The 56,804-nt window shown below is 46.3% G+C and overlaps 3 protein-coding genes across 4 annotated transcripts; 1 reads left to right on the top strand and 2 right to left on the bottom strand.

The window, feature by feature from the left end:
* The first annotated feature begins 3,986 nt into the window (after nucleotides 1–3,986).
* Nucleotides 3,987–23,887, top strand: Atg4a (Autophagy-related 4a). 2 transcript variants are annotated; one of them, XR_013322617.1, is made up of 13 exons: nucleotides 3,987–4,097; nucleotides 5,244–5,342; nucleotides 5,821–5,892; nucleotides 9,236–9,334; nucleotides 10,631–10,729; nucleotides 12,312–12,384; nucleotides 13,298–13,377; nucleotides 16,812–16,978; nucleotides 18,133–18,211; nucleotides 18,636–18,775; nucleotides 19,179–19,285; nucleotides 22,146–22,260; nucleotides 23,680–23,714. XR_013322617.1 is itself a non-coding variant. In XM_077700273.1 (13 exons), exons 1-13 carry the CDS (start codon nucleotides 3,989–3,991, stop codon nucleotides 23,742–23,744), a joined length of 1,254 nt encoding a protein of 417 aa, XP_077556399.1. In that variant the 5' UTR covers nucleotides 3,987–3,988; the 3' UTR covers nucleotides 23,745–23,887. The 2 variants fall into 2 exon arrangements, 1 of the variants encoding a protein (XP_077556399.1); XM_077700273.1 differs by having other exon boundaries at nucleotides 19,229–19,285; nucleotides 23,680–23,887.
* Nucleotides 23,888–27,757: 3,870 nt separating this feature from the next.
* LOC144167751 (acid-sensing ion channel 3-like) lies at nucleotides 27,758–36,575 on the bottom strand. The gene is made up of 6 exons (XM_077696935.1): nucleotides 36,474–36,575; nucleotides 31,660–31,738; nucleotides 31,089–31,140; nucleotides 29,115–29,158; nucleotides 28,833–28,905; nucleotides 27,758–28,181 (listed from the first exon to the last, which is right to left on the bottom strand). The coding sequence occupies exons 1-6, from the start codon at nucleotides 36,526–36,528 to the stop codon at nucleotides 27,867–27,869; spliced, it is 618 nt and encodes a 205-aa protein (XP_077553061.1). The 5' UTR covers nucleotides 36,529–36,575; the 3' UTR covers nucleotides 27,758–27,866.
* A 282-nt stretch (nucleotides 36,576–36,857) lies between these two features.
* LOC144168603 (acid-sensing ion channel 2-like) lies at nucleotides 36,858–49,865 on the bottom strand. Its single transcript, XM_077697552.1, has 6 exons — nucleotides 49,299–49,865; nucleotides 46,608–46,762; nucleotides 45,670–45,779; nucleotides 39,131–39,291; nucleotides 37,930–38,037; nucleotides 36,858–36,869 (listed from the first exon to the last, which is right to left on the bottom strand). Exons 1-6 carry the CDS (start codon nucleotides 49,863–49,865, stop codon nucleotides 36,858–36,860), a joined length of 1,113 nt encoding a protein of 370 aa, XP_077553678.1.
* Between the last annotated feature and the right edge of the window lie 6,939 nt (nucleotides 49,866–56,804).

Genomic DNA, 56,804 nt, shown 5'->3' with positions numbered 1-56,804 from the left:
GCGCTTTCCACCGTGCAACCCGCCGTCCTCGGACATACTGAGAATTCAGCCATTCACGACTTCGAGAAAGAGGGGCTGGGGCACTACTGCGACGAAGCGTGACGGCAAGAGTCGCTCAAAAGAAAAAAAGAAAACAGCGTGTCGAACACGTTCCGAGTAGTGTCTGAAATTAAACAAACTGAAGTTTTGGAGCCTCTGAGAAAATCGTAGCACATTTAATTTTCTTTTCCATGAAGTGCTGGAAAATTAGCAGAACTCGCCAGCCTCGTCTGTCCGCCGTGCGGTAGAGCTCTTCCCGCGCGTCGACAGGGATAAAAATCGGCAACAAAATCGGTTGGTTGGGAAGTTGATGTGGGCAACCACCCTTTGTGCGTTCTCGAAGTGGTCGCTGAAGGCATGCCTGCGGTGTTTATTTTTTGAGACCGCCCCCCCCCCCCCCCCACTCCTGAAATTCTTGTAAGTAGGAGAGGGGCCGATGGGCTGGAATCTTGTTGCTTGTGGCTCCCCTTCAAAACGAGCAAATCGTTTTTTTTTTTGTTCCTCTGCAGGGGAAGCACTTCGAGGCCAATAAATGTTCAAAAGCTGTGGGCGTATGGAAAAAAAAAAAAAAAAAAGAACTGAAAAAAGGATGAGCGGCGGGGTATGGCCACATCTTGATTTTTTCTGCTTGGTTAGTTCCTGCACCTGCCTTGGGGCGAATGCGGGGGTTAGCAGCTGCAGACACCTAAAGCCAAGCGAACTTTTCTTGCAGTCTCACTGCGCCACATCTGGGCGCGCACGGTCGTTAGCTAGCCGCGCACGTGGTGACAGTGACAGTTCCGGAAGAATTCCACTAGCTACTGCAAGCTTTACGTCGCAAGGGAAACAAAAGAAGAAGCAACGAATATCCGAGGTTTTAAGGGAGAACCAGATCTAGAATTGATGTCCTGCACGTGTGACGAATTGAAAAGTTAAGTTTTTGAACCGGACTTGTACTCCGAATCGGACAGAACGTACTGATTGTGATTCGATTAAGACGGCCGTATACTTGAACTGCTTCCAGGGTGGACGAACCAATTTTGACGTCGATTCCACTCTCAAAATCATCCCTCGAATGAGTCTCTTGGGTACAAACTTGGCACAGGATGTTTTAAAGCGAAGCTTTGATGTTCTCGCTGGTGGCGTCTGTAACTCGAAAACGGCGGGTGATGAAGTGAAAGAAAAAAAAACGCTTACCGTGGCCGGGTCCTTGGCGTTATTGCTCCATTTCGACGAAGTCGAAGAGGTTTGTAAAACTCGGACGACAAACAAACAATCCGTCTCGAGAAAGCTTCGCTTAACCATCGTCGTCGTTAGACTTAGGGGTGCATGACTTTTTCTGCGGGTTTCGGGACAAAAGGGATCTGAACTCACTTATTAGTGATTTGTTCTTTTATGTGGTTTTTCGGGTTAAGTTGATTGTGGGCATGCACAGATACGTAAGATTATCAGGTACATATAGGATTATCATTATTATTCGCCACGGAGATACACCGCTTGGGAAGAAGCTTGTATTTGCTCCTCCTGGTTGTCTTTGTTTCTTCGCGCTTCACCACACCATAAACCCTTACCAACTCACCCAGCTTCCTTTGTGGCCTAAAAAAAAGAAAATGTAGATCATCTTTCATCGTCCCTAGCTGCTCGTTACGAAATAAATTCATCCATCATTTTCAAATATTTCACCCATCTGGACAGTCCGTTCCAAACCACTCGGGACGACCAGGCAGCGCTCATAAATGTGCGCCCTGTTTTTCGAGTCAAAATAAGTGTACAATGAAGTTGTAAATTCGCGATCGTTTCGCACTTTCAATTGTGTACACGGGCGTCTACAACGAACATAGTTGACAGTGTCAGCTTTGTTATGCTTGCTTTGGCACTGCGTGCACACAAAAGGGAGGCCTGGTCGGGAATGTCGCGACTTCGCTCCCGGCAAGTTCCCCCCACCGTGGCGATGACCGGCGCCTAGTTTCCCTTTTGTCATAGTGCGGCGCCCACCCCGCACGCGCACTCGCGCCGGATAAGAGCGTACTCGGAATCGATCGCTTTGTGTGGTTACTTAGAATAAGAAAATGACCGAGGGGGCGATTTAGCTAGCCTCTGCTTCCCCTTGCGAGCTCTCCATACAGATCTCAACGGCTTCTTGACATTTTTCATTGCTATTTGCTTCGACTCTTAATCGCTGCGTCTTGTCCCCCGCTTTGAAACGAATGATTGGCTTGTTGCGCTCAAATATGACTCTTTCTTATTGGCTGAATCCCGTGGTTCTGGGGACGTGCTAAAGCCGTGTTCGGTGTCCGTGGCTGGCTGCTCTGCGCAGTGCGCACCATCCTGAGAGAGACCTCGTCGGCCGCTGAAGAGTTCGTCTAGGCAACGCCGATTGGTATGGGTCCCCAGCCTTTCTTGCAACCTTTATTGATGGCTCTCCAGGGTACAGTTTATTGTGCTAATAAACCCTCGTGCCTCGTTATTAATCTAGTTTTACTGTAATTCACGCGGAAATGTTGATACACGTAGGGGCGAGCTTACCGTGCGACGTGAGCATTTTACTCAAGAGTGGCTGCCAATTTGTGACAAAAGTATATCAGACCTAATTGATTATGCCGACAACGCTCAGAATGCGTTCATCAGGTACGTATTAGCACGGATCCGTATGCTCCGTCTGTTTCGTGGTTATGTTGACCGAGACCCGACTGCGCCGTCGTGTGCAGGCACGGCGAGGAGGGCGCTCCCCATCGTAACGAATGTGCGGGCATGGCGAGGGCCGGCCGCGGAACTAATCCCCCCACCCCTACCGAAACGAATGCACAAGCGCCCCTACGCGGGCCCCGTCAACATGGTAACTACGGTACAGACGGAGCAGCGAGAAGATGTGTCTTTACGTGCTCAGCCGATGTGGAGATCGAGGTGCTGTGCATTTCACCCTTTAGCTGTGAAGGCCCCCAACCCTTGTTAGCATGATCAAACTCGCTGAAGTTTTTATGTAAAAAAGAGAGTACATGCATAGAGAGAGTACTAACAAAAGACTAACATGCAAAAGAGAGTACTAACATACATGCATTTATTAGGAGGTTCCCAAACGTCGCAGTCCCACAAATTAATCATTGGAGCTGGGAGGGCTTTTATTTGATCAAGATGGATTTAGGTCAACTGCTTTTTTACTCAGCGCCCTTAAACAGGACTCTATTCATTTTTAATTTTTATTCTTTTTTTTCCTTATCTTTTGTCTCCTACTCTTCTTCTACCACCTTCTTCCTTTGTTTCCTTCTCCCCCCTTCCCCGCAGAGTAGCATGTCAGCGAATTCATGCTGGCAAACCTCTCTGCTTTCTCTGTAATAAAGGGTCTCTCTCTCTCTCTCTCTCGCAGGTACGCAACGGAAGTTTGCGGCGTGGGACATCTGGAAGGTCCATCGATGTTGTAGAAATATGAGACAACCGGCTTGCGCCGTGTGGGCTCGCTGAGCCTGCGTGCTACGCTGTCTTTTTTGTGTGTGTGTGTGCGTGCGTGCGTGCGTGCGTGCGTGTGTGTGTGTGTGTGTGTGTGTGTGTGTGTGTGTGTGTGTGTGTGTGTGTGTGTGTGAGTGAGTGAGTGAGTGAGTGAGTGAGTGAGTGAGTGAGTGAGTGAGTGAGTGAGTGAGTGTGTGTGCGCGTGTGTGCGTGTGCGTGCGTGCGTGCGTGCACAGATGGGCGAGAAGAGGGTAGCCCACCAGAAGAGCAAATGCTGCTCTACAAATATCGGGCATAGAAGTATTCTTTCTTCTGTGTTATAATAATTAATTATAATAGATTATCGGAGCATTATCTGCTCCGATATTGCTAGATTAGATTAGTCTGCTCCATTTGAAGCTTCCCGCCTTAAAACTTTTAATCAAAAATATTTTGAGAACGCAAAAATGTTTCGTATTGTTAAACATCTTAAAATAACGCTTTCACGTTGCATTAGCATCAAAAGATTTAAAATTTTCAACATATCATGTGTGTTTTCGGTTTCGGTTTCAGGCTCTCGCAATCTAGAGGAGTCGCATTGTCGCCAATGCAGTTCCTGCGCTACGGCCTTTCAAGAATGGCTGATGTTTTCAATGGTACGTCGCTTCATCTGGTCACGCAATTCTTATACTACCTTGTCATGTCTTTGACGCTTGTGCTGTTAAATAGTACTCATTTTACTTTAAGGTTATAACTTAAGATTCGCAGTGTTATCGATCGACTTTGGGTCGTCCGTAAGTGAGATTGAAACTGACTGCCTGGGGGGCACAGCCTTCCCCTGTCATCCAGGTTGTTTCTGACGAAAACACAGCTTGAGGTGTGCAAGGAGCGGCCACAGGCAGCATCATTTTTTCGCTTTCACTGGCAAACGAATTTTCGTTGCTTCAAATTCAGTCAATATTTAGTTCCCGAAATAGATTGCAGCCATTTCTAGTAAGTGACGTTTTTGTTTACATTCCTCTTCACGACAAGGTTTGACGGGTGTCATTGGTCCGCTGAACTGGCATGAAGTTACAACGAGTAATTTGCTCACCCAACGGCTGCGAGAGACGATGCTAGTACTTATTCATTTCTTTGCTGTCACATCGCGGTGTCTTTTTTTTTTTTCGCTGGTGTCATAGTTGCGTTGGAGTTTGGTAATGACCGCTTGTTAAATGCCGTGATAAAAGAAGGGATGACCAAGCGTTTAAACGTGTATGCGAACTGCATTAATTATTTCGCAGGAATGCCCCAGTAATGGGATCGTATTCTGCAGCTTACGGCCAAATCGCCAAGTTATTAATAACTTGACGATTCAACACAGATTACAATTGTAATATGTGTTGAATTTATTCACCTATCTTTAACGCTAGTAACTGTCGTTCTAGTTTAGAAATTCATCGCAATTGAGCCATCAGTGCGTGTTGCTCTAACGAATGTTTTTTTCCCTTAATTTCTTCAGAGTGCCCAGGAAAATAACCTGATTCGTAAGGCAATGCTCGTGTGCGGTTTCTTACCCGACTATTTGGGTGTCCGCACCGTCTGTGTTGTTCCGATATGTTTCGCCACCGTCTTGCGTGTTTTCGAGGCATGTTGGAGTCGTATTTGCGACGTGAGTTTCCACCAAGAAGAGCTAGCGTATGTTTACTGTCACCCTTCTTTTTTTTTTTTCGATGTGAAAAATGAGGTGTTTCTTCAAGGGCTTCCATTTGAAGCATGCTCTGAGCTTTGCACTATTTTATGCTCAATTTTTCACTTTCCAGCGTCTCTAACTTACGAAGTTGGAGCTCTAGAATACGACGACTTCAAGCCATCTGCAGAACCTGTCTATATATTGGGAACAAAGTACAGCACATTACATGGTTAGTGACTGCGGTAGCTAATTAATATCCTTATACATTCAGTGATAACCTTGGTATGCATGCATACGAGCATATCCGCAAAAGGTATAGAGTTGGCATTGGCTTTATACCAGCTGCTACTTCCAGGAACTGACAGCACAGCAAACGGTTGTATCTACTGCGCTATCTTATCTCGTGCCTATTGACTAAGCTTCTGGAAACGCAACAGGGCAGCATTGCTGATGATGTCACATAAAAGCTATGCATGTTGGATGGTTTTTGAAAAGAATTGGTTGAGACCTGAGGAACTAGCAATGTATTTGCCCACCTAAATTCTCTCAATTTGTTCACAATTAGTGTAAACCATTGCTCAAAGCTTAATATTTAATGTACTGTGTAACATGCTAGGCTGGGCATGTATTTATTTCCAACAAAGCTAGTGGCTCGTGTTCTGCACATAAGCTGAAGGAAGGAAATTTGACATTGTTAACTGTTTCAGAGCTCGATGACCTGAGGAGCGATGTGACGTCGAAGATCTGGTTGACATATCGCAGGAACTTCCCGGCAATCAGTGAGATACTTTACTTTGCTCTTGTCTGCTTGAATTTGTGTGCAATGTATATTTCCATTGCACGGTGGATTCCAAGTAGTTTGGAGTTGTTTAATTTGAGTCGTCTCATTATTTGAATGTCTGAGTTACGCCAAGGTCATGAACATTTATAATCACTCCCTCTAATTTAACCTCCACTTTGTTTGACTGCAATTTCGGCATCCGTCAAGTGTGATTTGACAAGATTGCATTGTGCTTCTTCTTATCATCTAGTGGTAAAAGCATTGAAAATGTTCCGAATCCTTGCATTTTTTTCGAAACTAGTTTTCCTGTTGCTTCAGCGTGATGCGGCCTAAGCAGCAAATGTTAGGAATAAATGCTGTGGTTTCACAGCATAACAAAACGTGCTTCTCATTTTTAATCTTGAATAAGTGCACGTGTATTTTCAGGGAGTACAGCTTACATTTTATGCATCATGTAATCATAGTAGTCGAGAAATAAACTGGGCTTAATAATCATGGTGTGTTCTTTAACAGCATGAATAAATGTGGTAATGTCTTGCAGAGAGACAACAAAAGTTGTGTTATTATTTGTGCACCGCAATTTATTTAGCCTAGGGTGCATATAGGTGTGTGACAACAGAATATGATAATTAAAAATCAATATGGTTCACTTCATGGAGACGCGGTGCTTTGCAGCAGTTATTGGCATAGTGTACAATAATTGTCTGCAGCTGATACATGTTCTAATAGTTGCGGACTGGACTGCAGAGTAGAGAAAGAAATAGCAATAATGCCGCAAAATGGCAATCAATATCCAGCTGTGTAGCATATTTTGCTTTTAAAAAACGTTCTCTTCAACAGCTTTATTTAGCTTCCACTTCCTGTGTTACAAACCTTGCTTGGATGTGTTTTGGGTAGCCAGCGCTCCACCTAAAGGCCAACTGTAATGAAAATTTACCTGCCCCAAATTGTTTCAACATGTGGTTTACACCAGTAAAGTCTTTTGTGACCTAGTTTTGAACTCCACACATGTACAGTATTTTATGAAAACCATTTGAAAACACGCTGCTCCAGCTGATGCAGCACCTAGCAGAGTTTCGCCACAAATGGTCGCCACTGCGGCGAACTTCCGGATGTGACATTACTGTCAGAGCTCCTGTTGCTCCTGTTGTCTCCCCTCAGTAGCCCTTTAATAAGTGCTTCCTTGTGTGAGTGAGCAGCGTAATTTATGCCTCACGCATGAATAAATGGTTTTCACGTGTTTCCGAAATGCGAGGAGCTGAAGAAGCTCTGCGTTGATGAGACAGGCAGAGCAAATGCCGGGGGAGCTGGGGCTGGTCGATGCGAGGCGATATGATGTTGATGAAACGGTTGAGATCGTGGTCACGACAGAGGCAGCAGGCGCTCCGTCGACTGTTCAAGTTCGCGGGACGCCAGTATGGCCGACGTGAGAGCCACCCTAGATACGCTGTTGGTGCAGCCAGGCGTTGCGTTGGTGCGCGAACGAGTACACATGGAGCGAATATGCGAGGACCAGTCGACGAATAGCAACCGGCGGCGCTCACCCGACGCGCAGCGGCAGAAAAAAATGGATTATAAATCGGAGATCATTTGAGGAAAATGAGGTTTCAACGAGTGAAGTCCACGCGATTCTGATAGCTCAATCCGAAAGCAAAACACAGTCCCGACCCAGCTGCCATGGCTTGTGTCACCGATAGCTTTTATTGGGTTAAATAAAACCGATCTGGCGGCATTACTTGTGTTAATAGCCGTATGAGACCAATCTGCAAGATCGGTGTGTGCGGAACAAGCGGTTTCACTGCGGGGGGCCTCTCAAATGCGATGAAAACTGGAAGACACTGTACCAGAAGCTGCAAGTCGTATGTATTGGTGGACTTGTTTGACATGCTGTATTTTGTAGGACGTCATCAGGTGACGTGCACGAAAGGTAAAATGCCGTGTTATGTTTTGGAGGTCACTAGTTCAGATCTTCCCGAGGTGTTCTTTTTTTGATGTTCAGCTATTATGTTAACTCTTTTCTTTTTCTACTGCCGTTGACGCTTTTGGAAACTGAAAACGGATATTTCAGCAGAAGAAACACCCCTGACTCACGCCACTGTTAATTCTGGTTGTGGAGGTTCAGTTATCCACACTGGCTCCTTGACTGAAAGCAACCCAGAGGCAACGTGGCAGCGGGCACCGTGTTTTTGCTCCATGTAGTTCAGCTCCACGAACATACGGCGTCCTGCCGTGGAAACTTTTCCACCGTGGGAGCTTTGTCATAGAAATTCACTTCACGCGGCCAACACGAGGCAACAAGCTGTTGTCGGGTCCTGTCAAGGCGTATGGTAGCTGAGCGGCACACTGCATGGAACTGGTTCAGTTCAAACCACTTCACCGGAGAAAAAAAAAAAAAAAAAAAGCGACTGTTGGCAACATTTCGCTCACAGGTAAGAAAAATGGGCTCCATTTGGAAATATAGGTAAAAACAAAGTTGGCATAATTGAGTCGCGGTTAGGGTGGCTATTTCATGGCACCAGCGAAGGCACTGCAGTGCTTTCATTGCTGCATGGCTTTTTATATAGGTGGGCATCATTATTTATCTAAATATTTGGCGTGGGCACCCTGTTAACAACAACAACAAAAAAACAAAGCATACTAAAATTCTGGATATGAACTTTGATAATATGCGCTGAAACTGAATTCGTACATGCTAGACAGCTTGTTTCGGCACTTTCCCTTATAGTAGCTTTTTTGTCTTGCTTTCTTCTCTCGCAAACGCAGTGTGGTTTGGTCAGCACGGCCAATATGCTCTGCGCAAGCGCTCATGTAGCGCTCAACACTGCTGTTGGTGCGCCTATTTCCTAGCTCTCAGCCACTCTCTTCTTCACCATGATGCCTCGCGATGCCCGTGTTTACCTTCTGGATGACTGTGGGTGCATCTCAGCTGCCCACACTAAAGTAGTAATGGTTGCACTGACTTCCTAGCACCTTTTAGTGCTTGTTTTGCATTTTCAAAGAAACGCACTAATTGAAGCACCTTGAATGCACGCTGTCTTATAGCAGGCAACCACGGGAGAATCTTCCGGACGTGCCCACTCAATTCCCGAGTCTAACGTCATTTCTGGCTAGCTGTAATGGCCGCCCCTTTCATCAGGTTTTGGTTTGGAAAAGAGCAGATTTTGATTTTCGTTTGCAATGCAGCAGCGTGTAATTGGGCCTCCAGATTCTTAAACTAGTACTTCCTGAAAACAGTGCATTTAAGAGTGACCGAAAATTTCGTTGCAGTTGGCCTTCAGTTCACAACGCACATCGACACTTGCCTCGCTGTGTATATGCGTAACGCCTTGGCCCAATTGCAGGCGGCACTGACTACACCTCAGACACCGGCTGGGGATGCATGCTGCGGTGCGGACAGATGGCCGTGGCCGAAGCCCTCATGCGACGGCACCTCAGGAGAGGTATCGGATGGGCCACCGTTTCCTTCTTGGCACTGTCACGACATTTGTACGAAGTCGTACCATTGTGTGCATGAATGTGTACCATTGCACTTATTGCATGAATAAGTACCATTGCAGTGTGCAATGAGTATATAAGTAGCATTGCATGAATAAGTACCATCGTACCATTTTGTGCATGAAGTTGTACCATTGTGTGCATGAATCATGCCGTTGAAGGAGCTTCTCAGTACAAAATTGGTGTGCATACGTTAGTGGGAATAGATGGCCACAGTGCTATGAAAAACATCCGTTGTGTCGGGAATGTGTTGCTTCTGCATTGAGCAGGAGTTGTAGGTTTGATCTCGGGCCATGGTTTTGATCTTGATTGTGGGGTTTAACGCGCCGACGCAACGCAGGCAATGAGGCGCGCCGTAGTGGAGGGCTCCGGATTAATTTTGACCACCTGGGGATCTTTATCGTGCGCCGAAATCTCGTACACACGGGCGTTTTTGCTTTTCGCCTCCATCAGAAAAGCGGCCGCCGCGGCCGGGAATCGAACCCGCGACCTCGGGCCATGGTTTTCCTAGTGGATGTGAATAACGAGAAATTTCTTGTGTGTGCAAGATTCTTGCTGGATGTTGACCATCTCCAGCTGGTGGAAATTAATCCTTGGCCTTCTACTGGTCGTCATCTAGTCCAGATGCGGACCTGGCACTTAAAACCCCCAGTTTGAACCTTGTATCGAAAACGACCAGAACAGTTCTGAAACGGTCGACTGAAAGCTCCGTCACGGGGTATTTTTCATAATTCGCCGGGCTTCTTTATCAGTCAGGAAAAAGGAGTACACAATTAGTACATCTCTAAAAATCCACAGTTTGATGTCCCTCAAGGCTACCTACAAGTGCTTCATTGACACTTTAATGATTGGGACAGTACTCCTTGAGTTGGATAATTAATTACAATTACCTAACTATTATTTCATTAATGAAAAAATTACTGGCCACTACTCCACTGTACTGCAAACATTATGCACTAGTTTTTCTTCAAATGACGCCATTGCTCTTTTTAAAAATCTTGGTGCATGATAGTTGGGACACCCTGTGAATGTGGGTCTACTGTACTGAGTGTGAGCTTGTATAGATCACGCATGTTAAAAAATAGGGAGGGACAAGTGAATTGTTTTTCATCATGATGTGCATCAGATATTTGTTTGCCAGTGTTCAGAATGTTCCCTTACAGAGTTGCGGTGTTGAAGTTATGTTGTCCTTGTGTCCTTGTCTGTACGCATCAGTGCTTGTGGCTGTCTCCTTTGTGCAGGCTGGCAGTGGACACCGGGAATCCGAGATGAGAGCTACCTGCGTGTCCTGCGCATGTTTCAGGACAAAAAGAACTGCACGTTCTCCATACACCAGATCGGTGAGTGCTCTGCGTACGTGCACTTGTGGGCAATGGTGGTTTCTTAAAATTTGCTTTGCTAGCGTTCTTTCTGTCCATCTCCCCCTTATTTTTTTCTTCTGGTGTTTCAGTTAGTCTTTTAGCTGATCTTTTATTACTACTTTTTAAATATTTTGGCTATAGGTGGTATTCATTGAAAAGTTTAGCTTTCAATTTCTTCGCTTGGCGATACTAGAAATGGCCACAAACATGGCTGCTGCGCCATGGATATGGCGCAGCTTGTGCCACTGCGCCCGCACGCCGAAGAAAAAAAAACAACACCGGAGGCGACAACAAAGTTTCCACTGGTGATTTTCAAGTGTATTTTTTTTTCTGTGTAGACGAAGCGTTAATAATAAACACAACATTGCGGAACGTGGTTTGGCTGCAAAAACAGCGCAGACAAGTGACAAACAAAAGCGCCTAGCTTGTCACTCTGTACGTATTCATCTCTGCGCTGCTCTTTAAGTATTTAGATTGTATACCCAACTAGCCCAAAGTTACGCTTTAGTATGTTATCATGGAATACGCTTGGTCATTAGAGAGCAGTCTAAGGCGACGAAAGGGTTGGATGCCTTTAATTTCCTGACATGTACGGGTGTCGACCTCGAAACACTCACCAGGTTGAAGCTGGGCACCCAGTCTGGTTTGTCTCATCCATAAGAATGCTCGCTGGCTTAATTAGTGAACATTTCAAGCAGTACGCAATGTTTCAAGCATGTCACGTGATGTGAAGTGAAAGCTTCGACGCCATATCACCCCCACCGGAAATGAAACGGGCGCAACAGATTCGGTACTGGTTAGCCCCATTGTTGATAACTTCTATGCGAATTCGTTGCATGGAGCAAGGCCGTCTTCAAGCTCTGCCCTAGCCAGCACTTTGAAACAGGAGAAAAAGGGAAAAAAAACAATGACGTGCTTGCTTTAATTGTGTGGCCTGTTTCGGGTCTGCGGTTGTAGGAAGCGTGAACAGCGCAGTCACGAATTTCGAAGCAAAAACAATGCTGGCTACTCCTTACTATAAGGCAGTCGCAAACCCACGAGTCACGCAGAAAAAGCACCACTCCACCACGAACGTTCTTGCCAACACCACACCGCAACTACGTTTCGCGTCGGGAAATGTACTCTCCGTGCGGCAGCGTGGGACCATACAAATGGCATCAGTGCCAACGCGCAAGTGGCGCAAGGTCGAGTGCCCAGTGCATACTTCCTATTGCAATCAAAATTGGCAGACATACGTATTGTAGCATGATTACAAATTTGCAATAAAATCTTACACAGAATGAATGTTTGGAAATAAATGTCAATTCATCGGGGAAACTTTTGTCAAGTTTTTAGAAAAAGCAGCTGAATGGATGCTAATTATTTTAAAGGAACCTAGAAGTACAATAATGGTTGTTTCACATTTCTGGCTCTGTTTCACTAGTTATGCAAGCCCAAAGTTCATTGCTGAGAAACAAATTCAAATTTATGCCTTTTTCTTCAATACCAAACATCTTTCACACCTAAAAAGGAAAGTGATTTGCCCCTTTTTATTTATTTATTTTTTTTACACGTACTCCAGCACAGATGGGTGTGTCCGAGGGCAAGGCTGTGGGACAGTGGTTTGGCCCCAACACTGTTGCTCACGTCCTCAGGTAAGCATTTCATGTGGCCGTCAACCACTAGTATAAGTGGGTTTCCTTTAAAAACCAAGGTATAAAAACTTGCCAAAGACACTCCAAGTGCCTGAAATTCTGAACTGTTACTGTGTATTGGAGAATGAAAGGTTGTAGGCTCAAAAGAAAAGGGGTGTGTGTGTATATGTAACTATAAATGCACAACATATTAAGTTACATGCACACCAGAGTTGTGGGTCTGCTTTGCCTCCTAATAGGAGGCCATGAAATGATGCTGGCACACTGCACAAAACTGAGGCCTGTAGCCGTACGCCGAGTTTCACTGGTACAGCTAGCAGCTGGCACTAGCCATTTGCCTCATTCTCCTCTTCCATCTTAGTGCATAGTCCTCTTTTCCACCTGCATCCAGTAATGGCACATGGTGCAGGATGGCACCATGCGTCACTGCTATTTTTGCCATTCCTGTCCCCTAACTCTAGATGCGTGCTGAGAACTCCTTTAACTGTGGAAGAGTGATTTGGGCTGATGCCGAAGGTATGTGTCAGGCATGATAATAATGAAATTCCTGTAATGTAAGGCCCAATCAGCAGCGTAGGTACATATGTACATTGTCGAACCTGGATGCTTCAAAATTGCTAGGAATTGAAGATTAGATTTAGAGTAAATAATTGTTTAATGAACTGCTCAAAACAAGGGAAAAAAATTCCAATGAGATCATTAAGCTGTTCAATACAGGCAGTAATTCAAAATGTCGGTGTTTGATGTACCTGGATTCAGCTGCATGAAATTGCCCGCCCTTCTTCCATTTTCTTCCATTTTACTCTTTTGCCACAAGCGCTTACATTTCAGTCACTAATGACACAAAAGTTTAAAGGCTGGCTTTTCTGGCAGTGTTGACCGTGTACTGTGTTTTTGTTTGTTTGCTTTGTAGGAAGCTGGCTGCCTTTGACAAGTGGAGCTCCCTTGCCATACATGTTGCCATGGACAACGTTGTCATTATGGATGACATAAGTGAGCAATTTCTCGCTTCTGTCCTTTTATTTTCACCCTGTGTGCACTAAGTTCCCTCACGCTCTCGTCTCGGTGAGGATGCTGCTCATATGTCCAATCTCTACATCACACCTTCCTTTTTACAGTGCCTGGGTGTTTGTCTAGACAGAGTGAGGCAATGCATGCACCCTGGGGTACCTCCAGGTGGTTTGAGCCGTACCCATCTTGGTTATAGGGGGATGCTGCTCTTAACACAATTTCTTTTGATTTTCAAGTAAACTTTGTGAGTCTTGCTGCTTTTTTCCCACTGATTTCAAATATGCCATTATTTTTCGAGTCGGTCATTCAGTTCCCAAGATAATTAAAGATAATTAGTCATTTTTAGAGGAACGGTAGACAAAACAGTGTTGGTCATAAAACTAATCTCGATATGTTCCAATACTATGAACCCTGGGGAATTCAATAATAGAAGCGTTTTTTTTATGCATCACTTGGAACTAATTTTACAGCTCATTAAACTTTTGTGTTTGAAATGGGCACTCAAGATGGTTCCTTGCCACTGGTGCCACCAAAGTTTAATGAGCTCTAAAATATATCTGTAATTATATCTAATTACCTTGGGAACTAGTTGATCAACTAAAAAAATAGTGGCCTATTTGAAATTAGTTGGAAAAAAGCTGCAAGAATGACAAGTTTCACAGAGTTTACGTGCAAATTAAAATAAGTTGTTTTAAGACCAGTGTCCCCCCTTAAATGTTCTCTCTTTTAACCCTTTGCGGTCCGTTGTCGCATGGGTGTTCCAGGTTAAATTTCGCGGTTTTTCTCACTGCGATGCGCCCACATTCTTTGTATGCATGATGCGTCATCTCTTGAGAAATAAGTGAACTTTGTTGAAATTTCTTCTTTTTTTCATTAGGGTGCAGCACAATGTTCAGCACAGGCTTTATGGATTCCAGAGCATTTTTATGTGCGTGCTGTTCGCTAAAAAGCATGGCCGCTTTCTTATTGCATGCGTTCTATGGTGGTGCACTTAACAAAAGCGTTGATGACTTCAGTGAGAAAGGGAACTCTGGGCCTCCATCAGCTAGTGATGATAGTGATTCGACAGAAGCGAGTGACGAAGACCATGACGGTGGTGGAGACAGCACCGTGCGGACCATTACCCTGTGATCTACGCATTTTGCTGTAATACAATGGAATGGTGGTGAAAGCTTTCTTTCTGGCAGCTAGAGGTTTCTATTGTCAACAGTTTTAGTTAGAGGCACACACAGCTGCAGATTCAGGGCGACAAAGAGCAGGAAACCTTCAGCAGGAACCCCAACCTCTTTCAACAGCTGGTGGGCGAGCTGAGGGCTCGAGCCAAAAAGCGGGGACCGTCTGCACGTATGGAGTGCGAGTAAAGGGTGGATGGGACAAGTCATTTCCCCTACAAGCTCCCAGGCTGAAGCAACAAGGACTGTGATGTTTGTAGCAATAAAAACAAAAACAAAATGAGGCTAGAGGGAAACTAAGTTTCTGTGTGAAACCTGCAGTAAAAACACTGGCCTGCACCCAGGAGATTGCTTCAAGCGGTTTCGCACGCTGCTGAAATATTTGTAAAATAGTTGCGAGCATAATGCTAAAAAAAATTTAAAAAAATATCCTGTGAGTTTTTTTTGGGCAGTTTGTGTCTTTATTTGCAGCACCAGAAACGGACATAATTGTTGCGGACCGAAATGGCCGGAAATTGGGTAAAAGGTCCAAACTGCAAGGGGGTAAAGGAGCCTGCCACAAGCAGAGTCTTGTTTCTCCAATGCCACCATGCGCCGTTATATGTGTTCACAATAGCTGTACGATAGGTAATCTAACAGGTGCGGTATGCAAGGTGTTTGACAAGCTTTCTGTAGTGTTGGTACTTTTTTTTAACCTGTGACCAGCAATGCAGAGCACTAGCCGTCAATGTTGGTATAGTGGATTTGGCCATGCCAACTGTGTGGGCTGGGATTGCTGCACTATTGGTGCGTGGCATCCATGAAAGTAAATGCATTACCAACAATTTTTGCCTTTTTAATCAATCAATTTTTATAAAATTATATTTGAAATCGGCAATGGCTTCAAATAACGCTACAGTCCGCAGCGCACTTCTGCAGTTGTCCCCAGATTTTTCCCCTGCTCCAGAACTTGCTCAAAAGTGTGTAAATGTAGCTCCCGGAAACCACTGGAAATCCTTTGACTAATGCGAGAGCATATGTATGATTTTTACTTATTTATTTTTATACCCTTAGGACAAAGCAGTGGAAGCGTTTCAGGGCAGGAAACAATAAACTGAGCATACGTGCAAAAAGTGCTTTCTAAGCATAAAATGTTACCCAGGGTGGAAACACTCACATGCTTGGCAGTATAGCAGTACAGCAGTACAGTAACGGAATAATGGATACGAGTAAATTGTAATTCCCCTTGATAGTCCCCATAGAAACTAATGTATTTAAAACCTTGTTTCAACAAGGTAAAATTTGCCTGTTACGGGATATGACTAACAGAATTCGTGAAGGAATAAAATTTTGAGCCAGTTTTACACCAGTGTGCAATGCGACAACTGTATTTAGCAGTTCAAAACTCCCACCATGCATCCTCCAGCAACATGCGCAAAGCTGGACGGCACGCCTTGTGTCCGCTGCGCCAGCGAAGCCAATCCAACCATCCTTTAATTGCACACGGCATGCAGGTAATGCATGAGGAACGCACGGCCGCGACACGCTCACCTGTGACTGTTGGCACTTGCTGGCGTACCCCGCGGGAGCCGCGTTGCTAAAGTTATGTGCACGTTTTCTTTTTTGTTTTTTTGTTTTTTACTGCTTCAGCCGTATATTTTATCGGGCTGCGCGTGATTTGAGCAGCATGAATGCGCCAGGCGGGAAGTGAAAACGAAAGACTAACGCTAGACCAGAAGGTGGCTACGATAAAAGCTGTCACATGGGGCACAAAGCTGGGCAAGCCACTGTTCACATCATAATCAATGGCCAATTGCAGACATCTTTGCAGCAAAGTCCGTTTGAAATAACGAGTTGCGTATTTTGAACTGCAATAGAGTACATGCGTGACTTCTTATTTTTATATCCGCGGATTGCAGTTATTTCATTGCGTGCCGCCAGGCGGCAAGATCCAATTTCACCCTCTATTTGTTTTGGGTAAGTACAATGCACAATATTTGCAGTAAATGCCCGCTATGGCTATAATGATATATTGGTTATAACGGGTGAATCCCGGCACTCCTTTGATTTCGTTATAATGAGGTTTAACTGTACATTATGCAAATGGTCTGCGACAATAGTTAAGGCTCATTGGAACTGTAGGTGGCCTTTGATTGTTGCACTTTGTTGTGTGGTCAACTTCAGCCTTTCGTATTCGTATTTAGTGGTAAGGAGTGCGGTAGTGCGATGGTCTTGTGGCAGCTCTGGTCTTGTTGCCTTTTCCAGGGAAGGTGTGCAGACTTGAAGCAACTGCCGAGAGCGGGGTTCGGAACAGGGCTGAGCCAGCGGGATTGGCAGCAGCGGCTGCCGAGTCGTGGAAGCCCCTCCTCCTCTTCATTCCTCTGAGGCTCGGTTTGAGCGAGATCAACCCCATCTACTACTGCGGCCTCAAGGTGAGAAGAACAGGCTGCCAGGCTTAGCTTCTGCACACGCAGGGGCGTATCCAAAAAATGGCTTCAGTGAACCCTAGGGTGCTTGCAAAATGTTGTCACATTGGAGCTGTGTGGGCTAATATGAGAAGCGATTATCACAACTGCAATCTACAGCTGCAATTTTCGCCTGTGCAAGCTTTGAAAGCGACGGTAGTGGCTGTATTCTGTTAAAAAGTAGTAGCATGTGCTTTATTCACTTAAAATATTTCTCCGCACATGCTGTTTTTGCATGATGTTTAAAAGATTTGATACTGATTTGCAACAGTAGTGCCATTTGTCATGGTTCTGTTACTTTGGCATGGTGTTTTTTCTTGGGTGTAGAATTTATTATTGCTACTATGTATGTGTAGACCTTTTAGTGATTGGGGCTGAAATAGAAAAAGAAATGATTAAGTATAGACGCATCATTTGCAACTTATACCCCTGTCACACGGGCACTTTCAGTTGCGATTGAAGCGAATCACGATCGAGTTTTCGAGCGCGCTCGACGCACTGGCGCTGCTACACGGCCCGTTTCAATCTCGATCGAGAAGTTGCATCGGTTGCGCTCATGTACACCAGATGGCGTTAACAATGTACTTGCGGCCGGCGTCTGGTAACTTCCCGCGGTCGTAGGTATACGTAACTATGTAAATGTTACCGAACGCTTATTTCGGTCAAGTTATTTAACACAATTTGCAGCGTTAGTTGAAGTTGTCGCCTTCTGTGCCATTGCTGAGCGGGGACGAGAGTATCGCCGCTTTCGTTCGATCGCGCTTGAGAAACCAGGATTGAGTTTGAGCGGGATCAAGCTCGATCGCGATTAAAACTGCCTTGTAGCAGCGGCCCGATCCGGATCGACTCAATCGCGATTGAAAGTGCCCGTGTGACAGGGGTATTACTTCAGTGTGAGTGTATGCGAAGTAACGGTGCAGAGTAAATGCAAAGTATTTGATAGTCTGCACTGGTGCCCCAGTGGGCAGCGCAAAAGAAGTTTATTTGGCATACATTTGTGAGAAGCTTTAAGTTGTCTGAAGTGCTTCTATGAAGTTATCTCTTGCATTTATATCCGGATAACCTACGCATGGCAAAGTTGGAACTGACTGTTCTTCCTACTTCTTGCTTATTCCTTGCAGAGGACATTTGCCCTGAAGCAATCCCTTGGCATCATTGGGGGGAAGCCAAACCATGCGCTGTACATAATAGGTGTTGTAGGTGAGTGGGCTACTATTCACAACACCTAGAGAAGCATATCCATCGCGAGTGGAGTCCGCCTTTTTACAGCATTGAGCCTAAGCGTAATATTATCACACTCTAAGCTGCTGTATTAGCCTGGGATGTTGGATTGACACTATTTCATTATGGGACAATAACTTGGCAGTTTCAGGAAAACAGGCACAGCTCAAGGCAGTGCAGAAGGCTGAACGGAGCACATGCTGTCTAGTGCTCATTGTGAGGTGTGCACCGTTCACTTGATACATAAGCAAAAGCACTTAGCCATCATAGTTGCCCTTCTACACTGCAATACGAGAGCTTTGGTAAGTGCAAAATAACCCTACCTGATGATGATGCCTTTGAAGCGAACCTACAGTGGTCTTGCCACTTGGAAACAAGGCATCATCGCTTTTTCTCAATTTAGGAGATGACCTGGTTTTCCTGGACCCACACACAACACAGCTGGCGGTCGACTTAGACACAGAGTTCCCGGACGACGAGAGCTACCACTGCGCCCACGCCAGCAGGATGGACATCGGACAGTTGGACCCTTCCATCGCCCTGGTAAGAGCCTGCCAGTCAACTTTTCAATTACTATTGTCGCATTCCTGGGTTATCCTGTTTTGTGCAGGGGTGGATTTTCTGGTATCAAAGGGGGAGTGAAATGCTATCGTACAAAATTGCATTAAAGGTTGACTCCTTTAAACTTGTGCTAGCCGATTGTAAACGTCAGGTTGAAATTTGATGGGTGAGATGACAAATACTTTTAATAGGTGAAACTGGTCCTAGGTTCTTACCTAGGTCCTAGGTTCTGACAAACTGGTTCTGTAACTCTGGTCCTAGGTCGTGCTTTCGGTTTGGGGCGTACAATTCCAGGCCACGACTTCATTCCTGTTTACCCCCATGCTTGTGAAGGTTTTGATGAGCAAGCAAGAATTCGTGGGATCTCGTGACTGTGTTTAAACAGAGTTCTTGGTTTCGTGCCACACCCTCATTGTGCTCCTGCCTGCCTACCAGTGTTTCTACCTGCCAACGGAGGCCGAGTTTGACAGCTGGTGCAACTTGGCACATAAGGTGAGCTGTCTTCTTTTCTTTTAGTGCGTGGCACTTAAGCGTTCACTGCTGTGGTTTGACAGCGTCATAACCAAGGGAACAAAGGGGAAACTAGTAGAGGAGGAATGTGTAGCGAAAGTGGGGGGAAGGGTGGTATGCCGAGGTGGAATGAGACGCTCCCCGGCAGTGATGCGCGCTATGAGATAACCGAGACAATGAAGGCTTCTGCAGGAAACTGGGGGATTAAATTATGGTGAAAGTGTGACGGGGAGGGCAGTAGCCGAAGCACAAAAGTCCAGCACGCGCTGCGTGCTGCACGTTCACCGGTTCGTCGGCATCCTCCTCATTGCGTGGATGATCATCCGAACCATGTGACATTTGCGTGGGAGGTTCAAACACTATTTACAACATGCTTGAGGGCGGCGACACGCCTCACGATAACGGCAGAGTAGCGCACGCCATTGCGCGTTCACTGATCACACGATCACTTCCTGAGACACAGCAGCTATGCGCTGTGACCGAGAAGACTGCAGCTCGTGTTGCGCACAAATTTCGCATTAGGGAGCATAGTAATTGTCAACCATTTTTTTTTTCCCCATTTTGCTCATACACAGCTTTGGTAAGATGCAACAACAAAAGCCCCTGCATGCAGTACTGCAATATTAGTGTGCAGCAGCTCCACACTCACCCCCGTTCCCCCAAGGCTGTGATTTTTTTTTTTTCTAACATTTCCTTCACTTGCTCGAATCGTGTATTTTCCCCTCCCCCAGGCTGTGAAAATGTTCTTGTTTTTCTAACATTTTCCTAACTTGTTAGAATGATTAGGAAATTATAAAAATTGCTATTTCATGTCATTATATCTTACCAAATGATGGGACAGGGTTCACTAGACCACGGCCACTCTTCCGAAGGCAATTACGGGCTGCAGCGAAGTACGCACGAAATTTTTTCCTTCTGCAGGGACCAGAATATAGGAATGCATAGTGTTTATTTATTTTCTCCACGCACACACAATTTACATTCATATCTAAATCCTTCTAGTCAAGTCACTACCGTATAATTCCGAGCAAGCACCCCCCTGTAGGCATGTTGATATCACCGGCAAAGTGAGGAGGGGGCGCTATCCCGGAACGGCAGCAAAATTTAAGATGGTTGCGACAAAGATCCTCTGCTACGAAAGAAACGGATTGCTCATGGACCTAACATTTTGCCAAAGGATGTTAGTCAACACTCTCAAAACACCTCATCTGAGTCACTCCCAAAAAAAGTTGTATAGGAATGCATGTGTTCCTAGGAATGCACGGTAGACTGACACAGCCAACACAAGAAATGGTGCGCAAACGTCAGGCTATCAGGCTGCTAACCAGGATTGGCTTGGACTGGATTGTAGCCTGGCCGTGGCACACCAGTGTTGCCTGGGTGTAGTGGATGTCAGGGTGTGGAACGAAGGAGGGGGGCGCTTTGCCGGAACGGTGCGGAAATTCGAAATTAGCCGTATATTTAGGGGGGCCCTAGCACGGGTAGTCTGCACTGTGTCTACCTACCTTCCTTTGTGGCTTTCATTTGTGCTGTTTCTGTCTTTTTTAATAAATTGTGATGTCTTTGCGGCACAAAATTTGCAACCATACACGTGAGCTCCATGGCTTGGCAACATGGTGTGGGCCTTCTATTTGCACCAAATTAAACTTGTAGCCAGGGCAATTCGTCGTGCTTCCAAAAAGTGCAAGAAAATGTTGTGTAATCAGGTTTGTTTGGCTACCCATTCTGCCAAATTGTAGTTTACACATGTAATCAGTTGACACAGTGCCTCCTCCCCGCTAGTTTCCGAGCCAGCTTTCGTATCATTGCAGATGTTTCTGCCATGTGGCATGCCAACACCCCTAAAGATGAAAGCCAAAGGTGCATGCGATACCATGCACAGAGTTGTTGCTGCCAAGGGCTGATACCACTACAAATAGTAGTTCTCTTGTGAGAATTTACATTATTTCAATTGTTATGTATGGTAAAAAGGCCCGAGTAAACAATGTTACTAATGGGCTTTAACTAAACAGGCAAATTTGAGGAAAGGTTCTGGGAACAGGACTTGTTTTAACAGAGTACCGTACTTACCCGATACTAACGCGCACTTTTTTTCTGGAAAAACAGGCCGAAAAATCGCATGCGCGTTAGAATCGGATACGAAACCGAAACTGCAGAAACAGCAGAAATTTCGTCCCACCCATCACCATCGCCATCTTAAGATGGTGCCAAAGCTCTTAGCAACGATTTTTCGGACGGAGGAAGCCTAGACTCCTAGGCTTTTCTATCGGCGTTCGCACAAATCGTCAAATCGTTCCACTTGTGCGCTTGATAACAGCAATGGCAGCAGCGGCAATGACGGTGTGCCGCTTCCACGAGTGGCTTATGAGCGGCACTCACGCGTTCAAAACGAGTGGTCGCCTCTGGAGAAGCTCGCGGGATGGGCGTGCTAGGCATGAGCCACGATCCCATCGACCATGGTTGAATGTTCGTTCAGAAGTGTGGCATCACGAACGCACTTGGCAGCACCGAGGACAGGATGTTGTGGTCAGCGGAAAGCGACAAGGAGCTCTTGGAGAGCGAGGAGCAGTAAGATGAGTGAGATTTACTTCAGGAAATAAATCGGCCGTTTCTCTCGCATTCGTTTTTCTGGATAACAAAGTTCCGTGCGCGCTACAATCGGAGGTGTACGTTTTTTCGTTTTTTTTTGCCAGGAAAATCAGGTGCGCATTAGAGTCGGGTAAGTACAGTAAAAGGGTGCAAATAAAGATGACAAGTACAAGAAGGAGTGCCGACAGGCCCAACAATGTGTACCTAGAGAGGGTGTACTGTGCGCAGTTAAGTAATGACTTTTTTTTTTCAGCACCTGATCAGCGAGATGAGCCAGCCTCTGTTTGAGATTACGGAGCACCGACCACTGGGATGGCCAGACTTTGTGGATGAAGAGCAGCGACTGGATCAGGAGCCGCAGACCGCAGGTCAGTAGCGGCTTCTTCGATTCGCGATTGATATGACTTTGTGCCACCTAAAAAGCAAACTGTGGCGTGTTTTACAGACCAGGGGATAGCTACTTTCTTGCTTACCTAGCACACGGGTGCCATATTGCATATCTTTGTAAAGGCTGCTTTGATTTGAAAAGCGTTCACCTTGATCCACATCCTGTGGTATAGTTCTGTCATGGCCTCAGCAGCAGCCTGTTCAAGTAGCAGTAAAAATCGGCTGAATAGCCTTACACAATTTGAAGTGCTTAGAACATTTATGAGCATTGATGATGCCTAGGTGCTTTGCGTCCTGTTTTGTTAAGAACTTCCCTGTTGAAAAGGGCCTGCATTTTGAGTCATAAGTGCAGTTCGGCATTATTATTATGAGCTTGAAAGGGGAGCAGGAAATATGTTGTTGGGATGAGCATTACCTTGTTACAGTACAACCTGATTAATTCAAGCTGCAAACAACTCATAATTTTGTTTGAATTAAATTTAGTTCAAATCACCCAGTGGATAATTAAAGTAAAAAGTTTGCGGGGGCTGTGTGCAAACTTGGGAACCACGTGGGTAGAATAAACCAAAAGTTCAAGTTAAAGCAAGTACAGATTATCTAGGTTGACTCGTCTTAGATGTCCATTACTATACTCGGGAACAAGTTAAGAACGGCAATAGCTCATATATATTATCACTCCGCCTAAGCGACGGACCCGGATGTCAACGGGCACGCGCGTTTTGAACGGAGATGCTATGAATGCATGATTTTGTCTGCCGTCGCTGCAGTATTTTATAAGCATATTAAGTACAGAAAATTACGGAAACGGCTCGTTCCTTGTTCAAATTATTCCCAGTAGCGCACTACTTGCGGCACGCGGAGTAACATCCGGCTATGGTCACGAGGCGCAGCGGCAACTTCCGGTGCCGTTCTTAAGTTGTAACCGAGTATACATGATGGCCCCTTTTCTTGTAGCTATGTCTAACTGCCTGTGCGCAGAGCAGTGCAGGATCATATGATTGATTGATTGATTGTAGGGTTTAACGCGCCGACGCAACGCAGGCGATGAGGCGCGCCGTAGTGGAAGGCTCCGGATTAATTTTGACCACCTGGGGATCTTTAACGTGCGCCGAAATCTCGTACACACGGGCGTTTTTGCTTTTCGCCTCCATCAGAAAAGCGGCCGCCGCGGCCGGGAATCGAACCCGCGACCTCGTGCTCAGCAGCGCAACGCCTTAGCCACTTGCAGGATCATATGGCAGCATGCATTGTAGAGTTTGTTTGCATTTTAAGACACAGCGAATTTGTTTTGGTTAAGTGCATGCATGCTTGCATGCACTTTCTAGGTGAGTTGCTTGCGCGTCGAAGCTTACTCCAGGGCTCCTTATTCTCGCTTCATGCTTTATTCCTTTTCCCCCCAGACTTTACCGTCTTGGAACAAGAGCGCAAGTACGACACTTCGGACGATGAGTTTGAAATCATCTGAGCTGCATGTAGCAAGGGAAGAAGTCTGCAGGTGCTGACTCTTCATTGGCTGCTAGCCTTTCTGTGCCGAGATGCAACAAGCTCCGCAACTGTATTTTTTTTATACATACGAGAGTGGTTTTTAATAAATTTATATCGCCAACACTTCCCCTCACTTGCATGACACTCTAGGCTGCTAGCATGATACCTAGAGAGAAAATAAAATTAAAGTAGGCTTGGTGAATGGTAAGTTTCCATGTTCGAGTTTGTGATATTCGAATGTGCTACCACGTTTTTACACTGGTGTTTCTTTTAATGTCCAAATGTAGGAAGCTACAGGCCTTTGTGATATATTTGAATGTGCCACCATGCTAAAAACACTGGTGTTTCCTTAAATGTGTTAAGCTACAGGCCTGCGAGCTCCATTTGCTACATCCAAGTCGAACTGACTTGCACCAACCACCCTTTTATAAATGGTCATGTCTGCGCCACTCTTTTCATTCTGGCAGGCGCATGCAACACTTGACCAAATTCCTGGTATGTTGGCTAATGTGCCCCCCTTGTGGGATTTAAATACATAAGCAAAGGCACTGGCCTTCTTAGTATAGAGGGAAGGGGGATTGTGGAAGCATTAGCTGACTTGACAGGTCAAAATTCTGGCATCCTGCATAAGCAAGAAGTGGTGCCCAAAATAGCTGATGGTGCAAAGAGGATAACAGTAAATTGAGCTCAACAAAGTTGGGTCAATTTGTGTCCAAACGAGAGTCCTACCCAGGTCCTCCGAAACGTATTATGAGCACACGTTTCCAAAACCACCTAAACTTGATGAATCTAGCTGACTGGAAGAGGCGGATCCAGGGAATGTGTTGCAGCCTTTGTCTTGGAAATGTGTGTTTGGAACTCTTGCTAAGGCCTAAAGGAATAATTTGAGCATCCCAATGACAGATGTAGCTATCAGGGGAGTACCAAAGCTGAACGTCCTCTTTGCTTTGTGAAGAAAATGAAGGTAGGTGCTTGTTTGATATTTGGCGTAACGTTTTCTATATGTATGACCGCAGCTTGATGTACGCATAGTTGGACGTTGCTTGGCATGTTGTAAGGCTCAGCATTGTGGCTATGTAACATTAGACCTGGATATAGGCGTACCAAGGCAGCAAAGAAGAAAATACATGGAGGAAAAAATGATGATGATAGTGAGAGGCCACATTTGTCAAATGGACACTAATGCTTTCACGTTTATTACATCATAAGGAGTGCTTAGGTGTCCTTGTAATATTTCCTACTTTACACTAGCATTTCTGATGGCATTTTATGGCCAGTTATCACAAACATTGCACGCATTGAACAGATGATTGCTCATGCAAAAAGAAGTCGGAAAGAGCTCTCGCAGATAGCAAGCAAGCTTTAAAGCGACCAAGAAGACAACAAAAACTAAAGGTTGCCATGCACAGATATCCAACACTGGAATGCAGACTGCATTTATAATTGTGCATGCAGACTCCTGCCTAATTATATCACCGATGGGTTCTGTAAGATTTGGATGATGGCGTTAAAAACTACCACAAATTAACTGTTAAGCGACTGCCCCTATTTATATTAATAAATTTAACCAATATTTTTTCATCCGTTCTGTTCTGTACACTGGGCAGATAGTTCAGCAATTGACCTTTCAGAAACAGTTTCGGTTTTGTTACAGCGAGACAAAAACAATGATTGTTACGAACCTCAGCAGTTGCCAGCAGTGGCGCAATTGTAAAGGCCGTCGCTTGGTGCTGCCTCCGAAAACGAAACCTGCTGCTCTCTAACAATGATAAGGATGCATTATCTGGAAATGCAGTAGAAAATGACATTCCCCAGTCAAAAAGCTGAAATACTAAATTATTGGCCTCGGCACACTACGATGAGCAAATCTGTTACGGTGGCGCTGGTTCAGATCCGAATTAACAAGATTGACATCATCGCTCGGGTGCGCCTGCCAAGCTCATCAGTAGAGAGTTTTAACATAGCGGCTAGCAGAGGTTCACGCTACGGCGGCGGGTTAGCGGAGCCCGACTGCGCAGGCGCGCGTGGGGAGGGCGAGGACGTTTCCCCTCAGCGGAGCGACCGCGCGGGCACGGAGAAGGCCGGCCCGCGGAACTAATCCACCCTCCCGGAACGAATATGCACCTGCCCAGTCGGGCACCGCTACCCGCCACCGTAGCGTTGGTGGATGGTACTCGCTATGCTAAAACTCTTCACCATTGTGTGAGCAGTAACATGTATCTTGCAACCAACCAGAGAACCAGCCTCCGTTGCGTGCTGTGAAGGGCAGGGCACAAAAATGACTTGTTTTTTAAAAGCTGAAAAAAAAAAAAAAAAGGAGGCATGCTAATGGGTGGTGACGAATTTGTAGCGACAAGCAGCTGTTAATGAGCAGCCGCTATGCTGAAACTCTCTAAGTCCGCTCTTAGTCATCCACGCCTTGGGACAGCCTTGATCGAGGGCCTCGAAAAACGGGAATTTTGTTCGACTTAGGCTGAGGTGCAATTGACGATTTCTCAAGGAGGACACCTGTAGGTCCGCTTTTGTTTTGCGATTTACTGTCGCTGGAGATTGCACCCGGCAATTGTGAGCAAACACCTTTTAGAGAAATCGCTCGTTATTGAACGCAATCATAGAACCGTGAACTTCTTGGTTTACAAAACATTCAGCTGCATGGCAGATCTGCTTGGATGGTATGGGCCATATAAGTGTTTTGTTTGCAAACAATGGCATCCACAAGTTTTTGTCGTAGAACGGTCTCTTTCTTTCCATTTAAAATTCAGTCGCCACTACAAATCTTCATAACGTTAGCTTTTCCGCAGTATGTGTATAGTTGCAGTGAAGTATCCTTTACAGGCTTTCAAACGCGGAAGTTTGGGTCTGTTCAATACTTGCGTGCATCTCGGCGGAGTGGGCTTTGTACGTGGCACAAACTCGAGCTTTCGGCGTTTAAAAGTATCGTATAGCTTTTTCATATCATTGTACAGCACCTAATTCTGGTTACCCAATAGCCCGATTCATTCAATTTCTTTTCTATTCGCCCCCTGTAAAACCCTGGAACTCCCTCGAACGAGGCGGCGGTAACTCCGCCCACTCGCCGGCTCGCCAGCAAGAAAATAACAAAAATAAAACCTCCGCCGCTCAGCTTTCGCCGAAGTTTAGAGCGCTTACGAGGGGGCGAGCGTAGCTTTGCCAGTGCCAAGGCGCGCCGATGATTCCAGAAGGGAGAAAGAGGGAAGTTGTGCGCTCGATGGCGGCGGATGCGTTGTGTGCTGTGCCCTTTCTCCGCGCCGGTGCAGTTATCAGAGAATACGCGCCGAAGCAAATTAGTTACGTTTGGACGTCGTACGGCTTCTGCCCGTGTGTGCACCACCATCTTCGACCTGCGCCCTGGAGGACTCAAACGTACTCCCGGGCCTCGAATCACCCCGATCGTCTCGGACGGTCTGGCCTACGACGAAGCCACGCTTCACAGGTAGCCGAATCGCCTCCGACAGCGGTGCATCGTCCTGCCCGGTCAGTGAATATTGTGGGACTCTGTCTCTCGTATGCATCGAACTGTCTTTCTTTTAGTTAACTTTTCTGCCTCGTAATATTCATTGTTAAAGCTCCTTGTTGTACATTTTGTATTTGAACTGTTTTCCGCATTTGTATTCATTCTAAGTTACCTCTCGCTAACGTCACATGTCCTCGTGCTTGTACAGTGTTTTGCCTGTTCAAATATAAGTCCTCCTGTTGTTGATTCGTTCAAGGCTCTGACTCATCCTTACCGCTCTGGTCGGCGAAAGCCGCACATCAGACGGCCACCCCCTTCGTCACCTGTGCCCTGTAGATTCGGTGGGGGTGTTTGCTCGCTTGAGACGTCGACTCCCCATATCTTTTAACAGCGCACCCAATTAAGGAAACGGTGACAGTACGGCATCTGCTGTTTGGGTTTCTTGCCGAACCAAAAGAGCATCACACGAAGCCTAAAAGTCATGCCGTTTCTAATGCGCCAAAGGCACACCCCCTTAAACAACTTTATTGTGATTGGAGCCGCACAAGGCACGAAGGTCGTGTCGTCGTTCTTCGGGCACAAGTTAACCCGCGTGCTCGCGACGAAAGAAGTAGCCCGTCGTCTCCATCACCGATTGACGCTTCCCCGGTAGAGAGAGAGCGAAGCCCTCTGAAACAGTGGCGGAGTCCCCCTTCTAGAAGAGTAGAGCGTCCCTTGAGGCGCCACAGTGGCGGCGGCGGGCCTCTCGGCCTTCCACCAGGCACCACCGGGACCGTACTGCTGCTGCTGCTGCTGCTGCCGGTTCCGGTAGCGCGAGCGCCAACCTTTCACCGCCGAGAGCAGCGAGCGGGCGATCACTTCGAAGATCTCGAAGATGACCAGGAACGAGAAGCTGACGTACATTCCCAGGATGCCACCCATGTTGCTCACCAGGTTCGAAGGCTGCGTGGCCACAGATGGCCGCCGAGGGCGTTTGGTATAGGTACCAGAGATAAAAAAAAACATTTCATCATCTGTTCTTTTTTCCTTTTGAAGCAATTAACTATTACCACTATCAAGTAATGGAGGAGACGATGCCGAAAGGCGGGCCTGTGTCGTGCTGAGTATGGCCACGAGCTTAACAGATAATCTAATCTAGAACATTCGAGGTAATGCGGCCATTTGAGCTGCCGAAGAATATTTTTTTTTCTTTCTCCACTTGAAATTGGGGAGTGGGGAGGTTTATCGTCGACACGGATGATGGACATGAAAGACCCTGTCTGAGGTACAGCTATCACCGTCATTGTGGAAACTTACTACATATGTATGTTTTCGTTCTGAATAGATTACAAACAAAACTGAATAGAGAATCTGAAAAAAAAAAAAAAAAAACAGATCGGAACTGGTTATGATCCGAGTCCCAAATTAAACATGCACGAGTGCTTACACGCGCTTGTCTTTCCCACACTTAAATTACGGTTTCATCGCTTTAAAGCCTTAAAACTTCTTGAACAAACAAACGATTCTCTGGTGCGATGCCGTGAGGGCTTTATTTTCGAATAACAGCGGTAACGGATAGCTTTCGTAGACTGTGTGCTGAAATGGCATACTTACACTGTACTGGGCCACCTGACGAATGTTCTGTGCAGTGAGACTTTGGAAGTAGATAACCACCTTGGCATAAACACTGTTCCAGAGGGGGAAAAAAGGTTCGTTGAGTTTCAAAATGAAGATCCCGGCACGCGCTAAGCATCCAAATTGTTCAACATTTTCTCGTAATTACGACAAAAAATCATACCGACTATTATTTTGAGTCTCTTAAACCTTCAACTGTTGCCGTATGCACCGTCAAAGGTTTACCCTAACAAAATGTGGTTTATTGTTGGCTGTACTTACGAAGTTCTTGTCCTTGAGCGCTGCCGGCTGCCGCTTGACCCTCCCTGGAAAGATAATGCGTGTTAAGTGTGCGTACCGTATAGACGACATACCACATCGACTGTAAACGTTTACAAATTGAGCTAGGACGCCAAATATAAACCGCTTCCTCGTCTGACGACCTGTGTGGCGGCGATCGCGACAAGCCCATCTGAAAACTGAATGTTTATCTTCAATAGAATCAAAGCACGCGCATAACTATCCATGTTATCTTTCAATTAATGCGTCCTTTTTTTTTTTGCTCCAGCGGAGTGTAGTATGGGACTAAACCCTCATGAAAATGGACGTTGAGTTTTAATAGACCCCCTATTGTGTTTCTACAGAGTCAATAAAAAGTCAATTGAAACTCATCGTTTATAGACTGTGCTCGTTAAAATGTCAACAAACTTTGTATTGCAAAACCTCAACCAACATTTTATTGCCTTCAAGACATTGAGTTTTAATACACTTCATATTGCGTTTTTATAGAGTGAACAAAATCTCCCATCTTAAAAACTGCGGCCAATATAAAATAAATCAACTTTTTATTGCAAAAATGCAACAGGAATTTTATTGCTTTCACTATATTGAGTTTTAACAAAGTTTGTATTACCTTTCTATAAAGTCGTTTGAACTGCGAATCTGCGGACTGTGGCCATTAGACAGGCAATAAACTTTTTATAACGAACACGCAACAAGAATCTTATTACCTTCATTATGTTGAGTTTCAATAGACTCTGTATTGCGTTTCTATAGCCCACCCACGGAGGTCTGGTAGCTTATCGGTGCATATATGTGGGGTGCTATAGCGCCGCCTGCCCCACCTCATCAACCGAGATCGCGCGATGGACGTCCCATCACTTCGTCTAGGGAGCACTTGGGAGTGGTGGCGCCTGGGATGGCGTACATCACCGCCAGAGTTCAAGCCCCCGCAAAGCTCCTCTATTAAAACTTGTCAGAAAACCTGACTCACAGGCAACAGGATATTACGACTATACTCAATAAGAATTTTATAGAAAGGTAATAGAGATAACTTTAATTAAAACTCATCAGACATTCTGTTCAGACCTAGCTCATATGCAACAGGTTGTGATGACTGGGCACAATAAGAATTTTGTAGAAATCTAACTGAGATAAATTTAATAAAAACCCGTCAGAAACTGTATTCAAAGTTGACTCAAACGCAACAGGTTGAACGACCATACTCAGTAATAATTTTAAGAAAGCTAATCCAGGCAAATTTAATAAAAACTCATCAAACATCCCATTCAAACTTTATTTACAAACAACACGATGTTACGGCTATACTCAATAGGAATTTTATAAAAAATTAATTGCCATAAGTTTAATAAAAATCCGTCAGAAACTGTATTCAAACCTGATTTCCACGCAACAGGCTGTTGCGACTGTACTCAGTAAGAATTGCATAGAAAACCTGTTGAATATATTTTATAAAAATCCCATAAGAAACTCATAAGAAACTACATTCAGAACCGATAAGGCCTACTGACTTGGCTCTATAGACTTTTAATTGAAACGCGGTGGCCAATTTGTAAATGGAAACTCAATAGAAATATTCTATAGAATGTTGACAAAATGTTTATACTAGGATTCTTTTGAGCAATATCTATAACAAGTTTATTAAATCCAACCCCTTCGAAGGAAAATCCCCCATAATTCAAAACCTGCTGTGTTTAAAGTTGAAGTCACGAGCACGAGGTCGCGGGTTCGATTCCCGGCCGCGGCGGCCGCTTTTCTGATGGAGGCGAAAAGCAAAAACGCCCGTGTGTACGAGATTTCGGCGCACGTTAAAGATCCCCAGGTGGTCAAAATTAATCCGGAGCCCTCCACTACGGCGCGCCTCATCGCCTGCGTTGCGTCGGCGCGTTAAACCCCACAATCAATCAAAGTTGAAGTCACCCGTGCACTGGTATATGTCTTGGAACATGAACTCACCACTGCCTTTGCCCAGGCTGCGACCGATGCTGACTTTACGAACAGTGTCTCTCTGCAATAAAAACCAGAGAGAGAGAGAGAGAGAGAGAGAGAGAGAGAGAGAGAGAGAGAGAGAGAGAGAGAGAGAGGGAGAGAGAGGGAGAGAGAGTAAACATCTGTAATCGCGCAAAAGCTGACCAATGCTCGCGTCCTCCCGCGGGTAAAATGACAGCGCATGGCGCATGATTTTGACGGAAGGATGGATATATCGTCTCATGTTGCGAAATGCGGAGGCGTTTGATCTAAAAACAGAAGTTTTGATGACCGGTATATATCAAATTGTGGTCAGATGTGTGACAAGAATACTTCAAACTGTTTTCTAAATTAATTGTTAAAATTTCCTGGGCAGTACGTGGTGGCGCAAAAAAAGGGGGCAACGCATACGAAAACGGCTTTAGTGAAAAATGTAGTATTTGGACCACATCATGTGAGGGGTGGCAGCTCTCTTCATGCAGGAGTACGGGTTGATAAAAAAATCGAGTTGTGTAGGTGCCGCCTTTTTAACACGGTGTCGAAGAGACTGATAACTCACATGCAGGCTTGTGGGCAGTTGCATTCCAGATGTCCAAGTTCGTAATGGCGCCTTACGTGGTCTACGCAGTTCAATGTCTCTGAAAGGAAAGGTGGATATGTTGCACAATGTGTGAAACATTATGACTTTTTTGTCGCAAGCGTCTTTGGTACTCGTACAAGAAACCCAGAGGATAAATTGCCCTAGGAATCGTGGGAAGCTATAGCTATTGGAGCGGCTTATTCAGAACGAGTACAACCCATTCCGGAGGTCCATGTAAAACCTTTTTAATGGTTTATGTACATATGAAGATGTCCCTCTAAGAAGGAACTAAATGCAATAGGCATTTATAGGCCTTGTCCTTCGGCTTCATGAAGTCTTTGTTTTGAATCAGAGCACAGAACACATGAGGAGGCCACCGCAAGGTCACCGGCTCGAAAGCTGGGCGAGAACGCCGATGTAAGCCCTTAAAGATCCAAGTGACGTCATAACCAGAAGTGACTTCACTGGTTTCGCCGTAACAGAAAATAATGCCACTTTCAGTAACTTCGAGAAGCACACCCCTTTCGGAATTTATTTGTTTATCGTTTAGCTGCTCTGGGTGTACAATGACGTCTCGGAAGATCTGCTTGTCGCCAAAAGAACACAACATAAAATACACTAGAAAATTCGCAGGACCGTCGGCAAGTCGGTGTCGATATCGGGTTCCGCAGAGTGATCAATGACGGATTAGCGACGCGTAACACAGCCTGCAATGACCGACGTTTCTTTCAATGAAACAAATTAGTTGAACCTGAGGCCTTAATCGAAAAAGATGGCTGCATTCTTTTCGGTTTCTTCGCAACCGTGAACGTTTCCGGGGCCGATTTCGGGCCTGAAAACGTTATGGGGGACACCGCTATAAAGGGTAGAGAAAATGTTGACGCTCGAGATATCGTCATCTGAGCACTTCTTGGTTCTTGGCTTTCTTGCATGGCTATAGTGCTGTGTACAAGGGCCAGCCTAACAACGCTCGCTATGCGGAGAAGCCACAAAAGTTGACAAGCCTCGGAGCTCTGCCTCCAATATTTAGCAGATAGAAAATAAAGAAGGGAGTTCCGCGAAGGGCTTCGCGGGTTTTCTGAAATGGCTTCACGGACCAATTAGCATTTGCGGCCCGTACGTGCAAGAGCTGACTGAAGAGGAGACTCCATTTGTTTGCTTCCACTGGTGCGCGAGCACTAGCGCCTGAACTAATTAAGTCTTCCGTCGGAATGACCGTGTTATAAGCAATTTAACATACGTATTTATAGTTCCGGCAGCAACCAATGGACAAAAAAAAAACTATGCAGAATGAAAGCAAGAAGAAACCTCTTTAGAATCGTGCCTCTGTATGGCTTCAGCTTCATTCCCTCATTTAAGATGGAAAATGGGCCGCGTTTGAAGTCGCTATCCGGCCACCTCAGACCCCTTAAAAGCATAAGGTCTAGGTGGCTTCCTTCTTTGAATCGGAGAACAAATATACGAATAGATCATATTGTTTATTTCGGAAGCCAACCTAATGATCTAATCTAATGACTTTATATAACTAGTAACAACATTAGCTTTAAGCAGCTTGCAAAGAACGGCAGACAAGCAGAAGTAATAAAGTCATTCCTGTAAAATTAGGCACTCGCCAAATTGCCTAAGCCGATTCGATTGGTAAGAGGAGACGCTTTGCGTGGGCAGGAGGCCGAGGTAAACACACTAATCGGACATCACTACGTTGGTTGTTCTCATTTTGCAAAAGCACTCATTGTCCATGTACGAGGCTTTTTGGTTACGCGTCGTCACTGAATGTCAGCGCCGGTGTTTAATGCGGTGCATTGCTTGGTTCATTGTGCGAATACCCCGCCGTTGCGAAGACTTGTGGCAGGAAAACGCCAAGTTAATTACTATTATCTTCAAAGTGTCACGTGGTTCCACTGGGTCCTGTTTCACGGGTCGTTTACTAGATGGCATAAGCTGGCCTTGGGCTCGTAGTCGCCTTAGGACAGCTCATAATCATGTGATACTTGAAAAGCGTGGCCGGAAGCGCCAGTTCACTCCTTATGAGACGAAGTTCGAGGCCATCGCAGTGCAGCCAAATGCGCGAAGCGACCTGCTGCAGCGAAACAACGCTCAACCACCTAGTCCGCGATAACGCGAAAGGCGGGGCGAGCGCGGCGAAATGCAGTAGCCGCATCGAGGCAACGTGCACCCACAACTCCCTGACCAGCGCACAAGCGGTGAACACAGTGGTGCAGCAACAAGGGGGCAGGTCAATCTGGGCTAGACTAAGGTCCCTAAAATTAATTTCAGGCACCTTAGGCTAGACGCAGAGGAAATGCGGCAGCGCAGGCAGCGACAAGCAGCATTTCTCCACAACACCAAACTCGGGGACACGCTTAGCGACCAGTAATGCTCCGCATTTCCGCATAATTACAATTCCGATAGGTACTCATGCATAGCTCGTTTTTTAACACGAAAGTGTTTTATTCCGGCGTTCACGAAGATTTCACTTACGTCATATCCGTCACGGAAGTGACGCCAGTACAACGAAACATGCGGCCTGTAAAAGGTGCATCCCTGCACACAGCGTCTTCTTGCGGGGAAGCAATCTGTAGTACTAAACAGTACGGTATACCAGAGTCCTTCAATGCTTTACTGGTCACGAAACTTCGGCGCTTGTTTCATATAGGGACCGCGGGCGCCACTACTGGCGCCACCGCTGCACGAAGGGCATCCAACCGCCGCGCGTGCGGCATATTTGCCAGCTCTTAGCGTGAATAAGCTCGCTGCTTTTGGCGTCTGCACGCTGACTAAGTGTGTTTTTTTCGTAGTAGTTAGCGATGAATCGTCCAGTCATTGTGTATATCACCTGCCTTCAATGGGCATTTATTTTTCCAAATAAATTACCGCGAACCCAACTGCTTCTGCGTCCTCGGGCACAAGCGCTGCGCCGTCGTGTTCCCGGATTTTTAAATTTCTGTTGCTTCTTTTCTTAAAGAAAAAGTTGTAAATACCACACATACGGTAGGTTCGTAGTCACGGACTGCTACGGGCCTGTGGATAATACAATAAAAAAACTGAAAGAAACCAAGTACGCGTCGTTCAGACTACGCTATTAATGGAACCGTTGATTGCTCTGGAATGCACAGAACGCTAAAAGAGATAGCCCAATAGTACTGTAGTTTCGATGAGTTGGTACATACTTGAGAACATCTAAAAACGCTGCAGAAACGCGAAGGATCAAAACACGAAGAGATATATGTTGCACTGTGTGTGTTCCCGCTTCCACGCTTTGCAAACCTTGCAAAAAGATGAAGCGCAAAAAGAACAATAAAACTGATTTTATCACACGCAACAAACAATTTTCAATATTACGAAGGGAGACAGAAGAGCGTGGTCCAGCGTACATCATTATTATTATTTTTTTTTTGCGCTGCGATGTGCAGCACACGGAAGAAATAGAATACTGCCACGAAGCCAAGAACGACGCAAAGCTTTTCTGAACGAAGTTTATTAAAGCGACCTCCTGCTCTACAAAAGACGAGAATGAAACACAAACGTCGAAGAAGCTGTCCGCAGTGTGACGTGCACAGATGAACGTCGATAAAGTGAGTTGCGCGACGTTTATGCATGCATTACTCTTGGAACGTTATTAATTTCAGATCCATGGAAATAGGATGGAGAACATTGTTGAAGAAACAACAAATCAAGTTAGCGACTAGGTGAAACCCTTTCCATATCAAACAATATTCCCCGACGGGACGTACGACAAAAAGAGCAAACGGGCGCTCCGGTTGAACGACAGATAAGAAAACCGGAAGCAGCCACGTACTGTTAGGAAACAAACAAAATGAATCCTAAGGGATAATTCGCGGAAATATGAAGAGTAAAAGCACAAGGACGTCCCAAAGCTTTTTTTTTTACATGCGAGCCTAGCTGAGCGCAAGGTAATAGAAGTTTGCAAACAGGTAATGAAGCACCGCTACTACCTGACTGATTGTACAATTATAGGTCCAGGATGCTCTCAAACGGGTACATTGCGTTTTCATTCTCACACACAGTGCATTCCCACACACTGTCACAGACTTATAATCGAAGCTGAAATCTCCCGTTTCTTGTCTTGGAATGGCGCGCCTCCATTCCTCACGCATCTCCCCGTCGCTCGGGAAACAGAACAAGGAAACATTTTCTGTTGTATCGTGGTACAAAGAACGACATCCCGAGACACAACACGTGTCTGGCATTGTCGTTGCACTACTTCAGTAGCATCACAACAGCGCGAGATGCACGTTACATTTTTCTTCCGCACAAAATAAACACAACTCGCCGCGTCTCCGCCGTTCGAGCCAGGGCAACGCCGCCCGAGGAGTGACCTCAGTGAGATGGTGGCACCACCGCGCGGCGGCCAAACGCAGTATATGAAGCTCTCCCATTGAGTTACGGAGCAGTTTCGTGACCAGTAAAGCATTGAAGGACTCTGGTTATACTTAGGGTTGTTCGTTTTCGGGTTTCATATTTTAACACGAATATGTTTTATGCCGGGATACACCAAGGTTTCACTGACGACATGTCCGTCACGGAAATGACGGCAGTACACCTTTGCCGAAGGGATCCGCCAGCAGGACGTCGCTCGCCAAGCACACCCACAAGACAGCCGCCGACCCGCAAATCATGCTCAGCTGCAAGTTTCTCTGCACATTTCACTTTCGTGTTTTACCAATTCCTATCACTGAGGAATCAACCACAGTTCTTCTTCCGCGCAAGCAAAGCGCGTTTTCATTCAGGCCCCGGTGGTGGGAGCTTGGGCTAGGGTGCAGCGCACGTACCGTTGTTGTTGAGGACGTCGCAGACGTTGAAGTGAGTGTGGGCCGGTGCAGGCATGAAGCTCGATTCGCAGCTGCAATTTTTCAGCACGGCTCCTTGCTGGCATAGCTTGAGGCAGAGCTGCCAACGTTTTGTTTCACGCATTAGTACACAAGGCACATAGCAATACGTGGCCGAATTCGTGTTTACCCACTTTAGAAAGGCATACCAGCGCGTTAGATTCAGGCGAGCGCTTTTTACGTGTTGTAGACACTATCTACATCTGGGCTGAAGACCGCGTTCGAAGTTCTTTTAGTCAATTTAAACGTAATTATCAGCAAGAAAAGAGCACACGAAAGAGCTTTTTTTTTCTGTCCTAAATAAAAATCTATAGTTAGGCTCTTACATCAACACCTCCGCTGCACCGGAAATAAACGTGGAGTAGGAAAACTGACACCGTACAGAAGACGATGGACGCAAACCATTACCCGCTTTAATTTTCGTCAACACGGCCCTGCATCATCGCAATATTGTGACTTGTTATTTAACAAAGCATGTGATACGGGAAGTGGAGAGGGGGCGTGGCTATGAGGGGTAATTGGCAGATATGGTAACAATGGCGGTAATAACTTTGGTTACACCTTACCAAAACGTGCAATGGTCACCTCACGGAGAATACTGACGCTGTCTTAAAGAATATTTCTGCATGGGCAACATTGCTTCAATCAATGTGACTCGCGACTATTTTGCGACACAGACTGGGCGCGCGGAGTATTCTTTATATCATAGGAAATAGGTTACTTCATACCCAACCAATTTTTTTTTAAAGGAAGCAGACCACTTCAAACGTTTATTACTCAGTTCACGATATATACATCGCGGTATTGGCTGTTAGCAGCGTTTAGTGAACGTAGTGGTTATATTACAGCCTACAATAATGACACAACACCTGGATCGTGGAAGCGGCAAGCGTTCGTACCGGCCATGGCAAACTTTTGTTGCTCCTTGGTGAATTGCGCTCCTCGGTGAAATGCGCATACCTAGTCAGAAGAGCGGTCAATCATGAGTGTAAAAAAAAGCTAATCGGGCTTAAAAGGATACGGCGTAGGATAACTTCGCGTAGAAATTCAAAATCTAGTATAAAAAATAACAAAGAAGGCCGGAAATAAAAATAAAGCGTTAACGCCTATCTCTTTAAAAAAAAGATTAATTGATTGATTGATTGATTTATCTAGTCTAGAGAAAAATCTAGTCTAGAGAAAAAATAAAAAGGAAGCCGGAAATGACAATAAAGCGTGAATGCCTATCCCTTTAAAATGATTGATTGATTGATTGATTGATTGATTGATTGATTGATTGATTGATTGATTGATTGATTGATTGATTGATTGATTGATTGATTGATTGATTGATTGATTGATTGATTGATTGATTGATTGATTGATTGATTGATTGATTGATTGATTGATTGAAACTTACCGCCCTGCTGTAGACTTTTCCCAGGGAGGCATTGGGCTGCAGGCTGTTTGGAGGCCAAGTTGGAACGCAGTTAGATGGGTACGGAGCCTTGAGACGGTAGATGCTATTCTGAATGCAAGAACGGAGAAAACCCCTTTTTAAGACAACTGTGCCGTAAGAGATATGCGCTCAGTCACGTCGTGTACTTTAACGTAATAAAACAATGAACGTTGAAATCACTGAATGTCAAGGCTCAAATGTTTTTTAAATATTTTTCTGAAATCATGTAGACGAATGACTTACACGGGTAAAGGCACCCGATTACAGCCGCTCATGCGCTACATGATTACGTTTTGGGAAAAAAAAATATCACAAGTAGGCAAGCGTGCTAAGGCTCTGGTTTCCTTGCGCACGTAGAAATTTTTTTGCTCTTCAATAACGTCTATTATACAGCGCTATTAGCTGTCAGGAGAACTGGGGAAAAGCGGAGGATTGATTGTGTGCACTACGGCTCATGTGCTTGTCGCCATATAGAATTATATGCCTTATTTATTTACTTATCTACCTACTCATTCGTTTAGCTTTCACTCAAGGCAAGAGGCTACCAAAGATTAAAGTGGGCGCACAAACTTTGTAACATAAAAACACAGTGTGGGATAAAAAAAGATCAAAGCCCCTGTTTTTATAGAAAAACGCGGTTTAACAGCGTGAAGATTTCTCTCCTTGAGTCAAAGTCCAAAATCCGAACTGCGTCAACCGTGTCGGAATGGCGCAGCCGGATAGACGTCGGCCTCATGACGGGAGGGACCCAGGTTATATTCCGACTACGGGAAGCCTTTTTTTTTTCTTTTTGAAGCGCTTGCGTAATTTCGCTTTCTGCAGTGAATTTTGGCGTAACGATGGACGGCACCAGGGAGGCATAGAAGCCTTCGCTTTAAAAAGTGAATTGATTCTGATCATGCAATATTTGGTAATAATCAGCAAAAACTAGTGCATATGATTATTGATGAGCATAAAATATGAGGGAAGGCGTACATTCATGAGATGCTTTAGAAAGAACCGACCGAGAAAAATATTCTACCTGTGTCACAGGAACTGGCACAATCTTTGGGATTATCTGAACTATGCGACGCGACACATTCGTTATTACGCTTACCAGTGTTCCTCGCAAGGGCAGGCAGAAGTGGTGCGTGCGTGATAGCGAAGGAGCACGTGTACGTACCACAGTGACCCCGACGTAAGTGGTCTGCCCCGGCGCCACAAAAATGCCGTCTGTGGCTTCCTCGGGGTCGTGTCCCTGCTTGTGTATCATGATCATGTAGCCGGCCTCCGGGGTAATGGGGAGATACTCGTGCTGCTCCACCGCGATCAAAATCTCCAGCCCTGCGGTAGGAAAATCAGAGGGCACCTATAAGCACTCCTTTGGTGAGTGCGAGACAATTAATGGTCCTTTGAACACAAGTGAGTGCTCCTACAAGTTTTGCGATTAATTTGAGGCGGGTTATATTTTTTACTTTCGTTGTTATCACATTGGCTTTAGACCTGAATAATTTCGATATTGCTGAGGCTGCCGTGCAGAGCTGCCTGACTCGCTACTGACTGTTGCGCCGCTGATTGACGCCGGAGCAGCGCGTGCCTGACGGAGTGTCGCTACCGCGAAACGCCGAACGAACGGCTGCCGCAGCCGTCACTGGACTCTTAGCTTTCCATGTAGCGTCGCGCATGCCCAGGCCTCGCCTAGCGACGCAGTCCTTTTCTTCGTGTTTTATGTATGTATGTATGTATGTATGTATGTATGTATGTATGTATGTATGTATGTATGTATGTATGTATGTATGTATGTATGTATGTATGTATGTATGTATGTATGTATGTATGTATGTATGTATGTATGTATGTATGTATGTATGTATGTATGTATGTATGTATGTATGTATGTATGTATGTATGTATGTATGTATGTATGTATGTATGTATGTATGTATGTATGTATGTATGTATGTATGTATGTATGTATGTATGTATGTATGTATTCATTGAACTATAGAAGGAAAGGAAGGTCATGGCCCCTCGATCAAGCGCATGCAAGGTGTGCGCTTGGAGGGGCCGTGGGAAGGCCCACCAGCAGGCGTAAATTGTCTCGCCTAGGGGCGGACACCGGAACGCCTGCTGGTGTGGAGGAGGGGGGATGGGGAGAAAAGAGTACATAGGAATAGGTGGACAGGGTAGAGGGCTTACATCAATCGCATATAACACATAGGTAAGATTAAAAAGGAAAATATATACAACGTATATGTGAAAGAAAAAAAAGAAGAAAAAAAAAACGCAGTTAAACAAGAGCAAAGAACAAATACATATAAACACTAGACATATAAATAAACATCAAGGTATAGGACACAATGGTGTAGCAGAAAAGATTTATGAATGCAAAGCATGCTTTGGAACGCGTCGCAGTCACGTCAGTTTAGGAACCGCTTCGCTGCTACATACGACCCCGACGCCAGTCTTATCGTTCAGTGGGCCATTTGGCACTCCCTCGTTAATAAGGTGGAGCGGGCGTGTTCTTCCTCCCGCTGCAGAATTCGCAACGACACAGAAGAGAGAGCCACTCGCGCGATATTTCTGTCCTTGTTCTCGTCGTAACGTAATTAGTCTGATTTATATTTGTTGTCTATTTCTTCACAAGAATGGGTTTATCTTCCAGGACTTCGCCTAAGGTAAACAAGGACCATCCTTCAGGAATAAAACGACCCATGACGACGAGGCATTTCCTAGTCGGGTGTCGTTCCGTCTTGTCTCGTTCACCGTGAGCGGCCATTGCAAGTTTTACACGCGGAGCACGGGGGTGAAGTGATGTATATTACGTCGTCTACGGTGCTTTGTGAGCGAAGCGCATGAAGAGGGGCAGTATAAACAGTATGGTATGAGGATATGAAGGCCTTAGGGTCTTTAAAACATGTGGCCTTATAAAGCGCTCTACGGAATTCTTTTTACTAATGTCGGCTTCACTCTAAACACAAATGCATTGCTAAGAAGACTTATTTAGGGGGAATATAGGCAGTCTGATACAAAATACATCTATAAAACACATCTATAAGGCCATGTGTATCCATACGGGCACTATACACCGAGCCCCTTCAAAGTCTACCTATACACGAATCACTGCTTGCAAAATGCCAAGGCCCTCGGGCCTTTTGTTATTGCATTTCCTTTTGGGGCAAAAGTGTGACAAGTCAAGCCTACAGACGGACAGACCGGTGTTCTCGCCCAGTCCGCCTAGACTGTACTGGACTGGAAATGACTATTTCAATAAAATCTGCAGTGGGCTGGAGTCTGCTACGACCATTGCCTAGACGTGGCCCGCCGTCGCATCTTCTCTGCGGCCCTTAAGCAATAGACCTGTAAATATCTAAGCATTAAAAATAATCTGATCTCGAGCTGTAACAGCTACGACGTAATGTATCGATATTGTATCTGCGGAATGATGCGACCAACGATTATGAAGTTACGTGGGTACAAATTTTCTAGCACAGATATTTCACTCGGATGGCGCGGGTGATAAGCCTTCGGTAAATGACGATAAATCATGCAAATGATCGAGTCCACCAACCTAATTGCCCAGGAGCTGCCGTTGAATACTATAGTGATCAGTCCACGGCGACGCACATTTTTAGGGGCGAAGCCACTTAGGAGCTGTGGCTGTTGGCGTCTCCTGTCGTCGTCGTCGTCGTAATAGTCTCATGTAGTCATGGTACTAAAACACCGGGAAACTCGCTCACGCCTCGCGCTAGAACGCAACGCGTACACACACGCTTGGACTACGAGACGGGCACTGCATGTCGTTTCAATGGCTGCCAGGTCATTCCGGCATCCAGGGGAACGTCGTCTCTGACGCAGCAGCGAAAGAGGCACACAGTCTGCTTGTGTCTATTGGAATCCCGTATTCCAGACAAGACGGAAGTACGGCCGTGAACGACTGTGACGGAAACTGCAGTTGCCAGCTTGGCAGGACCCTCTTAAGATACCCTTGCCTCTGCACGCGATTGACCCTCAGTGCAATTTCCAGTTTCCGCGAGGCCTACAAAAGCAAGCAGAGGGTGTTCTTCACCGACTAAGCCTGAATGTTGCCTTCACTGGTAGCTTTCGTTTTAAAATAGGCTGGGCGGACTCTCCATTGTGCTCTGTGTGCTCTGTGAGGGAAGACATACGGCACGTCTTGTATTACTGCCTGCAGCATACAACTCATCGCGAAACAGCGAAAAGAACTCTTGTGCGGCTGCTACGCGGAAACTCTTTAGAGCTGCATCACTTTCTTGGTCCGTGGCACAATCACGCGGACGCGGTGCGAGGGACAAAGGCTCTGTTAACTTTCTTGTCTGACTCGGGATTAATCGAGGTTATTTACCCTTGGGATCCTCAGATTTTTTTTTCCTAGAGCTGTAAATTTTTCTACGTTCCGAACTAATCTTATTTTCTTCTCCCCATTATTCATTGTTGCTGTGTACTTCTTCCCCCCCCCCCCTTTTTTTTTCTTGTTTCACCTCACTATGTTCACCCCCATCTGAAGTAGCAAGCCCTGCCGTTTGTGGGGCTAACCTCTTCAGTGTACATTAAAGATCCCCCCCCTCCTTCTCTCTCTCTCTCTCTCTCTCTCTCTCTCTCTCTCTCTCTCTCTCTCTCTCTCTCTCAAAAACACCGGGACATTCGTTTACGCCTCGCGCTGGAGCGCTTCGTAACGCGTACTAAAGAAACACCGGGACACTAGTTTGTCTTGCGCTAGAGAGCTTCGTGCTTCAAAGACAAGAGACCCCCCCACCAACGGTTTCATCTCCGTTGTCAAAAACCCCAAGGCGACAAGAATACACTTATACACTGCATGCTTCGCCCCTCCCCAGGTTTTTCACGTTAGTGAAGATGGCCCGGAATTTTTTTTTATTGGTGATACCGCCTTTGTTCTCCCTCCGAGTCATGGGTACGGGATATTGACGGCACTACCTTTTCAATTTTGTACTTTTCCGTCTAACGGTGAGACCTCGGTTACGCGCTCCATCGCGGATATGCTACCGCTCTTCTAAACTCGCAATGCAATGTCGGTGCATCGCCTCGTAGCGCAGCTTACATTAAACGTCCCATCACGTCCGCGTGACCTTCAGAATTTTCCAAAACTCGCCATTTAATGAATGCAACCTAAAAGTAAGCGCACGCCGTGATCACACCGATCAGTAAGAAGAAAAGAACGTGGGTACTACAGGTAAGCACTTACATTTTGCTTGAAATGTGCATGAGCTTTCTTTTGCGCTAAATAATGGGGACATATGTATGACCAATGCCGGCAGTTTCAAGAGTTTCGAATAGTTCTTCCTATATATACTTCTCCAACTAACTCTTCCAACTTTTGGCTAGAAGGTAGGATCGACGCATGGACGGCGGGATTGACGGACGGATGGACCAAATTCTCGCGTTTAGGTGGTACAAGATAAACTAAGCGACGATGCAGGTGTCGAGGCATCACTTGCCGCTGTCTAGTTCGGTGGCATTATGGACAGCAAAAAGAGGGAGACATGGTAGTGCTCCTCGAACGCCCCTCTTTGGATTCGCACCGGATTATTGCATTCACATGAAATATACGTGTACCGTGCGGTTTATCTCGTATCCTAAGACGCCCCCGAGCGCGACATGTGCGGCATCTATGGACCGTTCCATCGGGCGAGGGGGAAACGTACTCTCGGACTCAGCGGCCGCGGCGCGCGGACCGCCTTTCCCCCTCTCTGGAGTGTGCGCGCCGATCACCGCGGGCCTGGCGCGGCTGCTCCTTTGCCTTGACTACGCTTTGTAGGCATCGCTCGTGCGGGTTTACCACTAATTTACGCATTATTTTAATGAAATGTTATTAATAAATGAACCACACTAGCAGCTTGTGAGTTGCGCACTTAATAGCACACAAATTTTTTGGCAATTTCGTTCTCCTGAGCTCTTTCTGTACACTCCTACCTTGGAGTAGTGGCAGAAAATTATTCTACCTTCTTTCCAAATTAAAATGGGTAACTGAAACTTCCTGTGCCGCAGATGGTATTAGTTCCATTTCCACTGCTGCTGCGGTCACATTGCGGCATACCTGGCTCCAACTATTACGTGGGCTGGCGTTGGCGATTTTCACAGTGACACCTCCCTAGGTTGTCCCTTTCCCCAGCCAATCTGAGCGAAAGGAGGAGGGGACTAATGAAGGGGATTCCACCTCCATTCTTCCCCCATCCCCGACTCGGGCAAAATAAAGTTGTTCACTCACTCACTTCAGCCAAGAGTTCAATCTATTACCCAAATATGATGTCTCTTTGTCGGCAACATCAAACCTAGATAAAAGCAACGCAAAAGCGAAACCTTGTCTGGTTGCCCAACAGCGGACGCTTAATAAGATGCTTAATAATAAGTTGCCCAATGGCGGACTCTCTCCAGGAGCTGTGTTGTTCACTTTATTTATGTTTTACTTTAGTGCTGCAGAGCAGCTTGAAATTCTAGAGAGAGGAAGATTTGTTTATAGTTGGCGACAGTGGTGGCTGACGGTGAGGTGTTGATATATCGATAATATTTAATACAAACTATGTTATATGCCAAATACTTACTAAGTCCACCAAGAATGTTGTCTTCAAGAATGTTGTCTTCAGCTTCTATAATTAAACACCATCATAAAAAATTGGCCGCGTGCCTGCCTGCTTCGTTGCAAAGGACGTCGGAAGACGATACCGTTTATGACGCCCCTTCCACCCAACGTGATACGCCGCACCAACAAATGATACACCATCTTCACTTCGTTCCCGCTTACCTCTTCCATCTCCCCTCCCCTACTATCTTCTCTTCCACAACCGGGATTCGGGTGTGAACCACGTGATGATCATCTGTCTCTTTCTCTCCCTTCTTCTCTGAATCTTGCCATCCCCGACCCCGAAAGACCTGCCGGGATTCGTCACCCTGTTGTGGCCACCAGCCCACACAGGCGTAGGTGCCAATGAGATGGTGCACGGCCTTTGCGCGAACTTATCAGCTAAGCCGCCATTTCAACTGCACCTACATGCGATGCCGCTGCAGGCAAGCCAACCTCCCTCCTGCAATATAGGGATATTACACTGCACTACCGCCTCCTTCCGCCGCCAATACCCACCCCCGTGCCTAGACCTCTCCCCGGAGGCAGCCCATATGGTACGCATCCTACAAACACTTTCTCACACAGAACCCAACTGAGTCTAATATATATACACTCCCCACACCTCTTTACTATCCCCACGTGTCCAGACTTTGGGGCGCTCAACACTCATTACCATTCCATTTGCGAATTCACCGCAGACCCCCCCCCCCCCCCCCTCTCCCCCTCTCCCTTCACCTCTGGGAGCACCCGGAGGAATTAGGTCAAGTCCTGATCACCTTCCGGGCCCTGACGGTCGCGGCACCCCTCCCTCCCTCCCTCCCCCCCTCCCTCCCTCCCTCCCTCCCTCTCACCTCTCTCTCTCTCTCTCTAAGATGTGCTTCCCGCGCAGAAAAAAAAAAAGCAGGCATGCGTAGGCACAAGTTCAGTGCGCATAAACATGTGGAGGGCTAAGCTTTTTTGAAGCCATCGATCATAGCACATAACAAGAGCACTTCGGCTCCCTCGCTTTTCCGCGATACAACGTCGAACTAGTTCGTTTGCAGCATCATTTGACATAGATGGAATTAAGATGCAAACTGATCATGAAGAAATCACATGATCAGCCAATAATAAAGCGTTACCTTGCTCTGGCCTTCCCAGTCGCCGGTAGCGGAAGATTGGTTCGTTGTTGCTTTGGCAGTGGAAGCAGAAGCAGTTTCCGTACCGCGAACTGAACACGACTGTGAACATCCTGCGGAAAAAAAGAAATTCAGAACAAGAAGCAAACAAAATTCGCCAGATGATTATGCACGCGCAAGTTTTTGAAGCAGTGACCGCATCTATAGCATAAGACTAAATTAATTCTCATTTGATTTCCGAAAGTAGTGTGGGGGCGTTTGCATGAAGCCGAAGTTTCGGAATAGCATTGCAATTGCTCAAAACGCCAAATTATTTGGTAATGAACACGTGTCGCAGCATCCGAAGCTGCGAAGTGCTACGTACATGTTGCGCATGAGAATTTCACACAATGCATACGCTTTGAACGCTCCCCAACAAAAATGACTGCACGTATTGAAGTAGCTTTGCTTTGCGTGTGTGACAGATACCATCCTCCATGGCGTAATTAAAGACATAACGAGTGTTAAAGAATAAAATTCACATATGTTCACAACAAATTTTTTTTTTTCAATCTTGTCTCATCCGCTGCGAAGGATCAGGGGTTAAGGGTCTGTGGTGCTGAACGCGAGGACGTGGGTTCGATCCCGGACGCGGCGGCCGTTTCATCTGATGGAGAGGAAATACGAAAATGCCCGTCTGTCGGGATTTCGGCGAACGTTAGAGGCCATTCATTTAACTCGTAGCCCTCTACTACGGCGCGCCTCATAGCTTGCAGGTCTAGCATCAGTGCGTAATAGCCTAACTTGAGCTTAATTATATGCGCTATCGATAGAAGCATTTGTACTGAAAGGCATTTTCGAACACCCTATAGGAGCAATAATTCTCTCCAGTTTATGTCTGCCGCTTGCAGAAAAGACAGAAGCGGCGGCCAAGTAATCCGTGAGCTCCGCTGCATACGGACCGTTCGAGGTCGCACTTGATGCCCTGGATGCTGCAGGTCTTGAGCAGGTCGGGCAGCTGGTGTCCCAGCAGCCTGGCGAGGTCGGGCTCTGTGCGCTGCTTCGTGGCCAGCCACATGACGAACTGCTCCAGCTGCCCTTCGTCCTCGCCCCGGGTCTGCGGAGTACGGGGGAGGGAGAAACGTTCATTTCGAGATCAAACTCCGGCAGCTCTCAATCATGCCGGCGGGCCCGCGCAGCTGGACTTTATGGTCTCCCTGACCCTGCTAGTGTGGCCGCGAGGTTTTTGGCGGTGCACAGGACCACTCCCTTCCAGTGGGGAAGCCACGCGACAGCTCCCAGGAACTGATAAGGCGATATAAGGGAACATGCGAGAGAAGTAAACATGCGATAGAAGGCAACACACCCCAGCCACCACAGTCTGGACTAGAGAGTTGGCAACTTCATAAGTCTTCACGCGGTTTTGGCCTCAACCTCGAAATAATCTCGTCCTCACCATACGCGGTGAGCTGGAGACAATATCAGAGGTTAGGAAAAGTACTACACGAGGAGCAAGGTGATAATTTCGCACTCCTCGTCCATCTTCTCCCTTGCAGCGACTTGAAACTGCCCTGCATTACTCCCCAAGTCTCGAGCAGTTGAGGATCCGCACATGCATATCCAAGTTTGTAGCGAAAGCTAACATTAGAGCAAAGCCAGCAGTGTCCCATGATGCAACTGGATATGTAACCCATAATGTTCCTCTCCGTGCGTCCATAGCCGAAATGACACTGCTGCCACGAGGCCCCATGCATGGAGTGCGCGTCCGTAACCAACATGGCGCTGTCAGTTACGGGCAGTGTCACGTGTTATACGGACGTACCGCCATGGACAGTGGCTGCGTGGTTACCGCTCTTGTAAGGTGACGAGCAAGTAAGGACGTATAGGTTACATTGCAGTTATAATGAATACCTTTTGAGGCAATAACCTTGATGAATGCCCTTGTTGTGGCCTTGGGTGGTCCTTTCAGAGGACACACGATCTTTACTATTTGAGAGAGTTTCCAGATTTAACCCAACCCATGCTCAGCACGCGTGATTTCCCCTAGGTATCTGTATCAGCACTGGCAACTTTTGCAGCGTAATTACGTTCACCCGCCTTACCATTACCCATTACCTAAGCTGAAAGGCAGCCCCTCAATATGGCTGATATTTGGGAAATGTAGTTTGCGGTGTGCATCAGTCATTATAATGAGCATAGGCCCCGTGATTTCCGTTTGAGCGTGCAATTAGTTCATAGTCCCACACAGAACATAGCGCACGTTACAACAGAGGACTAGGCGAGGACGGGACAAGGGCTTGTCTCGTTCCTAGCCTGTTCCTCTGTTGTTAGTGCGCTACGTTTATGTGTGAACATGATTACCGCTGCCTACTGAGGCGCGCACGTTTGACCCCCTGAAAGTTGTGTAGTGATGAATTATGATGTTTTCCCATGCACGTGCTTACGGGCGAAATGGTAGACAAGCGGTCTTAGGTAATAAGCTAGTTAGTACGGGCTAATAGCTATGTTTTGCCCATTCACTTTAATTTAACAAAAAAAAGTATGCATCTACTCAAAAAGAACACTCTTTATGCGACTGAGAAAATGCAGTGAGGCTCCCATTGAAACTTCAACGAACTTCTGGGTCTAAGGATAAGATCACTGAAGTGTAACTTACCTCAAATTTTAGGTGGCCAAGTCTTAGGTGACACATTCAAATGAAACCATGCAAGCAACATACATTTCTCCCTTGCCTCGAAGATTCTTCAGAAATTCGGTTATCTCCTTCGGTTCTTCACTGGTGCATTCGGTAAGGTGGCCATTATAAACAGGCCGCATATATCCAGGCTCTCGTACACCTGTTCTATCTGGTCCAACAGCCTGCTGCAAGCACATGCGAAGCGCTTTCCGCCTGACGTCAACCGCGTATTTTTGCGAGTCCATTCGTGCAGGCTAAAGTCACTCTAGCTGAAGCTATAGCTACGAAGCATATCCAATATGTTACGCCACCCAGAGGCATCATTCGTCATCCCCTTTTTCACGAACCGTTAACGACCCTTAGGTGGTTTAAATTAATCCGTAGTACTTCACTACGGCGCGGCAGAAATGAATCCGACCATTAACAATCTGTCTGCAAATTAAAATATGGGGTGGGGGACTACATTATTGCGATAAATGGAGGCCGATATGCAGCATTCTGTCAACAAAAGAGTTCATTTGAACTATGGCGAATTCGCAGTGGGGGCGACCCCGTGTGTGCGGGCGGTTTCCGGACAGTTGTAAGTTCAAATGAAGCTTAATTGTATACGCTTAGTTTCTCAAAAAATCATCAGAGGAATTTTGCTTGCAAAAGAAATTTTTCCACATATATTTTCGGAGGGGGTAACTAACGGCAGACTGTTGCCGCAACTGCCGTAATAACTTTAAAGAGCGACGTCATTTAGCGTCTCAGCCAACCGAACTGCGTGACACGCCGTTGTTTTACGCCCATTGATAACGATATGGCTTTTGCGTCGGTAGTCTGAACATAGCGTTACGTCGGTCAAAACCGATGCGCGTTAACTGACGGGCGAAACCTGCGAAGTATATCGAAGCGATATGGCTTCGGCTGGAATGCACCTTCTTTTCGGCCACAGAAGTCGCGAAAGAACCCTTCTAAAAGGCGCTGCACTCACCACGGTGTCCGCAGCCGTCGTGTTGCAGAGAAACTCCTGGAGGTCGTAGTCGAGATCGGTCTCCTGTCCGCACAGGAGGCTTTTGCGTACAGGGTTCAGGTTGCACATCGTGACGGCGGGAAACTCGACGTTGTACACGTCCTCGAGCCGTATGTTGACCGTGAGGGGGTACTGGAAGTACTCGTCCATCAGCTCGTACAGATTGGTCAGCGCCACTGAGCCGAGTCCCACGAACGCCACGAACCATATGATGATGCGCAGAGGGTTCCTAGCCTGGGCCATCTGGATGAATCCAGGCACCGTGGATTCTGCATACAGGTGGCGAGCGGACAGGCAGCAGTTGGCCGTTGCCTCGGGCAAGTGCGACACCGCCGACGTCGCCCTGTCCTTGAAGGAAGATCCTCGGCTCCTTCCCTGTCGCTGTCGGCTTCGGGGTGGCTGAGCCGGCCTCAGTCGCCCCAGGTCGATTAAGGAAGGCGGCGTCGGCTTGATGTGCCGCCGGCTGCTGTCGAAGACGTTTGCGGTACCGCGATGCCACAGACCCAGGCGCCGGAGGTACGATTCCATCTCGCTGGAGTGCAGTCCGATTCGTTGCTGCAGCGTTGGATTCGTGTACGCAGCCGTCGTCCTCAATAACGGCAGCAGGAGGCGTGTTACGCCTCCCGAATACTGTCGAAAGTGCTATGACGCTCTCGGGGAAACGCCACGCGTCTGTCGCTTTGGGTTCGGTTAGTCCTAAATTGACTCTGCTAAATTAACGGGGCGGACTTGCATTTGTGGTTACGAGGGTGTTATTGCTAGAAATGCTTCTGACACCCTACTCAGCTAGCAAATAGCGTTACTTCTCGTCGTGTCTACTTTAGATTCTACGATTGATCTTGGAACGACGATAGTTCCGAATTCCGGATGTGGGCACCCACGACCAAAGGGTTTTTACCGTAAGGGTTAACTGCGCGACCCACAAAGCTTTAACTGCGCGAACAAGCAAGTGGGCTTCCGCATGCAAACGCCTAAAACGAATCACACCAGGTGTGGGGGACGCTAGTTTCCGGCACTTGTAATCGACGGACGATTATATTCACTTTATATCGAGGCGAAACGCACGGGGTCGTATAAAAGTAGGGGTTTGAACACACGAGGGAGACAAAGGGAAACAAACACACAGAATTCTAACAATGACTCCACGAAACGCAAGGCTAAGTATGAATCCGGAAAAATAATTGCGTATAACGCGTCCGCTGTGTCACCAAATGATTTACTCTTCGGGCGACTATGCCCTCACGATGTCTTGACTCTTCCAGCAATGGCTACTCGTTGCGGGCATGCGCGGCCGATGTCGTGCGCAAACCGCAACGAAGGTCGCGCGAAAGGTTCGGACACATTGATTCCCGAAGCTCAGTGGGTCATTCTGACGCAGGTCTCACTGCTTCAGTGGGTCCGGAGACCTAGACGGGAAATGGGTTCTTAGGGCGCACGACGCCAACGCTGTTGGCTAAGAGCCGCGTTCGCTTGCCGCCTTAGAAACCGGAAGGAGTCTGAAAGCCATATACCGCGCAAAGCCGGCCTTTCGTGGGTGGTGCCATTAGGCGATACAGAAGCCGTGCTGATTTGCTAGAAATCTGTATATTTTTCCTTCGCTCTTTAATGTGGACACAACACGCGCAGAGCCCATGCAGGTGGTTATACGACTAGCGACTCTTTGTACCCTTCCAAAGTTCCCCGCCCTCTTTTGTTCTTTTCTATGCCACGTCCACAGAATTAACGCCCGACTGCGTTCTAAAGAAAATCCCGGAACTGCGTTTGCAGATTGTGAATGTCAGAATGCAAATACTGCAAGAAGTGTGTAAAACGACAAATATCTGATTGCGTTCAGAACTCGAGGCGCGAATTTGCTTTACGGAACTCTGTCTCGTCTCGTCTACCGCAGAAGACTCAAAACCGGAATTTTCCTCGGTTCCCCTCCCCACCTAATTATTGTATTTCCTTCTTTCAACGGCTATGTGGCCTCGGCCGTCCGTCCATTGCATATAACTCGCGTCTGCTTCTGAAGGCTATTGGGAATCTCCAATGACTTATTTATCTCCTAGCATTCGTTTAAACTGCAACAAAAATGCGATATCACATTCGGTTGTAGCATTTTGCCGCTTTATCTAGATGTTGGATGTCTGGCATCGCTTGTTTTGAGTTTCGCGCAATTTTCGACATATAAAACTAACCATACTTGGGGTAGACGCCTAAATAGTTGCGGTGGGAACATTGATAAGTTTTAGTGCTAAAATATTAGTTTTTTTGACATCACTAAGCGTACACATATCAAACGACAACAAAACTGCTATTATCATGTTCACTACGGGGCGAACGCATCTGCCAATGACTTCTTCGCTGCGACCACCAGCACCTGTTTTATCCATTATTCACTTCTAAATATTCTCTGCTTTTCACTCCATGTAGATTTAATGTGCCACCCCCACCACTTTCTGCTTAATCTGGTCCCATCTATCAATAGCCTCACCGTGACTCGAGCTGCCAATCTGATTTCCGCGTGAGAATCCCTGCGCTCTACTATAAAAAAGTAGAGCGTGCTTCTAACAATGACTCCACGAATTCTTTCACGCATGCTTGGTCCAAGCATGCTTTCACGCATGCTTGGACCCCACCGGGCCTGTGCGTGGCCACACGTACGAGGCGTCATTGGATATACTTATGCGGAATTATATAAATGCCAGACGAATGCCCCATTTTCGTCGATTAACCGGCTTCAGAAATTAAATACAAAATATGTTCGCTTGTTTGCTAGGTTAATCGATTTCATATTGTCACTGATGAGAGTAAAAGGAAAGCCCCAAACACTATATAATTGCCGACATTAGCTGACTGAATCGTTTTGCCGTCAACTAAACTGAACCATTGTTATATTCTTTTTTTCGGGGTTGGTGGGGGCAAGAGGGGGGGGGGGTGCTAGTTCTGGATTGTGTTCAACTTGCTGATAAAATGTTAGTTCGGATTGGGGTTCAGTTTACGCAAAAACAATTAGCTTTTCGGCTCGGGTGTAGTTTAGTTTCGAGGGTATAGTGTAGTTTAGTTTCGACACTTCTGTAGAACGCTGTTGCACACGCCCATCTTGAGAAGCGGTATTACGACTGCTGTCCTTCTGTAACGCAGCGATGACCGAAATCACTATCTTCAAAATAATGTCGTCATGTTCAGGTTATCAACGATCCTATCGATAGATTAATGGACCCAGAATTTCGACAGCGGTGGGGCTGCAAATGGGAGGCTGCAATGGTTTTGCTCCTATCCGTCGTATCAGTCATTCATTGCATTGCCATACGATTCGTGGGTTCACTGCAAAGCATGCTTCACTGCACAAATTGACGTCATGAGAAAAAGCCAACTTCGCAAACCTTGTGAACGAAGTGCATACATGGTGTAACTTCTATATCTCGTCGGTGTCGGCCAATCCTCCACGCCTTCCACTGACGATACTTACCCGAGACTTCTTTGCTGAGCATATTTGGTGTCATTTCGTTTTTTCAGGGCGTATTACTTCGACAGGCAGGCTGACGACGCTTCGCGCCACAGCGTCCTCAGAGTCAGAGTTCTTCATGCATGGTGGGCACCTGTTTGGTTCCTGTGCCGTCACGTTCACCTGTCACGAGATATGACGTCAGTGCCTCGAGCACAAGGCCTAATCATGTTTTGCGCCGGCGACGTGCTCAGCTAAAGTGGTGGTAACGCCCCCGGGTCACACTCTGGAGAAACGGGTTCAGTTCCCACATGAACTCCAGTGTGTTCTCAACGGTTCTTTCGACGGGGTAACTAACACTGAATTTCCACAGCAACAGATCTGTCGAAATGGAAGCTGCCGTTTTTTTATCCCTGTCCGCCGTATCAGACATTTAATGCTTTTGCTATACTTTTGCCATAGGATCTGTAAGATCACTGCAAAGCGTGAGCAGCGTCTAGTTTACATCGAAGTATGAATGCATAGTATGTCTATATCATTGGAAGCACAAGCCCAACTTGTCTTCAACCCTCAAAAAACGCCACTCCCACTCCACCCCCGCACCCTCCGAATGGACCTAGAGAGAGAGATCGAACTTTATTTAACGCGGCCCATGTCCAGGCTGCCGAAAAGGTGGTTCTGGTGGGCCTGGAATGTGTTCAGGCGGGCAAATACTTTAGAGGGCAGGTTTTTTATAGTTAGAATAAACAGAATTGGCGATAGGATGAAGCATTCAGGCGTATTACGGCGTATGGAAAAGGGGGCTGACCGTCCCTTCTATTAAGTATTGCTCGCCGCCTCCCGCAAAGCGTACTTCACTGGAAACATATGATTCATGAAAGAAAGCCAACTTGGCGAACTTTATGAACAAGGTGTACAGGCACAGCCACTGTTACGGGTAACAGTGCCAAGTAGTGCCATGATTTGTACGAGTAGAGCGAGAATGCTGAGGCAGTGCGCAATCATCGCTAGAGGTGGAGTTAATTGCTTGTCGCCAGCTGCAGTTCCGCAAGGCTTCTCGCAGCGCCTGTGGTGGCCGAATGCGGAGTGCTCCACGCGCTGCTGTGTTACCTCGAACAGTGGCCGCGCCTGTACATGCCATACATTCTGTTGCTTTTCGGTGTCGTCGGCCAATCCATTCCTAGGGGATCGGCTCGTATGCTGAACGTAGATGTATAGCGATTTCTTCAAGAGCTTCTCGACCGAAATTTGTGTTTCGTCGTCAAAGATTGACTGACGCTGTGACGGTGTTGTCTGTGGCGTCAATGCCCGAGCGCGTCAATGCGGCTCGGATGTGAATGAGCTGTCGCGTTCCGCACTGATTTCTTAGCATGTTCACTAAACTTAAACGAGAACGGCTTCTGCGATAGTTTGTTCTCCAATAAATGATGCACACTCTTGATTGCTGGCACGACAACCGACGTACTTCCAACCATTGATCTTTAGGCTGATCGAAGTTTTCTTTCACATGTGCTTTGTAAAACACCAGGTTTCCGCTCCATTAACAGTATGTGTTGAATGCGGGGTTTTCTTTTAAGTACAACAGAGGTTATCTGATGGTGATAGTTTTGGAATGCTTCTTGAATGCAAATGACGCCATGCTAATTCTTCGCATGATTTTTCTCGTCGTGTAGGTGTTCACAGAGTAAGAGTTCATGACATTTTTTACTGCCTACACCTCTGAGTATTTGATTATCACCATAAAATACCTGTTTAATAACTACAGTCGGAAAATTTGACATTACCTTCAATTTATTCATTTTACAGCGAAGTTGCATATGTTTAAACCCCCAGTTCTCATCCCGGTGAAGCCGCTTTACTCGGCACCGCTTCTCCGTTTTTCCTTACTACCGCTGACGCTTCTTTCACAAGTTTTACACCCCCTTCGCCACCACCGATGCCTCTTTAAGAAGTTGCGCAATCGGCTGATAACGGCGCTAGCGCCGGTATAAGCAGTTACACTTACAACTGGCTATGAGACGGACGCGTGTCGTTCTCGTGGAGGAAGAAAAGCTGGAACTAAAGGAGCATCAGCGGAAAGTCGCTGATGCTCCTTCAGATGAAAGTGTAAAATAACGACAAGCCGCTTTGAAGGACTTCGGCAGTTTGAATTTTGGAATTTGAGAGCACAGACTTTGGCCGTTGATTTGACTCAGTTTGTATAGAGAAAGTTTTGCGTTTTAACCATCTTTCTCCTAAGAAAGGGGCTTTGATTTTTTAATTTTTGTTTAAGCCTACACTGATAAACTTTCCCTGCAGAAATGTCGAATAAAGTTTTCTGGAAGCCGTCTGCTGACTCACTTAGTAATACGATATTGTAGACTTATATGCGTGTGTCGGATTGCTCAGTCATTCCGTAGCCTAACATTTTTTTTTTCAACTCCGTTCCTTAAAGACGACCTCCCAGTCTTTCCAGTGACCTTGGAGATATCATGCGTCTTTCTGTTATACACTGGCTAATGGGACCGAAAACGTGTTGTTTTTCTTTCGAAATATTGAGGTACAAGCGAAACCTTTATATATAGCGTCCGTTGCACTTTGCCAGTTTCCGCAATGCCCTGTTTTCGCAGTGCTTCTATCGACACAGTCCCTCCTGCTGACTCAAATCGTTCTCGGCCATTTCGACAGGTCAAGTGCAGTACTTGGCTGAATTCCGCAGGTATCACTGGGCTTCTGATGACATGAATGTGGTTCATCTTCGACTAAACGTTCACGAGTCGAGCTTGCTCTCCAATTTTATTGGGACCTAGAAGCGCCTTTTTCTTTTCTTTTTTTTTCGTCGGAATCATTGTATGAATCATCTACCTCTGCGCTATTGTAACAGCAAATGTCTTAACTTGGTTAATATAATTGCGCATTTTTGAGTAAATACGGGGTGTTACACGTCGCGTTACTGACATACTTTGCTGGGGTACTCGCCAAAGGATGCTTACGCACAAAGAAATATGTCGCGTATCAGCTCACATCGCAGAGAATGTCGTCGAAAGACGGTAGATAGCCTTCTACCGACCCAGCCACGTAGAAGTCTGCCCTGTTCCCCCCCCCCCCCCCCCCACGCTTCTCATGCTGTTCCCCTCCCACCTAGGTCATCCCATGATAAACGCAACAGACGTTTGCTAAATTCAACTTTCCCGCAATTATGATAATGATTATTATGATGATGACGATGATGAGGATGCTTATAGCGGCTTCCCCTTTGTAAAGGAGTGGCGTTGCACGACGACCTCAGTCGTAACGCCACGGTACAATCACCTTGCCCACCCCCCCCCCAAAAAAAAGAACCCTTTATGGAATTTTTGTGCTAGTCTGGCTTCCACCTCTCAGTGGCTAAGGTGGTGGCTCAGTGGCTAAGGCGTTGCGCTACCATGAGGACGCGGGCTCGATTCTCGGCTTTTCTGATGTAGGCTAAAAGCAAAAACGTTCGCGTGTACGAGATTTCGGCGCACGTTAAAGATCCCCAGGTGGTCAAAATTAATCCGGAGACCTCCACTACGGCGCGTCCGTCGCCTGCGTTGCGTCGGGGAGTTAAACCGTCCAATCAATCAAATCAGTCTGACTTCTTTTCTTCGCATGTCTCCTCAGATTGTTCTCTGCTCTTTTCCCACCAACACTCTTAACCTTCGTTTACTAACCTCTACTGCTGTCCAATTCACTTTTCCGTTAACCTTAAACCCCAGGGCTTCCGGAAGCTGTATGTCTTCCACACTGAGGACTGGACGGATACCTTTGCACTCCGTTGTAATATGTCGCATGGTTTCTGGCTCCCTGCAGCAACTTGCGCACACTTCTTCCTGTACCGGCTCGCGGATAAGCGTTTTTGTCCGCAAGCAACTCACACGGGCTTCAAAAAGCAGAGCACTCCCTTTTTGGTGTTATCAAAGAACTTCTCCCTCGTGATCTCCCGCTCCCCGATTCTGTGTACCTATATCTAAGGAGTTCTCTGCGTCCATCCTCTTTTTCCAGGTCGTTGTCTCTGATGCTTTCCCTTCATTTTTTATTAC

This window comes from Haemaphysalis longicornis, unplaced genomic scaffold, assembly GCF_048455015.1.
Source record: "Haemaphysalis longicornis isolate Haplotype H1 unplaced genomic scaffold, Haemaphysalis longicornis Haplotype H1 scaffold_2, whole genome shotgun sequence".
NCBI lineage: Eukaryota > Metazoa > Arthropoda > Arachnida > Ixodida > Ixodidae > Haemaphysalis > Haemaphysalis longicornis.
The sequence above is the reverse complement of the archived record's forward strand: the minus strand, read 5'-3'. Positions and strand labels throughout refer to the sequence as shown.

Coding starts and splice junctions, on each gene's coding strand:
- Atg4a (XM_077700273.1), top strand. CDS start 3,989: ATGTGTGTTTTCGGTTTCGGTTTCAGGCTCTCGCAATCTAGAGGAGTC. Junction 5,343..5,820: donor AAAGTACAGCACATTACATG/GTTAGTGACTGC, acceptor TAACTGTTTCAG/AGCTCGATGACCTGAGGAGC. Junction 22,261..23,679: donor TCAGGAGCCGCAGACCGCAG/GTCAGTAGCGGC, acceptor TTTTCCCCCCAG/ACTTTACCGTCTTGGAACAA.
- LOC144167751 (XM_077696935.1), bottom strand. CDS start 36,528: ATGCCTGCACCGGCCCACACTCACTTCAACGTCTGCGACGTCCTCAAC. Junction 31,739..36,473: donor CGACGTCCTCAACAACAACG/GTACGTGCGCTG, acceptor CTTTCCTTTCAG/AGACATTGAACTGCGTAGAC. Junction 31,141..31,659: donor AACTGCCCACAAGCCTGCAT/GTGAGTTATCAG, acceptor TTTTTATTGCAG/AGAGACACTGTTCGTAAAGT.
- LOC144168603 (XM_077697552.1), bottom strand. CDS start 49,865: ATGGAATCGTACCTCCGGCGCCTGGGTCTGTGGCATCGCGGTACCGCA. Junction 46,763..49,298: donor CGACGGCTGCGGACACCGTG/GTGAGTGCAGCG, acceptor CGTACTCCGCAG/ACCCGGGGCGAGGACGAAGG. Junction 45,780..46,607: donor ATCAAGTGCGACCTCGAACG/GTCCGTATGCAG, acceptor TTTTTTCCGCAG/GATGTTCACAGTCGTGTTCA.